This window comes from Dipodomys spectabilis, unplaced genomic scaffold (genome assembly GCF_019054845.1).
Source record: "Dipodomys spectabilis isolate Male_0828 unplaced genomic scaffold, ASM1905484v1 ptg000006l, whole genome shotgun sequence".
NCBI classification, from domain to species: domain Eukaryota; kingdom Metazoa; phylum Chordata; class Mammalia; order Rodentia; family Heteromyidae; genus Dipodomys; species Dipodomys spectabilis.
Window position 1 is genome coordinate 14,759,689 of NW_024870683.1, and position 72,089 is coordinate 14,831,777.

Sequence of the window (72,089 nt, forward strand, 5' to 3'; positions counted from 1 at the left end):
CCCTTATGGCATATCCCCTGTTGTCAGTGTACTTGATTTTGGTACCCTGCATCTTGTATGTACATTTGTCTAATCTGAGGAGGGCAAGGAGAATAACAAAATCCTGAAACAAGGACACAGGATGACCCACTGCAACAATGATACCCACAGGACTGTATATTGGAAACGAACTTTACAACTTGGCGGGGAGGGGGTTGTGAGGAGTGTGGGAGGTGGAGGAGTGAAAGGATAGCGGGACAAGAGAAGGGGTAACAATGATCTACAAGTAATGTACTCTATCTTACTCATGTAACTAACCCCTTCATACAGCATCTTTACAATAAAATAAAATAAGACACATTTTAAAGGAGATACTTGATCATACTCAATATATTTGTGTGTTCTTTCCAGCAATAGATTTTTCTTTCATGAAAGCAAAAGAGAGTTTATAAATTCTGCACTGCCTGTTGGGTGAAAATCAGTATGGCTACACAATTCTCATGCTTCAAGGATTTTTACTATAATAGAAATCTATAGAAACAAAACCCCTCCAACTTCACTACCTCAATGTATCATACAAAAATACATTTATTCTCATGAGAATAAATTCCTATAAGTTTTATTTGCTGAAATAAAGCATAGTACCCAAATAAATATGTTCATTTTGAAATTTTAGAAACCACTTTTTCTCAGCAGAGTTTTGAAATAATAACCTGCATAACTAACATTTCCATTATAGAGATGAGTAAATAACAATAAACATTTATGTCTCTGTATATAATAAAGCTCAGAGATGGAAACTGGCTGTGGTGGTTTATTCCTCTAACACCAGCATCTGGAGGCTGAAGAAAGAGGGTCATGAGTTGTAGATCAGTGTGGACTACAAAAACAGAAACTATCTAAGCCAGGCACTGGTGGCTCATGTCTGTAATCCTAGCTACTCAGGAGGCTGAGATCTGAGGATCGTGGTTCAAAGCCAGCCAGGATAGGAACATCCCCATGAGACTCTTATCTCCAATTACTACCGCCAGAAGTGGCACTGTGGCTCAAGTGGTAGAATGTTTGCCTTGAGTTGATGAGCTCAGGGATAGCGCCCAGGCCCGGAGTTCAAGCCCCATGACCAATCAAAACAACAATAACAACAACAAAGCAAGAACAAAAACAAAAAGCAGAAAGTACATAATTTAAAACTATTTTTAAAAACTCAGGGCTGGGATTTGCGCTACATCTGTGTATAATTTCTCCAATTCAATGAGAAAATAAATAACATTTTATAACAAAACATACTAATTAATCTATATCAGGTTACATAGAACCATGAAGTGGTACTTGAGTGTTTTTAACATTTAACTGGTAAAAAACTTGTCTATCAAAAGCAATTTTGTGAACATGAAAAACTATGCCATGCTTTAATATGGTATATGCTATACAACATTTAAGCTTTTTAAATAGTGCTTCAAATTTATAAAGTAGTTCAAGAAACTGAATAATATAGAATAATGTAAAAAAACATGTGTTTAGTCCCTGTGGTATCATACTTTCATATTATTCAATACATGCTTTAATTACCGTCACTGTGCTTTCTAAAATCCTTTACATTTTCATTGTATTTGTTCACTGTCAAATGTAATCTGTCTCATTAACTCAGTGTTTATCATTCACAGTTCTTTTCTAATACTTTATATTTATCTGTAAATAACATATATGTAATTGGCTCATTTTTAATATATAAATATTGTCATCCCACATGTGGACATATCACAATTTACATTTCAAATAGTTTCAATTCTTTCACAAACAGTGTGGTCATAATCAGTGTTCGAAATACCTCCTTTTGTATGTGTGGAAGTTTCTTTGCGAGAAAAGTTGTATGAAATAAACATCTTTACCACATATTACCAAATTACAATTCATTCACTATATATGAAAGTTTCTATTCTCCATATTTTCTAAAATAAATTTTGTAGTTTCTTGTTATCTTATATTGATACTTACAACTTACTGTTATTCTTTTTCTCTTTGACTTAGTACAGTATTCACTGTTACCTATCAGACTCCCCTTCTTCAAACTTACTATGATTATACATACAACAGGAAGCAATCTTATCAATTCCTCCTATCCTGCTTTGCAGCAAGAAAGGGGGTATCTTTTTTTAATCGGGGGGAAATATATTATTGAGAATGAATACAACTGTACTCTCACAAGAAAAAGATGTCTGATGAAATATTTATTATGTCCAACTAAGTTCTTTTGAGCTAGATGTACAGAGACTACAGGACAAAGCTCTTGGTGTTTTAGAACCTAGGAATCAGCAGTTAATCATCTTCACTCTTTTACTTCAAAATCTCCTGAAAAGCCCATTTATTGAAAAACTCATCTTGTCTTTGAAATGAGACACCTTTAATCTCTGGTGTCTTATAGCACAGGATGCAGCAATTTTTGCCCCGGCTCTCTCATTTTCCCTGAAAAGTGATAAGCCTATTTGTGTCTACTGCTCTGAAGATGATCTTCCATGTAGTATCATATTTGCCTGATAGGTGGCAAGTTGATAACCTCTCCAGTTCCTGAATGCTTCACTTATTACAGGAGAGGTCACTGAGAATCTGAGAAGAAAAGTACTTTTTCAGCACAACTAGCAAGTAGTAAAGGTTAGAAGGCAAAATACCCCTCCTTCTTGACAAAATAAACTTTCTAGTGCACAATTTATCAAAAATTATCCCTTTTAGCTCTTTTAGTTTTTTTCTCTGTGACTGCTAGACAAAATTGGATTTTAAAATGTATTCCTAGCAGTAATGTTGTATGAACATGAACTTTAGCCTCGACATTATATAACTCTTCTGAATACAACATCCTTTTTCAAGCAAACAGTGGTTGAGTTCTAAAAGCATAGAATTTCAGAGCAGAAAGAGTATTAGAAAGTTGACTCATTGTAACAAAATTCAGATGAAATAATGTAGAAAAACAAAACCCAAAGAGATTATGCTACATTCCCAGGGTTGTATGGCTCAATTACTATCAATTTTGCCCGATTATAACTATGAAGAACAGAATATAAACCACTCCAAAAATCTACCACACAGAGATAGTTACTATTCAAATATCTGTTATTATAATGACATTTAGCAAAACTATAATTACCCAAGTCCCTTGGGGTTTAATTGGGCCATTTATTAGATGATTTGTAACAGGGGAAAATTAATCTCTCTGGGTATCAATGTTCCCATCTGTGAATATGGGTAAACAGTTACAGCTATATTCATGAGTGAAATATGAGATGTTGAAATTCATAAGCACATTATCTGTTGGTAATGTTTAAGCAGAGCTATTATTTTTCCTAAATACATGAAAATAGTTTGTGGCTCATTTTAAAGGAAGTTATCTTATATTTTCCACATAATCTATCTTGTTCTGCTAAATATATAAAGTATATCCAACATCTACTTAGGTATAAGGTATACAGAAATAATTTTGTTTCCTTTTTAAAATGACCAACATAATTAGCCAGAAACTAGAGCTATATTGAGCAAATATTCATCTTAGAAACCATCATTATGCCAGCAACAAGTATGCAATGAAATATTCCAGAATTTTGTATATGAATATGAAAACAGATATATCATCATTTTTAAATTGTGAAAAACAGACTAGCATGCTATGATGACTTCTCCTTATATTTTGTTCATATACTTTTAAATTTCTACAATAACTTCATAATCAGAAAATTCAGAAAAGAGAACAAGACATTTTCTCTCCTATTTATATTGACTATATCTGAAACTAAGTATTTTGTAACTGAAAACAAAGACCAGTTGTGGTGTCCTACTTAGACTGACTCAGTATATTACAGTGTTAATTAGGCCAAATCTCTTGTGTCTTTAATCTATGTTGCTCCAACTGCCTGATGTCCACTGATTTCTCTCTCATCTCCATTACTCCATTACTGCCTTTAAAAAACCTTTAACTATCACTCTATATATAACTTCTTCCTCCTTATGAATTAAAATATTAATTACCCATTAAGAATTCATCACTCCTGCTTAGTGTTCCATGGTAGCATTACATGCATTTATTATCCTGAAACTATATTTGTACTTTTCCATGCTCATATTTTAATCTTGAGATTAGTATCTCTATCTAAAAATGTTCCCTAAGTAATGAGTAGAATAGGTGCTTGGTGAATATTTATTGAAGATAGAAAGGGAGGGAAAAAGAGAAAGAAAGAAGACAAGAAAGGAATGAGAGACAGGTAAGAAGGAGAGAGGGAAGGAAGAAGGCAAGAGAAGAAAACCAAATACATGTTGGGTGCTGAATATATAATATTTCAAATAGTGGTTTTGACTTATTCCTTGGAATTTATTTGAAACAACTGTATTATTTATATTTTTCCATTCATACCCAAATTTGTAAGAAGATCCAAGAAATGTCATAATTAAGGTCATAAGAAAACAGGACAGATATGAGACATTCAAATATGAAAATATAAAATTGCAAATATGCAAATAAAACTATCACCCTCACATAAATTACAAAATTTTATAAATATATATAGTAAGAGCATAGAATTTGAAACTTTCACATCAATTTTCAGGTTTTTTTAAATCCTACAGAAACATAATGGCCTAATATTATTATTCAAATATAAGGATAAAGAAACTAAAGTTCAAAAAGGTGAAGTGACTTGTTTAAGCTCACACATCTAAAAGAACTTTGGAAAATCATCCTTCAGTAATTTTTATCCTACATTATGGTGGCTTAATTCAAATCAAGATTATCTTTGTGTTTTACCATTACATTTCAGGATGTAGGACACACTAGACTCAGTAATCTAGTCACTGATGAGAAAAGCACAAGTTAAGCCCTATTGTGATAGATAGGGGACATGACTCTGAAGTTTTCACCAGCAGTGGAATATTCTACTTCAAAGTGATACCTGCCACTTAGATTAGTAAATGTATGTGTTAGAATTATTCACATAGCCTCACCCAAGATTTTTACAAGATTTTCAAGAAATACAGTTATGATGTGACTGAAAGTGGAAGGACTAGCAATTTTTAATGCTGTTTCTGTCTAGTATCTATGATCCTAAACCCACTTTGGTTCTAAATTAAGATTAATATATGCTCTTAGAATTTTTGAGATATGAAAGTCCTTAAGACATACACGACAAGATAAACTTATTTCCATGACTAGATCTGATTTCTTACTCAGAGATAGTAGTTAACTCTTGAAACAGAAGTTATATGCAGTCTAGTCCTGACTCTATATGGTTAATTCAAGTCTATATTTCTAATTAAGACATTTACGTATATTCTGTTGAGCTTCTGTTAGCTTCTGTTGGTCTCACTCAATGTAGTGTTTTTAGGCATGATTGTAGCTAAAAAACGTATCCAAGCTACTTGTGTACCGGTCCAGGGAAATAAGGGCTGTCAATTCAAAGTCTCTTTCACTAAAATCAGTCATGATTTGGAATCTAAACAGCACTGCTGAGAAACACTTCTGTTTTACTTTGCTTGTTTTATTTTTAACAATTGAATAACATTTTGCAGGTGAAAAGGCATTTTTCCAGCTCTAGAAATGGTGTTTTATAAGATCAAAACCTCTACTAAACTTCACAGGCTAGCAAAACTGAAAAATCCCCAGTAGGCCAGAAACAATGAGTATGATATAAACAAATTTCAGTGACTTCTATAAACTAATAAGGATGTCAGAAACAGCCATATTCTAAGACCCACAATGGCTATTTCTGCTTACATCAGAATGGACCTCCTTGAAGCAGCATTTCTGAAGAAAAACTAAGGCTAATTCTAAATCCTTAAGTAAAAATATTTAATTTCCTCAAAAATCTATTCACTATATATATATACTGAGTACTATTCTACACAAATTGTGGACTTCAATTTTTCTTTTTGGATGATATTACTTAATATGTAATTTTCTGATAAAGCTAAAATTTATGAAGATGAAATAGAAAATAATTAAAAGTAAATCATGTAATTTCACAATCATATGTTGTGAAAGAAAGCAATCAAACATGATTTTTAAGTTTTGATGAATGATTGTGCAAATTCATGTAGAAGAATAAGAGTTTCATAAGAACTTCAAATAAAGTATTTGGTTTTAAATAGGCAAAATTTGAGATTGCTGGCAAAATACACAACGTTGATAGGGCAGTTGAACATGGTACTCTGGAGCATAAGGGTGCTTTATACCAGTATGTTGAGTCTTCACTGCAATAAGAATTGCATTAGGGGTAGGAACATTGATAATGAAGCTTGGAATAAAAATAAAAGTCAGTCACCAATGACTGCTCAGGCAGATTTAGATTCTATATATCCAATGTTTTGGGCATTACTATAGATGCCCAAAGGACAGGCTATTCTGAAAGGAACTAGAATTGTTGGAAATGCACATGAAAATTGAAACTGCCAAGAATTGAGTAGTAATGCTGCTGTGATCTCATTGATATCTATGAATTGGTAATATTACATAGGATACTAGGAAATATGTATGCATGGAAAATGCTATGTAATTGTTTAATGGTGTCCCAACACAATATATTTTCATTTTATAATTGCATATTTGTAATTTTATCAAATATGTGCAAATTAGTAATGTATTTTTCAAGACAGTATAATAGGATGGTGCTGGATTTAGACTGTGATGGTTAATCTTTGTGGCCAGCTTGATTGGATTAAGAAGCTGCTGGGAGATTATTAGTAAAGCATACTCCTGGATGTATCTGTTAAAATACTTCCAGAGACTATTAGATCTAGAGGCCCTCAACCTAAAGAAAAGTTTAATAGATTTATAGACTCAAAATTTGAATAGACTATGAGAAAATAATGGAACTGTGGGAAGTGAGTGGAGGAAGCATCTAGGGCAGGTCCTTGGGCAATATACAGTGACTCCAGCCCTACCAGTTATGTCTCTCCTCTGCTTCTTGGCTGCCACAAGGTGAAGAATCCCCTCTACCACATGTTTTATCCACTATGATCCTGCATTGGCCCAGGAGCAACACAGCTAAGGAGAATAGGCTCAAAGTTTTGAAACTATGAGTCAAAATAAATAATTCCTGCCCTTACCTCATTTCTATCAAGTATCTGGTCACAGCATTAATAAAACTTATGGCATAAGAACTATGATGCAATGACTCCCTTTCAATGGTGTGCTTATTGATTCAATTATTGAAGATAACCTTCATCTGTCAATAGCCTTGGGGTCTCAGATGTAGAAACCACTTTTCCAATACCATACCATATCTATCCACATCCAATGACTATGTGGGAATATAAGTACTAGGGCATTTAGGCTTAACGTGGGATCATTCTGTATGGAACTTTACAGAACTAGGACATTAGTCACAGCTCAACAACTTCTGCCCAATTTGCTGTGTCTTCCTCTTTACATATGGTGATGCCTAGGTCAATCCTTAATGAACATCTTGCACCCTAACCTCTAATGGGGTATCTGTTACTCTGAGACTCCCCAATTCAAATCACAAAGACCAGTGTTACTTATCAGATCCATTTATTTACCATATAAATGTATTTGTGAAAATATATCAGCGAAGTTTTTGACACCTCCTCCAAAAGATAAGAGTCTCTACCCTAATCCCTGAGAAACTAGGAGGCCTTTCATCATTGCTTCAATGAAGAAAATGAAGTATCGTAGGAAAGGCTTCTATATGACTTATGACTAATGAGGATAGACGTAAAGGACATATGGCTTCTGCTGGCTACTTCTGGGAAACTCACTCTGGGAGCCATTGGCTGTCGTAAAGAAAATCAGCTTCCACAAAGCCGAAGCTGCCATGTAGGAAAAGCAAGTGTAACAATCATAAAGAGAGCTGTGTCTGAGGAGCTCCAACTTTTCTGGCTCCCAAATGTTTGAATTATTCCAGACCAGGTACCAAATACATAAATAAAACCTTTGAGGTAACCTCAGTCTCTGCTATCCCGAACCATGACAGACCTAAAGCAAGGATTACCTGAGCCTAGTCAATCCTCAGGTGAGCAAAACAAATAAATTATTGTTTAAAGCCATTGTTTTAAGATGATTTGTTCACAATCATAAGTAATTGTAACATTAATTAATTTTACTTTTCTCAGTCTCCATTTTTGTCTACTACATGGGAATAGTTTACTTAAAATCTAAACCCACCTTATTAGCATATTGTGAAAACAGGAAGAGCATATAAAAACTAGCTTTATAAGCTATAAGAGGCATTAGAGGTGCAATTTATTATAACTCTCATCATAAATCCTCATTACTTTGGAACAGATTGCACAGAATGCTAAAAAAGCATAGTTGCTAATCTCAGAGAGTAATGATATTAGTTCTCAGTTTACAATAAAACTGTCCTAGACACAAAAATATAAATAGAAGGATCTGGAATGGAAAAGGTGGGATGGAAAACAAAGGGATTAAAAAGTAATAATGTACTATTTGTCTTTCTTGATCTTGTCCCTTATGTGTAGCTCAGAACAAAAGCTATTTTTCAATATTTGTACAAAGCACTTTGTCCTTTCCAATTTTAAACAGACTCGCTACTTAATTCCCCTTTTACACTCATTGCCCCAATACCTTGTTTTTGTTCTGACATATACACTTCGAATATCTATGCCTCCAACTAGATATATCTACATCTCCACTAGATATAAACACCTTTTAAATGAATAAAATCAGATTTTTTCATAGTTGTGTCCTGAACATGTTTTTTTCTTCCATTATTATTCCTAAAGCTTTAGTAAAGGAGTGCTTACAAGTTCCATTCTTGACTTGTCTTCAGAGATTTAACTAGATTAGACCATTTCAATTTCTTCCCAGTTCTTTTGTCTCATATACTTTAACTCCAAACCTACAGATGGTTGAAGTATGCATGGTAGCTTTGGTTCTAATTGTTGAGGAACTTCACCCAGGGCAAAGGCAATGCAAGAGTCCAGGATGTCATGTCTAACTGTTCTTTTCCTAGTAGAAATCTTCCTCTCAGAGACAGCCTCCAATTCTGTCTTCAGTTTTTTCAGGGAAGCAATTTCTTAGCAATTAAAATTATTTGTACATAAATTTTATTTTTTCATTTGATCTTAAATTACTCGAGATAAAAAGTAAATTTGGGAAAATCACTAGAAGTCTTAATTTCTCCATTTGCAAAAGGAGTGGCTATAGTTCTTGAAGGGCCCTTTCATCAATAGATCTTGGTAATTTTATGTGAGTTAGCTCAAAGTGATAGAATGTCATGATTTCAGAAAGGCTTAGAATACCTTATATGTGGTTTCCATATTAGTTCGCTGGCAGATATCTTTTTGGCTACTGTCAAGTAAAATAATTGCTCTGGAAGACAGGGCAAGAATATCACAGAGTAAACAAGGAAATTTCACAAAAGCCATCATCAGGAACTCGGGGCAATTTGACTTAAAGTAGCTTGTATTTTAAAAGAAAAACGGAATATGCAATATGTTTTCTCATTTGCTTCCTGCATCTTCTTTAAACATGCACACTATATCTCTTCAAAGATTTTTACCCTAAATAGGAAACATATTGCACAGCTTGACCTGTAATTTAAATCACAATTAAGCTTCCAGGTAAAATGTATCTTCATCATAAATCTGCTGGAATCCCCCAGTGTTCTGTTAAATTCCCTTACCCTCTTAAACAGCATGACCTAAGTTTTATTTTCCCTAAACACAAAATGCTGAATTATAGCTTATTTATGAGTTTCATGAATAAAACTAATTTGATTGCCATTTACGGAGAAATTCTCACTAGGTTATTATACTCTTTGATCCTATTAACTAATAAAAAATATACAAACTAAAAATAACTCCAAATTAGTCGTCCAAGCATAATTGCTGGCAGCATTTTTTAAATATAAGAAGCCATTATCTAGAACTAATAAAAGCATTCTCTCCTGTCTCCCTGCTAAGCAGTACTACCTATGCTAAATCCAGTCTATCTTTTGTAAGCATTTCCACATCCACCTTTTAGCCTGTTATGATTTCATTCCTAATATACGTGGTCCTTCCACTAAAAATTCATTCCTCTTAAGCAGGGCTTATAGTAGATGTTTATGTTCTTTACCTATACCTGGCTACTCACTATATCCAACCTTGAATGAGTGTCCAAGCACGTGGTGAAATCAGTCAACTGGGATTTCAATGACTTAAAGAGTTCAGGAATCACATGGGAAAAACAATTACTTCATTTATTAAGACTGGTGGCTACTCCAAGAGTTGTGTATAATTAGTTATGGTTCAAATCAATAACACAAAAACTGATATCAAGTATAAGATTCATAAAGCAATAAAATGTAAAGCTATTATCCACTGACATTGTAAACACTCAGCCACTTGTTCAATGAGTAGATGATGGACTTTAGTCAGTCACAGCTCTGCTCTATACAGGGCAGATAAGGTGATTCTTTTGAACTACCATTCAACCAACAGGATGGTAGAAATACAATATTCAAATTGTAGTGCTACTCAATTCCACTTAAACATAAACATTTTCTATCATTAGTAATTCATCTCTTTGTATACAAAAATTCTCCCTCAATGAAATGCATCGCCCTTTCGTTCTTTCTGTGAGCCTTTTATTTCTTCTTCTGTCCTAAGTTCCAGAGAGAGAGAATTCACTCAGGACTCTATAAGATCTACTTTAGCATCCTAAAATTACCAGAGTACATTCAGGAAAAGATCCCTCCTAATGCCCTAAAGAACAGAAAACCAAATATTTTTCCTAGGTTCTACTTTATATTTTTACCTGTGTCTCTGCTGGTGCTGTTGCTTCCCATTAGTAACTAAGATTCCACTAGCTCAGTATATTTCTGCATGGCTTTGCAACTGCTGAACTTTTCCAAATCTTTTGACTCATAGTAATGAAACAAAAATAGTGTTCTATTTATATACTATCTACTCTACATCTTTGTTTTTAATTCACTCCAAATTCGGGAGCTATTGTTAACTTTATGCCTTCATGTTTTTTACTTTCCCGTTGTGATCGCAGAAGACAGAATCATCAGCTTTCTCTGAACAGTATTTTAGCAGAAATTCCAGTGTTTCTGGCATGCATCAAGACTAAAACTGACAAGGATCTTTACCTTTATGAACAATATTAATAAATAGTCTTAATAGGAATAGTTAGAAACTTAAAAGTCCTAATCTATTAGAGGTATATTGAAACATAAATTTTCATTCATTTGTCCTAAGGATATCACCTAGTAATTGGTCTATAAAAGTAGCTGCAAAGGCTAATGATGTCTGCCTGAATGCTTACATTTTTTTCTTAACAAAGTATGTAATACCCACATTTGGATTTGTTGACAAATTAAATAGTTTTTTAATTTAGAAGGTAAACCCATATCTGGGGGTGTGTCTTCTTAGAATACATAAAGCCCTGAGTTCAATCTCCAGTAACACACACACACACACACACACACACACACACACACACACACACACAAGTGATCAAAAGAAGACAAAGAGGGAACACAGGAATCAAGGCAGATAAAATATTTGCTTAATCACATGTTAACCCCTGGCTGTTATCATGGGAAGAGTGGATGGCATATCAGAGTACATAACTTAAATCCTTATATTGAGAAATATTTTCAAAACATAGACCCATTCTTGATTATTGTAAACTGGTTCACATTGCTACAGCAATCCTAGAGTTAACAAGCCACTTTTAAGATACATGTTCAACTCTATGAACTAAGAATGTCTTCTCAAACTTCAGTTTGAAATTCTATCCCCCGGAATACTTGTATTAGTAGGTAGGATCTTTGGATAGATGATGGGAATTAGTCAGCCTTTACAACATAAGCCTAGTTGTGTCTCAGCCCTCTCACCTACAAGGACTAGCCAAGTGCTAGCTACTAATTAGAAAGCAGTCCTCATCAGTTATTGCCTCTACTTGGACTTCTCAGACAGTGGATCTGTGAAGAATAGATTTCTATTTTTTTTTAATACTGTAGTCTGTAGGATTGGTGTCACTTTTTTAAATTATATTTTTATTATTTTAAGTATTTGTACAGAGTGTTCTGCATCTTGACCACTATCACCCGTTTCATCGTTCTCCCTTATCCCTTCCCACCAAACCCTTGGCTTCACGTTTGGATAGCTCATCAATGGTAGCATGACATCCATGTTAAACTTCAAGCTATTCCTAAGTCCTTAACGTCAATGTCCTCAAAGGCCAGTAAATCTAACATTTCTCTTCGTCTAAGGAAACGATAGCAGATACCAGGGTCACTTTGGACTAGTACTGGGTTCTCAACAAGACCCCGGCAGGATTTTGTTGAAAGACAAAACCCGGTGGTTTAGAGAGAGGCAGGGATCAGACCTCGCCCTTCGGCCGCTACCACAAGTTGCTTCACCTTGGCCACTCGGCTTTCCCATCTAGGCAATGAGCACAACAGCCAGGGTTTCCTAGAGTCCAATGAAGCTGGGGTTCGTTTCGGTTTTTTTAGGCCCAAGGAACACAGCCGGACCCAGTCAAGAAATGGAAAATGCAACGGTGGGCTGCGGCCGCTGCCATCAGGGAGGGGGCCCGACGCTGCGTGTCCAGCTCCCAGTTACCTGCCCCGCAGAGCTTTTCCTCCAGGCCGAGACCCGCGGCTAGCGGCGGCTGCCGAGGTCTCCACCGGGGAAAGGCGTCCTAGCCAGGCCGCCCGGGGCCGCAGCCCCTGGAAGCCAACGCCTGCTTAGCTCAAAAGTACAGTTTCTCGGTAGCTCGAGAAGACAGTGACGCTTTTAACACAGAGAACAGTAAAAGTAGCCTTGGTCGGCCCGCCACCTCGGCTGCCCTGAGGAGACACAGGCAGGTCCCGCAGGCCTCGCTCCGCCCTCCCGAAGGCCCGGTCTGTGGAGCCCAGCCCGCGGCCGGAAGGGGCCTGAGGCGTGGAGGGGCGGCAGCCGCGCAAGGGGACGTGGTGCTGTCCAAAGCGTGCCTGACGCCAATGTCAATATGTACCACCTTTTCCTTCACTTCCCATGCCGGAAGTTGTATTCTAGGAGCGTCCAGGATTGAAACTCTTTTGCCCATCACACACCCGCCTCCTTGATGCTCCTCTCGGTAGGTTAAAAATGAAACTCAACAATCAGGCATCGGATAGGCACCAGCGGCGGAAATTAGCCGCTGAGGCGGGGTCCTTCGCTCGCGCCTAAATTCAAAGGAATAAATAGTTCCGGCGCGGCTGCTGCGAGTGGCGCTAGTCCGTAGCCGGTATGGTGGGAAGTGCTTCCTAGTTCCCCTAGCAAGGTACAGTTGGTCCTTTCTTGGCCTTTATGACTGGGAGGAACTCTGGGGACTCCTCAGGCACAGGCAGCCCGAAGCAGCACCATGGCGGCTACACAAGTAGCCAGTTGGGCCTGTCCGGGTATCCTCGCGGGAGATGGGTGACAGGTGGACGGGAGGCTCAGAGGGACCTGGAGGGAAATCTGTAGGAATGTAATAGTCGAAGAAGTGCGGAAAGGAAGGCATCGGGAAACAAGGGAAGAGTTCGGGTAAAGCCAAGAGGCAGGAGCATATGTGATGCATTCTGTGTGGTTAATAAGTATTTGATCATTCTTCCAGCCCTCAGTCAGGCACTGTTCGAAGGGGATCCCAGCCATGGAAGCGAGTAAAGATCTTTCAGGAACTTAACCTTGTGATGAGTTGGACAAATAAGTGTTGTTCAGTGGCAACTTAAGGTTCCTTGAAGAAAGCCGAGATAGAAGATGGGTAGAATTGCTCTTTTACATAAGGAAGTCAGGCAGTACCTTACTAAGGTGACATTTGTGTATAGACAGGAATAAAAGATGCAGTGAATGAACCATGTCAGTATATGATGGCACATTGTGGGCAAAGGGAACGGGATGTAAAGTCAGGAATAGTCTTTGTTAGCTATAGGATGAATGTAGAAAGCAAGCTTGGGAAAGGAGGTATACATAGTGATAGAGTTAAGATTTCCAGATTAGCTTCCAAGTAGTGTCGAAGTTTTGGGTATTTTAAAATAGGTGGAAGATAACTTTAAGGTAATTTAACAATTGGCTGCTTAATTTCTATTGTTGAAGTTCCTGTTACAGTGCCTCATGATTACTCTGATTTCAGACTGACATTTCACCCACAGATCTGGCTTGTGATTTTCTCCATACCTAGCAGAGGTCTACTGATCCAAGACAGTATCCAAAATGCATATTAAGTCAATAGTTCTTGAGGGTTTCAAGTCTTATGCTCAGAGAACTGAAGTCAATGGTTTTGACCCTCTCTTCAATGCTATTACTGGTTTGAATGGTAGTGGGAAATCCAACATTTTGGACTCCATCTGTTTTTTGCTAGGCATCTCCAACCTGACTCAGGTAAGGTATAAACATTCTGATTTCTGTGACTTGAAGCTTAGTGAAGAATTCCTCACTAAGCTATTGCCAATATTTTCTTCATTTTATTTTTCAACTTTGTATCATTTATGGCATACCTCTGTATGATCATTTCAGGAAGTTATTTTTTCTGTTAAATAAGAAAATAGAAACTTAGAAGTGTTGCCTAAGGTTCACCCTGAAAAGTGTTTGGGAATAACACCCACCCTCAAGTATTGTGAGTTTAAGGCAGTTTCCCAGTTTGTACCCTCTCCCTTTTCCATTATATTGTTTAAGACATATTAATGTATTGGATAATAGTGGAACTCATAGGCACTACGATTTCCCTTAAATCTTGCAAATTAGCATTCAATAATTAGGAAACAATCCAGTTGAAGACAAAAGCACTCACTAGAGGTTGATATTATCTGGACAGCACATTCAACCTACATGCCCTTACTGACTTAACAATTGCTATTTGAGTGGGATTTCTAATGGCAAAAAGCCCATTTTAGTGCTACACTGGGCAATATGGGGTTTGTAATTGGTTAATGTTTATTTACTTATTTTTAGGTTCGGGCTTCTAATTTACAAGATTTAGTTTATAAAAATGGGCAGGCTGGAATTACCAAAGCGTCAGTGTCAATCACTTTTGATAATTCAGACAAAAAGCAAAGCCCCTTAGGATTTGAAGCTCATGATGAGATCACAGTAACAAGACAGGTGAGTGTCTATAAGTATTTGGTTGCCCTAAGAATTTTCGTATCTGATTTGTTGTTTGGCAGTATGGCTTTGCAAAAAGTAGGAGGGTCCTTAATGTATCTTTCTTCTACACTCATGCACTGCATAATCATGTTTCAGTCAATACCAAACTGCATGTATTATAGGGCTCACATAAATACTCTGAGGTTGGAATTTTGAGTGATTGATTTTTCAGAACATATACCTTATTGTTAAGTAATGGATGACTATTAAAAATTTTGACCATACAGTTGATATTTTAAACTAAGAGGATTGGAATAGATATGGAAAGTCACCTATCTAGTATAAGCACTTGACTCTTAAACCATACTTGAGAATGTTCCTTGACTGTGTTAAATGCTTCCAGTAATGTTGTCCTTGCTGTCTTCTGAGATAGCCTATTCTCCTTGGGGGCAGATCTTATTAAAAAGGTTCTCTTAAGAGATTCATCCTAAATCTACTGTCTTAAAGTTTTGTACATTAATTCTGATTCTTTTGAAAATACCAGGACCAAATCTCACCGTATTTGTTTCTAATTCCTTCACTTGCCTGACACACCAAGTATCTGTTAGTCTCCCCTCCTCCCTTCTGTTTGTGCATGGCACCTCAAATTAAGCATTCTAGAATTGGTCTAAAAATAAAACTAAGCAATTTTAATACCTCTTTCATTTTGGATACTAACATTTTTCCCAGTTCAGCATTCATAATATATGGTAGATTTATCAACAGATTTACTTGAAACCATTTTAAATTTTATGTATATTAGCCATATTACTGACATTTCTGTATCTATGCAGTTTTTTTTAAACCAATAAGGCCTTTGGTTGTCTTTAAACTTTTTCTAATATTTAGATTACATTTTTCAGCTTGTAAACGTTCTATTTAATCCCATTCTCTATCTTAGTATTATGTCACTTACACATAATTGTCTCATAAAAGTTTCTGATAAAAATAATGTTGCGTAGAACAGGACAGAGGCCTATTCTCTTATTGGCACCCATCAAATACTCACCCTTTAAAATGGTTCATGAGTCTCTTTCTGATCTACCAATTTAGTTCAAGACTACTTTTACTAATATATTTTTCAATCTTTCTGAAATTACTTATGCTCATATTAGAGTTGTTGTTGAAGTATGGATAAGAGTCCTAACCATTCAATAATTTATATGCTGCAATAAAACCTGAACAAGTCAGAATATGGCATGTCTTGTTCTTAATAAACCCGTGCTGAAGTTCCTTTGCTCTTTTAAGTGGTCAGAAGTCATATCCATTCCTTTTTTACCTTTGAGTGGAAAAATTGCAGATGAGGAAAGGCAAAGGCATGTTATCCATACTTGGAAACATAGAGCTAGAATCAATCTGAGACCTAATCCAATGCAGGGAAGATTAGGAGGCTTATATGTGATTGTATAACACATTAGCAAAATTACTTGAGTTGTCTCAAATGGAATTAGTATTCTCTTTGACCGTTCTACCATGGTTGACTCAGAATTGGTTTTGTTTACTGTTAATTGGAAAGAACAAATAAATACAGATAATAGACTTTTATTTATAATTTTAACATCAGATGTGCATGCAAATTTATATTTTTTTAATACTTCCTTTTTAGGTGGTTATTGGTGGGAGAAATAAATATTTAATCAATGGAGTAAATGCAAACAACACTAGAGTACAGGATCTGTTCTGTTCTGTTGGCCTGAATGTTAACAATCCTCACTTTCTCATCATGCAGGTATTTTGTTTAGGTCTTTCTATGTCTTCATAATAGTACTGGGGCTTTATCCTTACGCTCTTGCATGGCTTTTTTATTGAGGCTGATATTCCTTCAGTGGAGCTATGCTTCCAGTTCTTGCCTTTTTCTGATTAATTGAAGGTAAGCTTCTCAACCTTTTCTACTGAGGCTGGCTTTGAACGGAGATCCTCAGATGTCAGCCTCCTGAGTAGATAGAGCTATAGTTGTGAATCCAGTACTCCACAAATTTTTAACGTCATTTTTCAAGTTATTACAATAGAAATACCTTCTTTTTTGAATTTTTTTAAAATTTATGTTTCCATTTTCTGAATTTATTTTCTGTTATGCTTAGTTCATGTACCTTTTAAGAAATATGATTAAGTTGTATTAATGTCTGTATCATATGCATTTACATTTTTTAAATAAGTAATTTTCTTTGATTTATTCTATTACTATAAGCATAATGCATACCAAATTTGCAAATATTCTATATATATTAGTCACTTTTTTTGTCACTGTAACAAAATACTTGAAAATAGCAACTTGAAGGAGGAAAGATTTATTTTGACTCTTTCAAAAGTTTCAGTCTGTGATTGTCTGGCTCTGTTGCTATGTGCTGGAAGCCAGGCTAAAACATGGTACAACAGTGGAAAGCTGGTCATTTTCATTGAATCTAGGAGGTTGGAAAAGGAAGAGGCAGAGGAGTAGGGGACAAAATAAACCTTTCAAGGATGTATTCTCAGCTATCCACTGCCTCTAGTCAGGCCCTGCCTTTCATAGTAACCACCCTTTCCCCATAGTCATCCTGTTAGGAATCTATCAGTGATTTAATCAGCTGACAGACTAGGTCAGTACTTTCCTTTTCTAGTCACTTCCTAAGACCTTAACCTCTGAATAGTGCTTTAAGAACTAGGCCTTTAAATAAGTAGATTTCATATCCAAGCCATAATATCATTATCTTTTAAATTACTGGACTCTAAAACATTTTAATGTTTCAAGGATAAAAGTATGAATAATTTCCTTTAAAGACATGAAAAAGAAAGGTAAAGGCTGATGTCTTGAATTATTTTATTTGATACCTCCTTCTGTTGGAGAGAGTCGCTGCAAGGTCAAAGGCAGGGTCTGCAAAGGACTCTAGGGAATACCAAATTTATAAGACAAATTTTTTGGTTCTTGAAACTGGTGGTTGGAAAGGCTAAACCAAGACAGAAGAAGCATGCCACAGGCATATAGTGAGAATTATATCATGCTATGACAAAAATGCAAGAGAGCAAGGGGGGCCTGAACTTGCTTTTATAGTAGACCCACTAACGTATAACTGATATAATCCCATTATCATGGATTTCTTCATGAGTAGAGGCATCATGACTTACTCACCTCTTACTAAGGACTACTTTCTGACACTACCTCCTGGCCTTGTGATTAAGTTTCCAACATAAACTTTGAAGAATATATTCAAATTATACTGTGCCAGAATAAATACCTACTTATTATATCCTGTACATATATATGTAAGCATGTATAAAATATATATGAATATTATATGTTAGATATTAAATTTTATTGCTCTCATTAATGTTAAATATGATACATAATATAAAATATATAAATATATATTTCCCTGCTTTAGCTTTACTAGTACATGTTAACGTTGTTTTAGAAAAATAGTCTGATTGTTTCACTTTCTAAATTATCTTGTATTGTTTAATAAATGGCAATATTTGCTATTATTTTATTTTTAGGGTCGAATTACAAAAGTCTTAAATATGAAACCTCCTGAGGTAAGTATATTATTTATGTACAGTAAAAATACTAACATAGATACTGTTTTAAATCTATCATTTTTAAAAAATTGTTTCTTACATTAAAATCCTTAGAAACATTGTTTGACAATAATTAGTAAGAAATTAAAAAAGAAAATAGTTCAATATTTAATATTATGTCCAATACTAAATGAAATTTTTACTGTTTAATTCATCCTTACTCAACAGATGGATCTTGTCAGGAATAATCTGTATAGAAAATCTTTTCCTGGGGCTGGGAAGGTGGCTCAGTGGTAGAGCGCTTGCCTTGCATGCCTGAGGCCCTGGGTTCGATTCCCCAGCACCACATAAGCAAAAAGAAAAAAAGCCAGAAGTGGCGCTGTGGCTCAAGTAGTAGAGTGCTAGCCTTGAGCTGAAGAGCTGAGGGACAGCGCTCAGGCCCAGAGTTCAGGCACCAAGACTGGACCCAAAAAAAAAAAAAAAAGAAAAAGAAAATCTTTTCCTGACAAAAGATTTGTGTTAAAATAGTTCATTTCATAGAATAGGTTACTGGAAGCATTGGGGCTTCATTTTCTTTTGGAACCACATTGATAGTAGTTGGTATGAAGGAATGAATATTTCTTTACATGAATAAAGCCTCTTTAAATGTATCTATGGCAAACTGCTAGTTAGATTGATATTGATACAACTACTCTTTGAATAAGGTCATTTAAACATGCCCATGTTATAAAATTATCATTGATTAATACTTCTTTCTTTTACATCCATTATTTTGCTTATTCTTTAGCAGTGCTATAAGGCATTATCCATACTAAAAACTGAGATACAGAGAAAAGGAAACCTACCTGCCTGCAGTTTTACTGCATGAGCCACAGTTTCTAATGTTATGCCACAGAAAGAATTTTTAAAATTCCAAAAAAAAAGAGCAGAATAGGGCAGCATTTTCTTTGCCATTTTTATACTTGTATTTGAATGGAAATAGGAATCCTTTGCTTCAATTATAGAAGAAAAAAACTTAAGGAACTTACTATTGCAGAAGATCAAGGATGCCAGATACGTGTCTTGAATATAAGGATTGTAGCTAATGTGTGTACATATATCTATTTAACTTTTATGTTCTTTGGGATTATTAGGAAGAAGATCTAAGCAAGGTCAATCTGTCAACTATATCATGTAAATTACTATGAGAAATATTAACTTACATTCTTAATACAATTGTCATTCTAGATTTTATCCATGATAGAAGAAGCTGCTGGAACTAGAATGTACGAATACAAAAAAATAGCAGCCCAGAAAACAATAGAAAAAAAGGAAGCTAAGCTGAAAGAAATAAAATCGGTAATGTAACTTACCTAAAACATAGTTGGTGGGGCTGGGAAGGTGGCTCAGTGGTAGAGCGCTTGCCTTGCATGCCTGAGGCCCTGGGTTCGATTCCTCAGCACCACATAAGCAAAAAGAAAAAAGCCAGAAGTGGCGCTGTGGCTCAAGTGGTAGAGTGCTAGCCTTGAGCTGAAGAGCTGAGGGACAGTGCCCAGGCCCAGAGTTCAGGACTCACGACCGGACCAAAAAAAAATAAAATAAAATAAAAAAATAAATAAATAAAACATAGTTGGTAAAGAAAGTAATTTTTCATTTAGATTAGAGTTTCTATAAACAAGGAAAAATTTCCCTTAGTGCATTTTTCCATAGTTACCCATGTAACTTTTTTTTTTTTTTTAATTGTATTTGATAGACTGCAAATAATAGTTTTCCTTTATTTTTTAGATACTTGAAGAAGAGATTACTCCTACCATTCAGAAATTGAAAGAGGTAGGCATTTGTGACAACAATCAGGATGGCCTTCAAAATTGGTGATACCTCCCAGATCATGCAAATAGAAATAAAGTGTCTACCATTTTCTGGGAATTATACTCTATTATGAACTGAGTTCATTGTGGTACTCCATAATTTGACCTTCTGCTTGTAAAGGATATGTGCTTACTCCTAGTAATTTTGAAGAATAAATTTAGCTGAAGATATTCTACAAAAAAGAAGCAAGTCGAATTTTCCTGGATAGTTAAAAGTGAAACTGATTGGAACAACATATCTTAAAGATTAGAGTGGGTTACTTCTAAGATAATGGAGTTATTTGTCTGACTATCTCTGTTAAGACATTTTATACATGAAAAGTATTGAAATAGGATTGTTTTCTCTATAACATTTACTGTTCCAACAGTAACGAGACTTTGGTAATGTCTCATTGAAAGAATGCATTTGTAAAATATGTTGCCTTAAAAGGAACTCATAAAGGAATTTATTGAATGGCCATTAAATTTAGAATTAAGTGTAAATTTAGAATTAAGTATAAATGATACTGGAGATGCTGAAATATTGATCTTGAAGATACTCCTTTTAAGTGCACGATTACATAGAAAACACTAGATCAGTTCAAATTTAGCTTTCAAACCTGATTTTACTACATTTTTTTCTAAATCTGGAAATGGACTGGTTATCGAAATTTGTTGTTTTATCTGCAAATTAAGGAATTTAGTTGTTACTTTGTCTGCTTTATGTTGGCCTTTATGGATATCAACTTTGATGATATATGAAAAAATATTAGTAGGCATACCTGAAAAAATGTTAAGTAGACATCATGGTAATATTGCTACAGAATGCATTCAGTAGGATATCCCTGACAGTCTAAATTGTCTTCATAGACTCCTTTATTGCCACTTTATAACCAAGATTCCTTATTTAATTCCAACTGCCTGACTTGCCTAAGTCCTCATATTAAAGTTTCCAAAAATTTTAAATTACATAATTATTTAAGATAAAATCTATTATATAAAAAAATTGATACATATTGGAAGTCTGTTTAAAAGTATATATTTTGTGTTATTTATTGTTGTCTTCTATTTCAGGAAAGATCTTCCTATTTGGAGTACCAAAAAGTAATGAGAGAAATAGAACATTTGAGTCGTTTATATATTGCTTATCAGTTTTTACTGGCTGAAGATACCAAAGATCGCTCAGCTGGGGAATTAAAAGAAATGCAGGATAAAGTTATACAGCTTCAAGAAAAATTATCTGAAAATGATAAAAAAATAAAGGCACTTAATCATGAAATAGAAGAGTTGGAGAAAAGTAAAGATAAGGTTAGAATAACTTAGAACTAATAATGTAATTTGAGAAAAATACACAACTTCTTTTAATTCACAGGATATTGCTTCCCATTTGGCTTGTTAATCTAAGGGTGACACAATTAAGCAGATTGTAAAAATAAAATGTATAGAAATAGAAGAAAATTACAACCTGAACATATTTTAATTTATGCGCATTTGGTTATAGGAAATTGGAGGCATACTCCAATCTTTAGAAGATGCTCTTACAGAGGCTCAGCGAGTTAATACTAAATCTCAAAGTGCTTTTGACCTCAAGAAGAAAAATCTAGCAAGTGAAGAAAATAAACGCAAAGAGCTAGAAAAAAATATGATTGAGGTAAGCACATAAGAACCTTAATTTCTGCTCATACATTTATCTATTCTATTGTTACCTAGTAAGTGTGTACTATGGACTAGATACCATTTTGTGGGTGAATAAAATGGTCAAGAGTATGCTTTGAGGGCCCTGTCAAGGAAGTGGGTAGGGGAGTGAAATATGTAACATACAGTAATACCTAATGGAGAAAAAAAATAAAGGAGATTTAGAGGAAGAATAATACTTTTAAGATTTAAAATTGGGTAGCTTTTGATGTATAGAGTTGTATCGGCTAAAGTGGCAAATATGAAGAACCAGTTTGAGTGATGAAAATAAATACAGTATGAATGTAATAGGTTTATGGTGCCTGTTAAACCTCTTGAGTGGTGATCTTGATTACACAGGTACCTAAATGGATATTAAATACAGATTTAAGGTCATGAGTAAGTTCATGAGATATATAAAATTATCAAGGATAGAGTATATAACAGAGGTCTGAAGTTTGAGTCATACCATAATTCATCATCTATTAGGAAGGGGAAATGAGAATGAGCAAGGATACTGAGGATATGAAGAAAATCATACCAGTAATTATAGAGGCTAAGGGAACATATTTTAAGGAGAAGTAGCATTAAAAAAGAGTGTTTTATACTCATGATATTAAAAATATGATTGAATATAATTTCTCAAGTTTTCTGAAAGGGATAAAGAAAAACAATATTGAAAAGTATTTTCATTTGCCTTTACTTGGAATAAATAACATAAAAACACAATAGAAATAATATTTGTGATTCAAATGACACATGGGAGAATTGCTATAACAGAGGCCCTCAGAAGATATGCAGGATAGGAACAAAGGTACAGTTAGAGGAGGTAGCCTTTGCAAGGGGTGGTAGCAACAGGTAATTGATAGTAACAGGAGTCCAGTATATAATCCAATGTCCAATGCAAGTAGATGAATGGGTTGGTATGTGATAGAGCCTTCAAGGATTTTTTTTTTTTGAGGAAGAATCTTCTGTGTAAATGAAATAAGTATTTGCCTTAAAAAAAATTACTAACTTCATAAAACTAAAGTATCTCTCCATACTATCCTATGAGACATTTTTTCAAGAAATAAAATTGACTTAAACATTGTAGTGAACATTTAAACAAAACATTAAAGCATGAATATGACATGCATGACAGTTTCTGCTATGGCACACAGCAGATGAAATCAGTTTGTCATTTTTTTTATAGTCTGGTTAATAAAATTATGTGTTGCTTCTTTGGTTTTTGGCTTACTTTATCCCTCCTTTTTCTTGGCAAGCCCTCAGAGTTACTGATTGTCTTTTTTTGTTTCCTTTCCTGCATCCTTTAACATTTGATGTTTTAGTGTTATCATATCCAAGCTAGCACACAGACATATTGTATTTATATTACTTTTTAGATTCTCACATAAACCTAATACTTTCTGAATTTTCACACTTTCAAAATCAATGAGGCTTAACTCTTTCTTTGAAATATATGAATCAGTTTCACTGTGTGCTGGTTATTTGACTGAGTCCAGTAAAAAAAGACATACTCTTGAACAAAGTATTACGTAACATAGATTTACATAGTTAGTTAACAAAATGTAGACTGTTGTGAGCTAGTAGTTACCAGTGTCTCAGGAAAGCTTCCCAAAACAGATGGAAGTTCATAGTTAAGGGACCTCAGAAAGCAAACAGCCCTGAATTTTATACACTAGGATGATATGAGATATTGGCCTAAATAATTGTCAGGGTAGAGGAAGACTAGAACAAAGCCCTGACTGTTCCAGGGAGTTCTAACTCATTGGCAGTTTTTTGCAGGGAGGAGGGTGTATACTAGGGCTTGAACTCAGTGCCTGGGCACTAACACTGAGATATTTTTGCTCAACACTAGCCCGCACCTCCTTTTCTAGTTTTCTGGGTTAATTGGAGATAAGAGTCTCACGGGCTTTTCTGCCTGGGCTGGCTTTGGATTGATTCTCATATCTCAGCCTTCTGAGTAGCTGGGATTACAGGTGTGAGTCACCAGTGCCCAGCTCCCTTATTCTTTTTGTTTTGTTTTGTCTTTTATTGTAAAAATAATATACAGAGGGGTTACAGTTACATGAGTAAGGTAATGAGTACATTTCCTATTGAGTATGGTTACCTCCTCCTTTGTTTTTCCCCCACTACCCCTTCCTTCCCTACCTCCTCACCTCCCCACCCAAGTTGTAAAGCTCATTTTCATCATAGTGTCTTGTACATCTCATTGTTACAATGGGTCAACGTGTATCCTTGTTTCAGCATTTTGTTATTTCCCTTCCCCTCCTCAAATTAGAAAAATGTATGTTTTGTTTTTTTGGTTGATAATGGGGTTCAAACTCTGGGCCTGGATGCTGTCCCTTAGCTCTTCAGCTCAAGGCTAGCGCTCTACCTCCTTAGCTCTACAGCTCCACTTCCGGTTTTCAGGTGGTTAATTGGAGATAAGAATCTGATTGACTTTCCTGCCAAGGCTGACTTTGAACCGTGATCCTCAGACCTCAGCCTCCTGAGTAGCTAGGATTACAGGCATGAGCCATCAATGCCTGGCCCTTATTCTTAACAATAGTAATTCCCAGCACTTTTCCTTTACTTCACTGTATTTATTTATTTTCCATGTCTTCCACCTTAGAATATAAGCCCCTTGAGATCTCTGTCTTTTGTCTGTGTCTTCAGTGTCTTGGAAACATCACCCAGTATAGAACAAGCATCTAATACCCAATGTTTGATGAATCACAAGTTAAGTAAGTGATTCAGAATTTCTGGTCACTTTGATACAAGTGACATAGTTGAATTTTTATTTAGTGCTAATGTCATATACTAGTATGTCAGATATATTACTACTGCTTTTTCTTTTTTTGTCTATTATGGGGCTTGAACTCAGGTGGCCCTGAGCTTTTTGCTCATAGCTAGCACACTACCTCCTTGAACCACAACTCCACTTATGGTTTTTAGTTGGTTAATTGGAGATAAGACTCTCATGGCCTTTCCAACCTGGGTTAGCTTTGAACCATGATCCTCAGATCTCAGCCTCCTGAGCAGCAAGGACTACAGATGTGAGCGGCTAGCATCTGACTGGTTAACACTACCTTAAAAATGTAAAGTATTAGTAACACATTTTCCAAAGTTACCTGTTGCTTACATACTATGCCCCAATTCTTTATTTTATCTTTTTGTCCATTGTGAGGCTTGAACTCAGGTCGTACATGCTGTTCCTGAGCTTCTTTGTGCTCTACCATTTGAGCCACAGCACCACTTCTAGCTTTTTCTGTTTATGTGATTCTGAGGAATCGAACCTAGGGCTTCATGCATGCTGGACAAGCACTCTACCACTGAGCCACATTCCCAGCCCCTAATTCTTTTAAAATAGTTTAATATGTATACTCCTAATTTTAAACCATTTGCTTTTAATCATAGTGTATGATGTCTTATTTCAGGTTTGTAGATTTAGGGACTTTTTCAAGTGATTTATTTACATATACCATGATTTATTTGACTAGACTTTGCTCTGATATATGGGATGAAAATATTTGAGGCATAGTATTTGAGTCATATTCCCCAAATGGTGAATTTCAGAATGAGGTGGTTATTTTATTTTCCTTATTATGCCTGCTTCAAATTGCTTTGAAATTTAATGCCATAAGGGTATGTGTATGCAAGAAAATACAGTAGATGGTTTTCCTTAAATATAACATTTTTCAACTTGGTATTTCTTTCTCCAGGACTCTAAAACTTTAGCAACAAAGGAGAAGGAAATGAAAAAGATAACAGATGGACTGCATAGCCTTCAAGAAGCAAGTAATAAAGATGCTGAAGCTTTGGCTGCTGCTCAACAGCATTTCAATGCTGTTTCTGCAGGCTTGTCCAGTAATGAAGATGGAGCAGAAGCAACTCTTGCTGGTCAAATGATAGCCTGTAAAAATGATATGAGTAAAGCTCAGACAGAGGCCAAACAGGTAAAGACAGACATTAAACATTCTGTGATTATCTTGTTTTTGGTTTTTTTAAGCTGTCTTTCACCTACTTTGGAATTGTTATAAAGTTTAGAATATTGTCAACAAAGTAGCTTATTCTATTCTGTAGTACCTAATACAGAAAAATTCAAAAACGTTGATTCTTAAACTTTGATGATAGATTGTTGAAGAATGCTGTAAAATTGAAATCTTTCAGATTGCTGCTTTGTCTTGACATAAATAGCAGAAAAACAAAACTCATTCCAACTGTTTAGCCTGCCATTTCTAGTTCTTAAACCTTTATTTCTGTACTTTATAATATCTTCATCAGCATCTCTACCACATGTTCATGCATATTCCAATATTTGGTCATATTACTTTGATTTTGTCATCTGAAATGACTGTCACTTTGTTAATAGTTCTCAAATTTGCTAGGTACTAGTGTAGGTTAAATTTAACTTTCTTTTTCTATATTCTTCCTCATCACTTAATGGAGCTTCTTTACTGTTACTACCCAGTTCTGACAAACATACACAAATACATATATGAGCACGTAAATGGAAAAGAACTAGAGTTGTGATTTGTAGCATTTTGTTGTATTTTAAATTAAACCAGCTACTAATCATTGGACAGAAATTTTCAACTTTGTTATATTTCTTACATGTTTATGTTATATTTTATGAATAGTTAAAAACACATATTTTAGCTTTTTAATAATTTATATTAGTTGTATGTTCATGTATAATATGAGTAGTTTTTTTGAGGAAAAAATGAGTAATCTTTGGTAAATGAGTCATCTTTGGAATATTAATCTAAAGAGACCAGTTACATTTTCAAGGCTAAAATATCCTAAGCCAATCTGAATCTGTGGCCATTTAATTACTAGCACACTGCTTCATGTAGTCAGTTACATTTTTCTATCACAGGCTCAAATGAAGTTGAAACATGCCCAGCAGGAATTGAAGAGTAAACAAGCAGAAGTGAAGAAGATGGATAGCGGCTACAGGAAGGACCAAGAAGCTTTAGAAGTTGTAAAAAAACTCAAAGAAAAACTTGAAACTGAAATGAAGAAATTAAATTATGAAGGTTTGACTTTAAAGACATGATAATTTAATCATTAGGACATAGTTAATAGAAACTAAAAGGCAATAAATAAGTAGGAAATACTTGTTTCTAAATGCCATAAAAGTATAAGTACATAACATCCCTTTGATGTTTGAGAACACATTATTGAGAATTTCAGTTACTTGGAACTCAGGAAATGTTTTTTGTACATTTCGTACATTAGAAGACATTCAATTCATGTGTGGTTTCTTGGAATAAATATTGTACTATTTGATGTTGTATGTCTGCTTGACAATTGAGTAGATGCTTGAATGGTAAGCATACCTCTTTTTATTTAATACTTACCAGAAATTTATATTTGTTTCTAGGAATTCTTCTGAAGAAGGTTTTCCTTATATTTTTATTAACATGGTAGAATTTTTAAACTCAGTTTCAATTTACTTAACACTTTCATCCTCAGAAAATAAGGAGGAAAACCTTTTGGAAAAGCGTAGGCAGCTGTCTCGTGATATCAACAGATTGAAAGAAAAATATGAAGCTCTTTTGGCCAGATTTCCTAATCTTGGATTTGCATACAAGTAAGAGACTTAAACTTAAACATTGTATTTTACTGTAGTAATAACTAAAATATATTTTTGGTTATGCTGGGAGGCAATCTGACAATTCTGTTGACATCAAGATTTTTGTATGAAAAAATTTTAAATTCCTTTCCTTTAATTGCTATTTTTCCCCCCTTAAACATTTATTGGAACATTTCAAAAGTCAGTAGGGAGAATTCTTGTCAAATAACTTAATTTTCTTCTACTTTGCTATTTTAGGGATCCAGAGAAGAACTGGAATAGAAACTGTGTAAAAGGACTTGTAGCTTCTCTTATTAATGTGAAAGACACTTCTGCTACCACAGCTTTAGAATTAGTGGCTGGGGAACGACTGTACAATGTTGTAGTAGACACAGAGGTAAGCTGATTCTATTTAAAGTTAAAATTAGTGTTCCACTTGGAAACAGGATGCTGCTAGAAGAATTGGGTACTTTATGTTTTAGGGCCTCCTAGGTCAATTATTTTTACAATATCCAACTATTCAGTTACTGATTTTTTTTTAAAATAACTTTATTCTAGAGATTTACTTTCATGCTATGTAAGTTAATATTTACTTAAATGGTAAATGATCTGGAAGTAAATAACCTGTTTTGGTGTCTTAATCTTTTTAATGCATTGAAAGGATACACTACTATATAGTAAAATGGCTATTATAGCTGAATTTAGTAACATATCCTCATATTGTATATGATGATTTTATACCCTCTTTGGTCAGAATAGCACCCAAAATCTATACCTCTCATGGCAAATTTTCAGAATACAATACAGTATTAACTATAGTTCTCATGCTATGACTTGTATTTCTAGACTTATTTTTCCTGCCTAACTAAAAATGAAGCTAAATACCATTGTGTCTTCTTTTATTTTTTTTCTTCTCTTTGTCCCAAGTAACCCTTTCTTCTGTGTGTGTGTCTGTGTGTGTGTTGTTTATGCCAGCCCTAGCAGTCCTAGTGCTAGTGGTTGAGGTTTTTTTTTCTTTTTGCTCAAGTAGTACTCTACCACTTGAGCTTCACAGACTTTCCTGTACAAGTTGGCTTCATAGCATTATCTTCAGATCTTAGCTTCCTGAGAAGCTAGGATTACAGATTAAGCCACCATAACCAGATTATTTTGTTTAACTTTGTTGTTCTTTCTTCCTTTCTTTTTTTTTTTGGTTAAGAGTCTTCATATACCTGAGATCATGTAGTATTTTTCTTTCTGAGTCTGTCTTATGTGACCACATAAATATTTTTCAGATTCATTCATGTTAGTGTAATTGTCAGCAGCTTTTTTAAGGCTGACTAATAATCCATTGTGTGTTTTCATAAACTTGAGTTGTTGGGACTAAGATACAATAAACATTTGTTTGATGATGGATTCCTAAACTTTCACACTTGTCTTGTTTAATATTTTCTATCATCATTAATAATTTTTTCAATTTCAAATGAATGTTTTAGGTTACTGGTAAAAAGTTGCTAGAGAAAGGGGAATTGAAGCGTCGTTACACTATAATTCCTCTCAATAAAATTTCAGCCAGATGTATTGCTCCAGAAACTCTGAAGATTGCTCAAAACCTTGTAAGTTTTCTTATCTTAATTGTACTTTAAACTGTACCATTATTTTTAATGTTAGAAAACACTAACTTTAGGGGACAAAAAAGGAGGACCACAAAAGTTCTAATTTGGTTAAAAAAAAATTAGAGGGGCTGCAGGTTTAGCCCAGCGGAAGGGCACCCGCCCGGCGTGCACAAGGTCCTGGGTTCGGTCCTCAGCCCTGGAAAAAAAAAATAGATGGAAAAATACTAGGGTTGCCTCTTTTCTGCAATTAGATGGCAAGAGAATAAAAGTATTAGATTAGAACTCCCTTTAATAATTCAAAAATTAATGCTAGAATGACTTTAGTCTTAGAATGACATTAACTTTAGATATTCACATGACTCTTGAGTAGTAGTGAAAATTAAACTTCAGATTTCTGAAGTTCGAATGGAAATTTACAGATTAATATTTGAAATACTGCACTCTTTTACCTTTAATGTCAGGCATGCTTAAATTGCTTACAATGACAACTATAGAAAACTATCCATAATTATTGCAGAGATACTTATTAAAGTTCAGGTTTTGCTATCTAGCCCATAAACAGTCAACTATTTTTGCAGTGGACAAATGGTGATATGACCACTAGTAAGAAAATTGATGTGTACAAGGAAATATATTTTAAAAGTTGTCATGGATCTGTAATACGTGGTAAAATAAAAAAAAAAACTGACGCTAGCTGATAAATATATAACTTAGTAACAAAACTAGTTTGTTATTGAATAGGCATTCTAAATATGTGAGTTGAAAAGACAATTCTATGAATCCTAGAAATAGCATTTGTATTTGGGACATTGAATAGACACCCATTTTCCTTGCTGAAATTGAGATGCTTTCAATGAAAATCATTTTGAAGTACTGTTGTATTGGCATGTGTGGATAAGTGCCTAATAACTGAATGGTAGTGTTTTTTGGTTGGTATTTCTTTCACTTAGAAAATCATCTTTTTAGGTCAGAAAGGCTCTTGAAGTTAATTTAGCTGTAAGGGTCAAGTCCCAGTAGATGTTAATTTGATTTCCAGTGACAGCAAAAATACTTGCTCTCAGATCTGTTGCCTAGACCAGTTTTAACAGTAGCTACTATCTCAAAGAACAAAACAACATAGTGTTACATCAAACTTGGTTGTTTTTTTCTTTGACCTATGCTAAGTTCTATAGATATACTTCATTTTTCTAAAAAGATAATCTGTAAATGTTATAAACAGAAGTTGTAAAGAGGCAGTTGGTTCAAAATAAAAGACTTAGTGCTTTTTCACTTATTCTAATTCCATTATTGTATTTTCATTGGTGTAATTGTCAGGCGGCTGCTATAGTTTATAGTTTTTTAATTTGACTAAAAAACCTTCACTTTGGAACAACCAAATTATTAGTAGTTTAAACAAGTGGTATAATTACGTTGATCTGAGAGTTATTGTACTTGTAAGAAAGTTCTGCTTGTATAGTGCATTTTAGATTGACCGATTTGGCATTGGCTACTTCTTGACAAATTCTCATGCTGCCTGGTAATTTAGCTAAATATTTTACTTAGTAATAGATTTTTCAGTGTTTAAATCTATATTTTTTTACTTTAAATTTTACATAGCTTTTAGTAAATTATTCATAAGAATTTGAGTACAAAGTAAATATTGCCTAAATAGCTTTTCTCATTGGTTTATAAGTAATATATCAAAAGAAAGGAAATAATATGCACTGTGGCTCATTTGTTTCCATACAGGTTGGTCCTAACAATGTTCACGTAGCCCTTTCCCTGGTTGAATACAAACCAGAACTTGAGAAAGCTATGCAGTTTGTCTTTGGAACAACATTTGTTTGTGACAATATGGATAATGCCAAGAAAGTGGCCTTTGATAAAAGAATAATGACTAGAACTGTAACTCTGGGAGGAGATGTGTTTGATCCTCATGGGACATTGAGTGGAGGTCAGTTTCTTTTCTTGTCCTTATAATCCTGTGTTGCAAATAAAACAAGTCTCTATTTCTTGGTTGGGATGACTTATCTTAGAGCTTTATTCTTAGTCTTTAATTAGAACCAAGATTAGAATCCAGGTCTTACACTTAAGCTTAAATATGCAGCAAGTTGAAATTTAGAGAACTATGGTTCAAAGCATCATGGGTAGATAAGTAGAAAGCATATGAAAAATAACTACCTAAAACTAGAGATGGTGTGGCCTAGCATAGGCTCTGAGTTCAAACCCCAAGACCACCCAAAAACAAAATAATATCTTCATAGCCTTATAAACATAAAGACTGTGTCTAATATTTAGGTTGTAAGTAAAATGAGCTACCAGTATGTTAGTCAATCCTATGGCTTCTTTTAATCATCACAAATCCATTCCTATTTATTTTTCCTGTCCTGTCCGGAAATGCCAGTCAGTGGGATATTCATAGTTGAAGTTGCATATAAATTCTAATCTTGTTTAGTTACAGTCACAGGAAATAAAGTCTTTATAATAATTACACTTTTAGCCTAACTACCCGCTAACTACCTATCATATCAGTGCTGCCACTGCACCTGTCTAAAGTGAAAACTCTTTATGAGGTGCCTTATAAGTGCCTTAGAAAATCTGTAGGCAAGGGCTAAAAAGGTGGCTCAGTGGTAGAGTGCTTGCCTTGCATACATGAGGCCCTGGGTTCGATTCCTCAGCACCACATAAGCAGGGAAAAAAAAGCCGGAAGTGGCGCTGTGGCTCAAGTGGTAGAGTGCTAGCCTTGAGCTGAAGAACTGAGGGACAGCGCCCAGGCCCAGAGTTCAGGCCCCACGACCGGAACTGAAAAAACGAAAATCTGTAGGCAGTGATCATGTTCTCACCCCTTCCCCACCCCCCCATGATACTGGACATTCAAGTCCTTGTTCCCAACACAGGCCATGTACCTAGTCCTTTCACTTTTAGTTTGTCTTTCAAATAGGGTTTCTTACCTGGCCTCAAACTACAGTCCTCCTAACTCCCTCTCCCAAATAGTTGAATTACATGTATCACTGTTTTGAATCATATTCTTCATGTTTTAATATTTGTCACATTGACATTCCAGATCTCTGTTCATTACATTGGCCACTACCACATGTGGCTCCTTACATTTGATAATTAAAATTATTTTCTCAGTTGCACTTGTGTTTTCAATGTTTATTGATCACAAAAGGTTAATTAATAATTGGACAATGCAGATATATAGTATATTTTTTTATCATTTTATAATGTCTTACACCACAAACAGTTGCCCAAATTAAAAACAGGATGCTTAAGTAACTTGGAATCCAGTTTGCTTTTAACCTAGAAAGCTGACTGTATATTGGGGACCAGAGTGACTTAATGTTTCATTAGCCAATTAATGAATTCTGTGTTCAAGTATCAGATTCCCCAATAAACTTGACTAGTATCTGCAAGTGGAAGATAAATAATATTATATAATCTAAATCAGAAGAAACTTTTTAGACTTTTATTGATGCAAGTGCTCTTAAATTTCACTTAAGAAATTTCTAAATCTATCCTATTAATAAAGAACTTTTAATAGCATTGCTAATTGACTTTGGCCTCCTTCCATCAAACCTACAGTTTTCTATCAGTGTAATACTTGAAGCTGTCATTGACAGATGATATGGTTCCTGGTTCAATAATGGGAAGTCAGCTTATTCTGCTTGCTCTGCTGTATCAAAAATTAAGCCAGGTTATGATTTGGCAACTTTAAATCCTCATAACTTACAAATTTATTCCATAATTATACTACATTTATTGCAAGTTAGTTTCCTCTGTTGTTATGTTTTTCTTTCTGTAACTCAGTCTGAAAGATTAATTCCTGTCTTCCACATGATTTTCTCATGGCAAAGGGAAAGTAAATGGTGACTTGCATGCTGCTTCCCAAAGCTTGCTTTGAGAAAAAGAATACTTATTTCCCATTTAAATGACAAGACCAAATTACATAATGAAGCATCAGTTGAAATGGACTATTGAAGGATGCTTCCAATAGATAGGATAGTGGTTATTCTGAATAAACAAAACTACATCTACTTATGACTGGTTCTCATCAGGTATTATTTTAAGATTCAAGTGATGAGTGATTTCTTTAGCATCATGAGTTCTAAAGGATTTGCCATTGAAATATTTCTTATATAGTTCTCTTAGAAAAAATTGTTTACTTATTAATATTCTTTATTAAGCATGTAGTAATATAACGTGCAAGGACTGTTTCAATTTGCCCTATTAGGTGCTCGATCCCAGGCAGCTTCTATTTTAACTAAGTTTCAAGAACTCAAAGTTGTTCAAGATGAAATGAGAATCAAGGAGAGTGAGCTGCGTGCTTTAGAGGAAGAACTAGCTGGTCTTAAAAACACTGCTGAAAAGTAAGATTTTTGTTTAATTAAGATTTCCCAAATCTTTTGCTTTTATTTAAAGAAATAGAATTTTTTTGTATTTAAATACTAAGTTTTTCATAGTACCCTTTTGGTTTTATTTGAAAAGGTAAAATTGTAAAAAGTCTTAAATGTTGCCAGGAAGGGGAATTAAGTTTTAGAGATTTCCATGTAGTCAAGGTATTAATCATATCAAAATGCCTACTTTTAAACATCACATATATGTAAATTCATTTTTACTTTCATTAACATAAATTAACCAGAATAAATGAACTTTTTCTGTGAGGAAGTTGGAACAAGTTTATCCTTGCTACATGGAAGCTCTAGCTTGCTTCCTTACAAATTATATAGATATATACTTATGTATTCCTTAGAACTATTAATATGTTCAGTGCTATTGGGTCATTCATTCTCCTTGTGACACTGAGGCAAAAGAAAGGCATTGATTTTGAAAAAGTTACTTTCACTATATTTGATGTCAGTATAACTTGTAGAGGAGATGGGGAAAAACAAGTCGTTTAAGGATACAGGTGGACCTGTTGCAACAATGAGAAGTACAAGTTGTCATGTCAAAAACGAGCTTTACAACTTTGGTGGGAGGGGGGGGTGGGAGGTGAGGAGGATGGGGGGGAGAGGCTGGGAAGGGATGTGAAGGGTAAACAAAGGAGGAGGTTGCAATGCTTGATAAGAAATGTACGCATTATCCTGCCCATGTAATTGTAACCCCTCTGTACAGTGTGTTCACAAAAAAAAAAATGTAAAGATCAGCAATAACCAGTTTTCTCCATCATATGGGAAGTAGTATATTTTTCTCAAACATCTCTACAATCTACATTTTAAAAAATGTCTTGAAGTTTGTATTACAGTATTATTTGTTGTCAAGCACAGTTTGAGGCAATGATACTTGAGTGCTTATATTTTATGAATTACATCCTTTTGCTTCGAAGCCATCTGAATTTCTAGTGAGGAAGGTATTTTGTCAGTTCACATTAACTTGAAATTCTACTGTGACTGAATTAGCTAAAAACTTTCCAAAGAAACACTAAGAAAGAATAAGATGGATTTATGGTAAAATTACAAGGGTTGTAAGACAGTATATTACAAATGATTAAGGTCAAAACTGTATCCTCTTGAATGGACTTTCACTATCAAAAGTAGAGGACATTAGTACTAACATTTACAAAAGAAGATTAATAATTTGATAATATGGTTTTGGTATTTAATGCAATTGGAATAATGGGTTTTTATGATGAGTAATATTGAATTTTAGATACAAACCAACAGGAAGCATTTAGAAAACTTGTTTACTCAAAGGTAGTTTTTAATGTTTCATACTATTTTGTAAATAGTTACTATGGATCTTGGTTACTTAAGAGTTTACTTTTCAGCCAGGTGCCAGTGGCTCACACCTGTAATCCAGCTACTCAGGAGGCTGAGATTCAAACCCAACCCTGGCAGGAAAGTCCATGAGACTCTTGCCTCCAATTGACCACCAGAAAACAGGAAGTGGCACTGTGACTCAAGTGGTAGAGCATTCCATTGAGCTGCAGAGCTCAGGGATAGACCTTAGACCCAGAGTTCAAGCCCCACAATAACCAAAAAATAATAATAATAACAATACAAGTTTACTTTTCATCATCAAATCAGATTTCAACGTGGTTGTGGCTTTCAAAACATCAGATATAATATTTTTTCTTTTGATTTTTTTCATGTTTTTTATAAGTGATTTTTAAAAGTGGCTACAAAGCTTATAGACTTTGCTTTTTTAAATTATATTTTTATTATCTAAGTATTTGTGCAAAGGAATTTTCAACAAATCAGTTTATAAGTACAATCCCAACAAATCAGTTTATAAGTACAATCCATCTTGATGTCTTCATTCTCTTCCATCCTTTACCACACTGCCATCAGTTTTCTTAATATAATAGGATATGCATTGAATATTATGACTACATTCTTTTCCCTTTGTCTCTTCATTCACTTGCCTCCATCCCCCACACACCTTTCAAGTGCTAGTTTCCTGGTATTATTGTGTGGCCTGTGAGTTTTTCTAAGGAATTAGAACATTTCAATTCTCTCCTGTAAGTACCATACAAGTTAATACATGTGTGTACACTTACCTGTAACGCTGTATATGTGTTTCATTGTATATTTATAAATTCTAACTTCCACGTGTGAGAGAAAACATGACATCCTTTATCTCTGAGCCTCAGTTACTTCACTTAACAGGATTTTCCTAGGTCCTTCCATTTTTTTGCAAATGATGCAGTATTGCTCTTTTTAAGATTAAAATCTTAATTCCACATTTTCCTGATCCATTCATACATTGAGGGACATCCAGGCTGTTTATATACCTTAGCTATGATGAATAGTGCAGTAGTGAATATGGTTGTACAACTGGCTTTACTGTTTCCTGATTTGTATTCTTTTGGATAAATGCCCAAGAGTTGTATTGCTGAATCACAAGATAGTTTCCATGTTTAGTTTTTTTGAGGAATCTCCAGACTGCTTTTCAGAGTAGTTGAACAAGCGTACATTCCCACCATTGGTGTATTGGTGTTGAACAAATTTACATTCCTGCCAGCATCTGTTGTTCATATTCTTCATGATGGCCATTCTATCTGGGGGTGAATGAAATTTCAGTGTTCGAATCATTTCACTTATGACCAGAGATGTTGAGCATTTCTTCATGTGTCTATTGACCATTGTTACTTCTCTGAGAAGTCTTTATGTAGCTTGTTTACCCATTTATTAATTGGGCTGTTGATTCTCTGAAGGTTTAGTTTCTTGAATATTATGCCATTGTCTGACACATAGCTAGCAAAGATCTATTCTATATACTATCTTTCACCATGTTAACTATATCCTTTTCTATGCAGAAACTTCTTACAGAAAGACTATTTTAAGTACAGTGTGGTACTGACAACCAGTTTTCAAAGTCATACTTACCAGGCTAAAGAGCTACACTTTTATATCTTGCTTTACACTTTAACCTAGTCCATTTTATTTTATTTCATTTCATTTTATTGTTGGTCACAGGCCTTGAACTTGGTCTGGGTGCTGTCCCCAAGGTCTTAGCTCAAAGCAAGTACGCTACCACTTGAGCCACAGCATTACTTCCAACCTAGACAAGCATAAGATAATGCAATCCTTTTTCTTGATGACATTGGCATATCAGCATATATATATATATATATATATATATATATATATATATATGTATATGTATATATATGAATACGATCCTCAAGTTTAAATATATGTCTCAAACACATTTATTACAGAGTTTATTATAAATCTATTTATCTTTTTCTAAGATACCACAAACTGAAACAGCAATGGGAGATGAAAGCAGAAGAGGCAGATTTGTTACAAACCAAGCTCCAACAAAGCTCCTATCACAAGCAACAAGAAGAATTAGATGCTCTTAAGAAAACTATTGGTAAGATTGAAGCATTCTGTGCTTATATATTTCTGCTGAACTCCTTTAGCTTACATTTAGAAGACTGTAATAAGACACATTCATTTCTGTAGAGTAATTGCCAGTGTAGTATTTCTGGGTCTTAGGATATGATCGTTTTCATCTTTAATACAGTACCACAATTTTGTCAATTTTTTTACTTATATTCATTTCCACCAGTGAAAGTTCTCATTTCTAGACTAAAAATTTTGCAATCTGATGGTTTTAAAGGTAATACTTTAATTTTAGTTAACTTAATTTGTGTGTCCTTACTACTTGTAATACTGGGATTTTTCTTGTGTGTTTATGGGACTTTTACATATGTGAATTTTTACATATGTGAATTTCATATTTCTTTTGTGTGTATTTTCTTAGTGAGTTTTTCCCCTACTGTTTTTATACTTATTAGTTATAATTTCTTGCAGATTCTATGCACTACAGCTTTTTTTTTGGCTACTTTTCTTCTAACTTCATATTTACCATTTTTTTGTTAAGTAAAGTTTTAATAGTCAATACAATTCAATATATAGCTACCTCCTTAACTTTTGTTAACCTTAAAAAAAAATAGGATTGCCTTGTATACAGTGGCTTTTATTTTGATATTTGCTCTATTTCTCCATCAAAAGGTTTCATGAATGTGCATATATGAACAAAGAACCACTGTGAGCTTTCTGGCACCTAAAATTATGGATAAATACCATGGCCATACTATTGGTTCTCGTTCTAGAAAGCAGTATTGTTAATGCTATAAACTGTGGGACTGAGGGTGCAGATCAATATTAAAGCAGAGCATGTGCTTCCCATACTTGAGGTTCTAGATTCAATCCTAACACTGAAAAAAAAAATTATTCTTATGTTAAACCTTTCTAAAGTATGTAAGTTATAAGTAAAGTTTATCTAATTCATAAGTAAAGTTTATCTAACTCAATTTTATATCATTAGAAATAATTTCACAAATCTTTAGATAATGCGAATATGTTCCTAAGTGTGATTTATGTTTAAAATACACCATTTCTGCCAGGCACCTGTGGCTCACACCTGTACAGGAAGCTGAGATCTGAGGATCATGATTCAAAGCCAGCCCAGGCAGGAAAGTCAATGAGGCTCTCCAATTAACCAGCAAAGAGCCGGAAGTGGTGGTGTGGCTCAAATGGTAGAGCAACAGCCTTGAGCAAAAAGCTAAGGGACAGCGCCCAGGCCCTCAGTTCAAGCCCCAGTACCCGCCCAAAAACAAAACAAAACAAAATACATATATATATGTGTAGAATATTGTTATAAGAATTAAAGTTTTTTTTAAACTCTAGCTTCAAATTTTCTGATCCATTTCTTATGATGAAGTCAGAGACCAGGAGAAACTCCTTAACTTTTTTGCTTAGACTGAGGGACTCTCCCATCTTAACAAACTGACTATATTCCCAGCTAGTGTGTAGGAGGAACATGGACTGGTCCCCAGCAAAACCTGAGACACTTCCTGAAAGTAACTAAAATTTAAATGAACTGGAGTCTTAGCTCAAGTTCAAATCCCCTTACCATCATTCAAAGAGAGATTGAATTTAGCAGCCTTATCTCTAATAGTTAATTTTGTTTCATTCAACTACTTAATAATTTAGAGGAAAGTGAAGAGACCTTAAGAAACACAGAAGAAGTCCAAAAAAAAGCAGAAGAAAAATATGAGATATTGGAGAATAAAATGAAAAATGCAGAAGCTGAAAGAGAAAGAGAATTAAAGGATGCTCAGAAAAATCTGGATTGTGCCAAAACCAAAGCAGATGCATCTAGCAAGAAAATGAAGGAAAAACAACAGGTAATAAATAACTTCTTGAGTTTTAACTGATCCTTTAAAATCAAGAGTAGAAGGTAGACAATCATAAGATAGCCTTGTTTATCAGTACTGCTTAGGAAATCTAAAAGTGAGTTTTGTCTAGGAAATAGGCAACTAATTAAATTCTCATAAAACCCTTTATTGAGCGTCACATGTTGTGAGTACAGGTTGTATTGGCTTGCAGATTTTAGGTCATTAGCTGATGCATGCTGATGAGAGCTTCTAGAATGGGTTATATGGATTGGGAGCTATGACATGTCAGAGATTCACTCAGTTGACATTTTTGTTTCCTAAGAAGTCCTTTTATTGAATTGTGCAAAAACTGAAATGTGAACTTTGTGACTCCAAGAACTAAACCCAGTTTCTAACACTGTTCTTCAGTTTTTTCTGGTTCTACCTTTCTTTACAATTTTTTCCCACTTTAAAATTCCATTATTATAGGTGCACATAATATTTTCAAATGAGTGAAATGTGAAAAAAGAAAAGAAAGAAAACTTTAAATTTGACTTTTTTGCGCATTAAATTTATGCAATAAAACGAATTCATCTGTTACAGAATTTTACATTTTTTCTATATTAACAAAAGCATGAAGTAATTTATGCAGTTAGTTAAATGCATAAAAATTACATATACTGTCTTTTTTAACTTAGGAAAATAAATTTCCATTTCTGGAAATAAAAATAGCTTAAACACATGTAATTTTGGTAACTGAGTGATAACTAAGCTGTGGGATGTACTTGCATAAGAATGTTCATTTTTAGTTCTTGTATATATGTGTTTGCCAGTAGTTAAAAACCTGTGTGAGTACCTTTGTTTCTCTAGGAAGTTGAAGCTATCACTCTAGAGTTAGAAGAGCTAAAGAGAGAACATGCATCTTATAATCAGCACCTTGAAGCTGTAAATGAAGCTATCAAATCCTATGAAGCTCAGATTGAAGTAATGGCAGCAGAGGTAGCTAAAAATAAGGTAAGATTTATCAAATTGGAAAAATTAAAAATGGTCATCTATGGGCTGGGAAGGTGGCTCAGTGGTAGAGCTCTTGCCTTGCATGCCTGAGGCCCTGGGTTCGATTCCTCAGCACCACATAAGCAAAAAGAAAAAAGCCGGAAGTGGCGCTGTGGCTCAAGTGGTAGAGTGCTAGCCTTGAGCTGAAGAGCTGAGGGACAGTGCCCAGGCCCAGAGTTCAGGCCCCACGACCGGACCCAAAAAAAAAAAAAAGGTCATCTATGGGATGGGAAGATGGCTCAGTGGTAGAGCACTTGCCTTGCATGCCTGAGGCCCTGGGTTCGATTCCTCAGCACCACATAAACAAAAAGAAAAAAGCCGGAAGTGGCGCTGTGGCTCAAGTGGTAGAGTGCTATCCTTGAGCTGAAGAGCTGAGGGACAGCGCCCAGGCCCAGAGTTCAGGCCCCACAACTGGACCCCTTCTCCCCCCCCCTTCCCCCCCCCCCCCCCCCCGAAAAAAAAAGGTCATCTATGAGCTCTTCTTCCTCCTCTTCTCTATTTTTCTTCTTTCCTTGGAACCGAACTTGGCACTGGCTAGGCAGGTTCTCTACCAATTAGCCCTGGCTCTTCTGCTTTTGTTTTTAGCTTATTTCTCAAATAGCCTAATAAACTTTTTGCTGGGGCTGGCTTAGAAAGAAAGAAAAAAGGTCATCTGTGAAATGATACATCAAGATAACTGACTTTAGTGCTCTGCCTCTTTTTACTTGTTATGAAAGCAGGGGCCAAAGTTGTAATTACTGATCCAGAAAGAGTTCTAAAATATCATCAAAATAACTATTGTAATCTAAATGTAATTAAAAAACAAAAGCCAGTGTATTTAAACAGGCAGTTTTAAATACATTTATAATATATTTCTAAACCACAATGGAATTTCAGATGTTATGGAGTGATTACTAATGAATAATGAAAATTCTAAATAATACAGGATGACTAGAAAGAATAATAGCTAGCTATCACCCCTAGCTGTCCATGGTACATACATAGACAGAAAAAAATCTGGCAGAGAGCCCTAATCTGCACACAGGGCTGAAAAACAGATACGACTGTAGAAGTCAGAGCCATGGCCATAGGTGGTGAAGTTGATAGGGTGCGAGGAGAGGCTGACCATAATAAAATGCTGAGTAAAAATAAATAAATAAATAAAATAAAATGCTGAGTATGTGTGTAACCTGCTGGGAAATAGATTCCTAAGAATGCTGGCCACTGGATGGTACCCAGACTAGAAACATGTGAAGCTGCTTGCTTCACATATCAGCTGCTAGCCTCTGCACATAAATCTGCCTTTGAGAAAAGCATATCTAGAGGCTGCAAGTAAAACTTTCTCTTAAGAGTATCCCTACAGTAACATGCATTGATGAGGCTTAGTATTGTTGGAGCTGACAGGAAAATGTTCCATTTTCAGAAACAGGGCAGTTAATGGTAGAATTAGCCCTGAAAGGATTTTGTGATAGAATACATTTTGTTTTTTTCTTTATTAGAGGCTGTCCCTCATGAACAGTGATATATATTTTTTTCATCTTAAATTCTGTTTGGCTTCATATTATTGCTTCTCCTATTTTCCTTTTGAAATATTACATTTGTTTCCTGTCATATGATTTTAGAAACCAGTTTTGCAAGTAGTATCTGTCCCCTAAGTTTCATGATAGCTAAATGCATGTGACTTTTAACAAGGGAATTTCGTCCAGTCACATACTTGTAATGAGGAGCATTTTGCCTTTGATCATCTGCATCTGTGCTTTTCTGTTTTCCCCTGTGATGACTAAATTATTTGTAGTACCTTGTTTTTAGAAAGTATGTGTATGACTTATTTTTGGTTATATCTAGGTTTTGCTGTTATTTTAACACATCATTTATTGAACCATTAATGAAATAATTTTAACCACCCCTTTCTAACATTAAGAAATCACAATTTGTCCCAGCTTTGTTTTATTTTGCTGCCTAGATATTCAGCAGCTTTTGTTCACTTTCCTTTCTGCTTTATATAAATCATTTTTTAAAAAATGTTTTATTTCTGACTTACTTGCTCTTAATCTCACTTGTTTTTCATCTCATATGCTCCTCTATCATCAGGCTAGTTCTTCATCAACATTGTGTTATAGAATTTTTAAAAATTAGATAACGTGTTTCCAAATGGAAATGTGAAAATAAAGAGAAATTCAATAACAAACTTTTTCTTTCATCTAAGTACACATAAAATCAAAACATGTAGGTATTTTTATGACGAGAGAATCTTTCTATTAACAGAAAATTATAAAATGAACTTCTTTGTCTTTGAAGGTTCTTCCTTCAGGCTCTACAGTATAAATTATTTTCTTTTGCTGAGTAGATAAGCATAAGTCCTGGGAGAAGAAATTAACTGCTTACTAATTGTGTTGAGATAAACAAGATGGAAATTCCATTCGTAATCAATCTTAGGTGATAAGTTGTTTAAAAGAAAATAGATAAGCAGTCACATGTACACTATAACATCTAATCCTTAGATATGAGAGACTATAAATATTCTTTTGTCAAGAACACTTTTTTTTTTAATAAAACGCATTTGGTGTTAGTAGCATTTTATTCACTTACTGTTTTTCAAGATTTTTGCTGTTAGTGGGAGGATTTTTTTTTTTTTTTTGAGAGAAGGAAACTAGATGAAACAAGTCTTACTATGTAGCTAGACTATATGTAGTTACATATTTCTCACTGTGTATTGAGATTGGAACACTATGTATCACAAGCTGGTTGAAATTGTCCTGCCTCAGCCTCCAGAGAGCTGAGATTACAAACATCAGTCAGCATGCCCTAACATTTCATCAAGGGTTTTATGATACTAAAGTATCTTTGAAATCTAAAATGAACAGTGAGATTTTTATCTTGCTCCTGCAGAGTAATGACACAGTTTAGTTTATAGGAAATTAAATCACTCTAGGAATATTTAAGAACCTAACATGGAATATTGTTGCTCGATATGATCGTTTCCTGTTGAGTCTGTCTAAATTAATACCTAAACTTTTACTGATGCTTTATAATTTCTCAAGGAGATCTGTTCTTCCTTAGAGTCTTTTTGGCAAGTTGACCTACTTAACTCGTTTTTGCCCTTTTTTGTTTTCCCATAACTGAAATATAACTTGAGCTAGTTTTTTTTTCTCGATGCTTTATTTTTTAAAAATTTTTTTGAGTATTTGTTATATCTTTACCAAAAGGATATTTAAGATCTAGGATATTTAATATCTAAACAAGAGTGTTTGGAGGATGCTGATAGCTGACTTAATTCAAACTGTAATTAGCACTAAGGAGCTTAAGTAGCTCAGCCCTGGGAATTAGAACATAGTGAAAAGTCAGGGCAAGAACATTTTTCTCTGTACTAGAGAACATTTTCTTGCAAAAAAAAAAAAAAGATTCATTTTCTTTTCCTCTTCCATTTGTTTGATTCTGTATTATAACCAAATGCTGTGACCCGTTGCCACTGGCAAAATCCAAAGCCTTACATCTATGGAGAGAAAAGGAGCAAAGCCCATTCTCCCATGTCTCTATGCTCTATCCCTGAACTTTGCACTTCCCCAATATGTCCTTTTGAGGTCTATCAGCTTTTCCTTTTATCTATAGGGAATTGTGATTTCTGAAAGGTCTCATGGGTCAGCTTTCTACCACCTCCTTCCACCTAGTTAATTCCTTGTATACTGCATGCAACAAAAAAAACTATTAATTCTAATGTGAACCTCAATCAGATTTTTAAGTAATAATCCAAGTTTGTTCCTACGTAATTCATTAGTTATCTTAATGGATATTTGAAGTATAGAGAGGTCCATGACCATCTGCCTGTAATCTCATTGACATTTTGTTCAGAGGTCTATCTGGTAAACTTGTAGTACAAGGCTTAAGAAAAATACATATCTACTCTTAATTCTATTATGTATTCTCTATTTTTGTTTTAATTTTTTTTGTTTTTTAATTTTGTTTTGTTTTAGGACTTAGTAAATAAAGCTCAAGAAGAGGTGACCAAGCAAAAGGAAGTAATAACTGCACAAGACAATATAATTAAAGCTAAATATGCAGAAGTGGCAAAATATAAGGAGCAAAACAATGATTCTCAGCTTAAAATTAAGGAATTAGACCACAACATCAGCAAACATAAGCGAGAAGCTGAAGATGCTGCTGCAAAGGCATGTTTGTGTTCATTTTTGTCCTTAGTAATCAAATTTCTATTTCTAGGCTGTTGAAAATTTCTAGTAAACCATTCAATGAAAAATGAGGTGTAAGTGGCAAAACAATAGCCCAATGTCATTTTCAGCTAATAGCTTTGTTGACTGCTCACTTTTACCAAACAGCATAAATTTAATTTCAGATGCTTGTTTCTATCAACAAGCTGTATTTAATGTTTAATGGCATTTTATAGAACACAGTTTCTTATTCTGAAATATTAAGAGAACTACCTTATTTCAGATTGTATTTAATGAATTCCAAAAATAATGTACCAGCATAATTTACAAAAGAAAGGAGGAGGCTTGATTGGATTTTAAGTGTCCATGTAAATGTCAGTACTACCAATTTTTGTTACTTTATTGAAAACAGTGTTTAGTGAAACAACTATTTTGAGGTTATCTTGTTTGCATGTGAACATATAACATTTTTAAACATTCTAAAAATATAAAAATTTTAACTTCAAAAAAATCAATAAGAAGATGCAAAAGTTTTCTTGCCCTGTGAATGGACTATACATGTCCATTCAGATTTGCTTGATTAAAATAAATTTTTATGGGTTTATTATAATCTACTTTCTTGTATTAGTATTGAGTTCCTATTAGCCTAGTAGGTGGTAGTGGCAGTCACTGAGTTATTAGCAATACCATTGAATACTTTGGTAATTGAAAATGATATTGGTGTCTCTTTAGGCTTTTTTTGATATTAAGGGAATAGACATCGGTGAGTGTAGCTGTTAAAAACTCAAGGATTCTTTGACAGATACTTCTGAAGACCTAATGTATAAATGTGACTAGACATAAAGGTTATTAGACCAGATACTGAAAACATAAGAATATGTAACATGAATAACTAGTATATGTCTGAGACAAGCAGAAATGGTCAGATAAGTTGATGTTAAGTGAAATGAACCCCAAGATAAGGACTCAAATCTTTTTTCTTTCTTGCTATTGTTTCTAACATATTTATAAGATATTTCTTTGTTGCTTTGTATATCCCTCCCCCATGGTATAACTCCTGTTTTCACTGTATTTGCTTTTGGTATAATTTGTGGAGGAGAAGGAAAAAAACAAATTGGTTTAAATAGGGATACAGTTGGACCCATTGCAACAATGAGATGTACAAGAAAATGAACTTTACAACTTTGGCGTGCGGGGTGTAGGGTTAGAAGGGGGATGCCAGGGCGGGGAGGAGGGGAATATGGGAAGGGGAAACAAAGAGGAGGCAACAATGCTTGATAAGAAATGCACTGATTACCTTGCCTTCTAATTGTAACCCCTCTGTATGGTATTTTCACAATCAAAAAAAAAAAAAAATAGGTAACATGTATACACAGTTCCTTAATAGAATTTACAAGTCAGCAAGGAAGATTAGATTACAAATTACAAAAGATTATTGTACTTTGGGTAAATATAAAATAAGACCATAACCATTGAATGAGTAGTTATAGACAGATTAGTAAGGACTGAATATTTGTAGTCAGATTAACTCTTTAACAGTTTCTGTAGAAGCAAGGTTTCAGCACTATAAATCTAAATATTTTCAATTGTATTATAGGAAAACATAATACCTTGCCTTGACACATGGATATAGGAATGGGAAAGAGCCAACATCCAGGCAGGTTTTTCTCTTAAATTATAATTCTGAGAAACTTATTAGTGTTAGGCTTCTAATATTTTAATAAATTGGCGGCTAAATTTTCCTAAGCAACTTTAGCTTTTCACAAGTTGCTTTTTAAAGCATTAAATCTAGTAAAATTAGAAGGAACTTTATCTTTTTCTCCTGTCTTAATGGGCATGTTTTATACAGGTCAAGCAACACTAATCTGGAAATGTTCCAAAGTCCAAAACTTTTTGAGTTGTTAACATGATGCCATAATGGAAAATTTCTGACATTACATAACAGTTCATAGTCAAAATGAGGTTGCAAAAAACATGGCATTACTGTCAGGTTATGTGTATAATAAAGTACATATGTGACATAAGTGAACTTTGTATTTAGACTTGGCTCTCTTCCCCAAATACCTTATGTGTCTGTCAGCATTCTAAAGGTCAATGGGCATATCTGACCCCGAGCATTTTAGAATAAGGGACACTCAACCTGTACTACATACAATGTTTCTGTGAGTTCGCTCCTTTTCTGCTAAATAGTGGGAAAATCTTTTTCTCTACAGTGTTTTCTCTTGAGCCAGGTAAAAATGTCCATCCTAGGACTAGAGATGAGGCTTAAACTGTAGAGTATACTATACTGAAATCAGGATCTCAAGCTTAGTAGGCAAGGGCTGTACAACTTGAGCCATACCTCCATCCCCTGTTTGCATTGATTTTTTTTTTGGTCAGTTTGGGGCTTGAACTCGGCCTGGGGCACTGTCCCTCAGCTCTTCAGCTCAATGCAAGTGTTCTACCACTTGAGCCACAGTACCACTTCCAGTTTTCTAGTGGTTTATTGGAGATCAGAGTCTCATGGACTTTCCTGCCCGGTTTGGCTTTGAACTGCTATCCTCAGATCTCAGCATCCTGAGTAGTTAGGATTAAAGGTGTGAGCCACTGGCGCCCGGTATGCATTGATTATTTTTCCAGGCCAGTTTATATTGCAGTCTTGGTACTTGTGCTTCCCCGTGTTAGTGGTATGAGTGGCACATGCCACTCTTCTGAACTTCTGTGGCTGGGCTGGCTTCTTAACTATGATCCTCCAATCTCTGCCTCCCAAAAAGCTATAATTACAGACTTGAATCACCATCCTTAATTCATTGTAGTATTTTTTTTACCCCAAATATTTTATTTAAAGTAACTAAATATTGAAGAATGCATTTGTAAATAATTATTTATAAACACTCTTATTTTCATATGTGGCTAGGTATCCAAAATGTTGAAAGATTATGACTGGATTAATTCAGAGAAACACCTGTTTGGCCAATCCAATAGTGCCTATGATTTCAAAACTAACAACCCCAAAGAAGCTGGTCAGCGACTTCAGAAGTTACAAGACATGAAAGAGAAACTAGGAAGAAATGTCAACATGAGAGCTATGAATGTACTAACAGAAGCTGAAGAACGGGTAAGTCTGTTCTAAGATCACTTAGCCATATGGCTATATGTGATACCTATATTACATACAACCTGTTTGCTAATTTCCTAGGTTCTTGGTTTCTAGTTCCCTTTTCTATTTCTTCTTTGTTTTTTTTTTTTCGTATTCTTTTATTTTTTTATTCTATTGCACCTTCATTGATGGTTCCATAATTTTTTTTTTTAATTTAATTTTATTTGTGAACATACTGTACAGAGGAGTTACAGTTACATGGGCAGGATAATGTGTACATTTCTTACCAAGCATTGCAGCCTCCTCCTGGTTCCATAAATTTTGATTTTTGCCATAAACATGTTCTGTTTTCTGATTCTTGATATAAATAAAAACCACTTTACAGATCCTATTAATTTCTCAGTCTGTCATTTCTTTTAGTTTTCTTAAAAAGCCTTGAAAAATAGGTGTTTTGCTGTCTCCCTCTTTACAAATCACTCTGTTAACTATTGTCTTTGACAAAGGATAAAGATCTCTTAGTATTGTCTGATTATTTCAAGGGATTTTCCTCTAAAATTCTGTTCCAAGCAATTAAATTTTCCCAATACACATAGATGATATGCTTCTATCATAATTTGGTTTACAGAAGTATTAATTACTTTTGTTTCACTGTTACGAAAATGCCTGACAATAAACTAAAAGAGGAAAGACTTATTTTGGTTCATGATTTCAGAGCCCATGATGAGAAGGAAGAAATTCTAGATGGCAAGAACATGTGCAGAGAGCAACAGATTGAGGGCCAGGACAAGATACAGCCTCTAGGGACATACCCTCTAACCTACTACCTCCAGCTTAGGGCCCTCCTAAAGGTTCCAAAACAACCCAAGTTAGTACCACCAATTGAAAACCAAGTATACAGCACTTGTGCCTCTCAGACACACTTGTTTCAAAGCATAACATTATATTTCTTGACACATTGTATTTTAGTAATAGAATTAATTGTATGTATCAAGTTAAGAATAATGAGCCAGGCACAGTGGCTCAAGTCCTGGCCACTTGTGAGGCAAAGATTGGAAGATCATGGGTCAAGGCCAACCCTAGCACAAAAATTAATAAAACTCCTCAACCATTGTCTTGGCAGAGTAGTATGTGCTCATTATCCAGGGAAGCATAAGATAATCTCAGCCTAGGCCAGCCCAAGCATGAAGTGAGACCCTGCTTTGAAAATAACCATGCAAAGGGAGATTGATGCTCAAGAGGTAGAGCATCTGCCTCACAATACTTTGCCCTCAGTACAATCCCCAATACTGCCTAAAAAAAAACAATAAGGAAACCTGGCTAAATTATAAAGTGTAGAGGAAATTTTATATTTTTCTTATAAAAGATAACTTTTTATTTCACAGTATAATGACTTAATGAAAAAGAAGAGAATTGTAGAAAATGACAAATCCAAAATCCTTGCCACTATAGAAGACCTTGACCAGAAGAAAAACCAAGCTCTAAATATTGCTTGGCAAAAGGTATTTGAAGTCCTAAATATTTTCCTTTATTTTGACAAAAACAATGATGAAGAATATCAACATTGGGTTTTGCTATGATGGCTGATTTGTGTTTCAGTAATCTATGTTCGCACCTAATGCAAATCACAAAAACTTTATTTGCCTTTTTTTTTGGAAATTTACAACTGGTTTTGCAAAGGTAAGTTTATGTCCGTTGTTTATCAGGACTGTTACTCACATTCCTTTTCATAAGACTAGGCTTTTACATTTGGGAGAAAGCAATATCTACTATACTTAGTCTTTGCCTGAAACCAGAAGGTAAGTTTTATATGCTGGTATTAGCTATTTATTGGAAACCCAAAATCCTTTTGAAGAATTCTGTTTCACCAAATATATATTTGGAGCCTAGGTCAAGAATCAATTGACTTGTAGATGTGTGGATTTATTTTTGGGTTCTCTCTTCCTTTGGTCTGTTTATTTTTTTTTTTCTTCTAATGCTAACAGGATTTGAACTCAGGGTTTTGCACCTACTACGCAGGTGCTCTACCATTTGAGCCGCCATGCACTCCTAGCCTTTTATGCTCTGGTTATTTTTGAGGTAGGCTCTTGCTTTTTGCCTACGTCCAGCTAGGATTATAATCTTCCTTTTATCGTGGTGCACACCAGCACAGCCAGTTTTTTGGGGTTTTTTTTGGCGGGGGGGGTCTAGTCGTGGGGCCTGAACTCTCGGCCTGGACGCTGTCCCTCAGCTCTTCAGCTCAGAGCTAGCGCTCTACCACTTGAGCCACAATACCACTTCCGGTTTTTTTTCTTTTTGCTTATGTGGTGCTGAGGAATAGAACCCAGGGCCTCAGGCATGCAAGGCAAGCGCCCTACCACTGAGCCACCTTCCCAGCCCCAACACAGCCAGTTTTTTGACATTCAAAGCATCTTGCCTTCATTAGGATTACAGCTATGAGCCACCAGTGGCCAGCTTGTGTATCTCTTTTTTAAGCCATAGCACCATACTGATTGAATTGTAACTGTATATTTGAAGGCAGGTAATGTGCCTTGAGTTTTGTTCTTTTTGCTTAGTATTGCTTTTGATATTTGGGGTCTATATAGTTTCAGAACTTTTTTTCTATTTTTGTGAGGAATGGCATTGGTAATTTTGATAAGAATTATGCTGTATATGTTATATGCCCTTTTTTGTCTTTCTTCTGCCTTCCTGACTCACTCAGACTTTTAATACTGTACTAATTGAGGCATCTTTCTCCTGTTCCTGAGGTTAGAGAGAACAGTTTCAGTTTTTCTACATGTTAGCTGTAATTTGTCCTACCTAAACTTTATTGTTTTAAAGTATTCTCCTTTTTGTACCTAGTTTTTGAAGTTTCTACTTTTAATGGAGTGTTGAAATCCACCAAATACTTTTCTTCATTGGTTGAGACCTCAAATTTACTGCCAGATTCCCTGATTATTAGTCACATCTTTGAAAACAAGTGCTAAATTCTAAAAACATTGATCAACTGTATACCTACAAAAATTATCTCATAACAAGCTAGGATTTTTGGCCCAAATTCTCTGTTTTCTTCCATGACAAGAAAGGAACATGAAACACACACAAAGCCTTTTTTGATATCCAAAATGCCTTCCTGGCCCTCAGCCCCTTATCATTTTTGGCTAAGACATAAGGAAATAGCTCTTTAATGTCTTGAACAAGTCTTGCCTTTGACTTTGTGCCTCCTTTTCTCCTGGAACTACTTAGCATTCACCTGGTAACTATCAGGACATCTCGCGTTATTTATTAATCAACAGAAAAAGTGTTTTCTAGGGAACTTTTATATCATAAAAAATTCTCCATTTATTTGCATCTCTCTTTGTATTCTGCTATGTGATATTCTGCTGTATATTTTATAACAGCATGAAAATTTGGAGATACAAGTAGAAAGGCAGCCTTTAGTCCCGCATGGAAGTTAGACGTGCCTCAGTAAATAATTTCTTCATAGACCCAACTGGTAAATACTTGTGGCTTTACAAATTTCCAAGTCACAGTTGTAGTTTCACTAGCATCAGCAACAAACAAAAAAATGGCCTAGCCATATTTGTTACATAAATCATTGCAGTATACCTTTTGAACTATGTGTATATATACCAACATTTGCTTGTTCTTGGAAAGTATTCTAGTGTTCTCATGTGACTTTCTCCAGGTTAACAAGGACTTTGGATCTATTTTTTCTACTCTTTTGCCTGGTGCCAATGCTATGCTTGCACCACCAGAAGGGCTTACTGTTTTAGATGGTCTGGAGTTCAAAGTTGCCTTAGGAAATACTTGGAAAGAAAACCTAACTGAGCTTAGTGGTGGTCAGAGGTGAGTAATCTCTTCACAATATTACAATTGCTCCTTTTATTATTGTCTATCATTGTATTACTTCATAATTCTTCTGTTTTGCATAGCCTCATTACCTTGATGTGTAGAAGTTAAGTAGCCTAATATGTAAGCCTAAATTTTGATTGGCACATTTGATTAAATTCACTTCCAACAAAGGAAAAATAAGTATAAGTAGCTAGAAAATTAGACTAAATATGTGTAAAACAATTTTTCAGATATTGGGAAATGAGTAAGTAGTTCAGGACTACAATAACCTGAAAGAGGTACAGAAGTAGTGAACCCTGTGTTTACCCAGGCTTTCTTTCTTCCTAGTGGCAATCTCTGGATACCAGAAACAGGGAGAGACACCCAGATAGAATCAGTAGTCTCATGAAGGTAGAGATGTAAGTTATTACAAGATGTAAGATGCAGCTTTCAGATCTGCATTGTCCCTTAGAAGAATAGAGTCTGTTTCAGGTAGACCACAAGAAACTTAACAATAGGCCTTGAGTTCAGGCTGACGGGGCTGATCTGTACATTATTTGATAATCTACCAGAAACTGGTCAAGTTTACAAGATTTTTCTGAAGAGCAAGTACCAAGCATATGATAATGTTAAAATACTATATGAAAATAGTCTGTATGTGAAGAGTGATCTAAAATGTAAGAGTTTTTTAATATGACTATCTTTTACATAAATATGCAACATTTATCATAATGGCATTGTACCTCTGATTCAACATATTTGTTTTTTTAAAAAAATGGCAAAATTTTCTTCCACCAATTTTTTCTTAGGTCATTAGTGGCTTTGTCATTAATATTGTCCATGCTGCTCTTCAAACCTGCTCCAATTTATATCTTGGATGAAGTAGATGCAGCCTTGGATCTTTCTCATACCCAAAATATTGGGCAGATGCTGCGTACTCACTTCACACATTCTCAGGTAAGCCCCAGAAAAAGATGTCTCACTATAGGTTTAAGTAAGGTACTTACTCTTCTAAATTCTTTAGTAATAATTAATGTTAGTAAGCTATCTAAAATTGAGCTGGGGATGTAGTTCAGTGGTAGAGTGCTTCACAAATACATAGAAGGCCCTGATTTCGATATCCAGCACAAATTAGGTAGATAGGGAGGTAGGCAGGCAGACAGGCAGATACATAGGCAAGCAGATAGGTAGGTAAGAGAAGATGATGATAAAATTATCATTAAAAGATTATAATAGAATTGATTGAAGAGGACTTATTTTCAATGAGAAAAAAAGATTCAATCTCCCTTCAAAGAAAGAGCTAAATATTAAAACTGTTGGTTGTAGCATGAAGGAGAATCCAATTTAGAAGTGATAAGTGTTAATGTGATTGCTTTCTCTAACTAGCTGCCATAAGGATACACAATCAAAACAAAACTGTTCTACGAATATACTTATGTATTAGAAAATCATGTAGTACCCAGTGGAGAAACTTGCATTTCTTTGGACTACAGGTAGATAAAAGCCTCTTGAAGCCATTGTCAGATTCGTTTTTATTGTGCTGTTGCTGTAGGCCTTGTACTGTCAAATATGGTTGCATAAATTATGTATTATATAATGCTGAGGACTCCACAGGTAATAGTTCTTATAAATTATGCATTCATTCAGGCTTGGGTGGGTACAAAAAACTGAAGTGTTGCCTTAGTTTTATAAAGGTTCTGTTAGGGTAGGGGGTAGTGCTATAAGAACTTGTAGTCTTTGATTTTATGAAAATATCTCAAAGAAAAATATTTCACTAAGGCAGTTAGAGCTAGCAATAAAACAGTATATTTGCTACATAAGACAGAGTAAGCACTCAGACACCAGAAAATAGTATACCTGAGTAATGAAACGCTTGGGTCAAATGAAAATTTTCTGAAAAGAAAGAAAGCTATCATTCTTTTTGATGCCTAATGTCAAAACCGTTACTTGGCATTTGAGTATGTGTGTATCCTTGCTGCCAGATATTTAAAAAAATAAAGTCAGTTTCTTGAGTGAACTTCCTCAAGAACATGATTTTCATACTGTTTTTTTAATTTTTCCTTAAGTTCATTGTGGTGTCCTTAAAGGAAGGCATGTTCAACAATGCAAATGTTCTCTTCAAAACCAAGTTTGTGGATGGTGTTTCTACAGTAGCCAGATTTACTCAAAGTCAAAATGGAAAGATTCCAAAGGAAGCAAAATCCAAGACAAAGGAACCCAAGTGAGCACATGGTGGAAGTAGAAACTTACCCTTCACCTCAGCCTGTGTTTATACATAGTCTGTCAAAACCTTGGGGTCTGATTTGTTTGTATGGTATCTATGTTATTTTGTTACTTAACTCATGTTTTGTCTTCCTTTGTTATCACTTGTAAATGAGTATGGGTTTTTCTGTCTTAATTAGTGTGTAACTATGGTCTAATTATTGTGGTTGTGATTTTATCTGTATCATTAATTTTTTATGCAAATCTTTTTACATATTAGGGAGCTTGAGATTATCTAAGGTTAGTAGCAAATTCTGCATGTAAAAACAAAATATAGAGAGAAGAAATTAAACTATAGTATAAATACAGCTGATAGCTTTTAATTTGTTCATTTGTAAGATAACATTAAGGTGTTTTCTGTTGCTAATAAAATTACTTAGGTAAAGAAATATAAAGCAAATAGTAGCAGGACCAACAAAGGGAACACAAAAGAAGGCTATTAGGCATGTACGGAGTGATTTGAAGCTAGTGCTTTGAGGACACAAAATCTGATCCAAAGATAGGAAATAAACCTTGAAAAGACTTCTCATTTTAATAGTGGAATATCATGTTTCTATATGCATAAGAATTGATGTCTGAAACCTTGACTGTTTGGGTTTTTTGTAAACTTTGAGAGTTTTAATAGAAGATTGAGAGGAAGTGTATTGCCTGGTGCTTTCTTTGTTTTATCTGAAGTCCCTAATATTTTAAAGATTTTTGCCAGCTTTTTTATAATCTAATCAATAACCTACTGATATGGATGTTTGAAAATGTCAGACCCAAAAAACTAAATCAAATTGAGCCTGATAAATATGTAAATAAATAGATCCTTCTGCTCTATCCAAATAACTCAGAAGCCTGATTTTCATAATTCCTAGTGCCTTCTGTTTTCCAGTTCCAAGAGAAGAAATTCCTTTTGAATTTGAAAGATAGAGAGACCAAACACCCTATGAATACTATTTACCTTTCTTGTCTCTGTATCCATTGCTTCAGCAGTGCCTCTGATGTGATCTGATCTAATGTTGCTATTTGTGTTCCATATCCTTTCCTTTGAACTTTAGTCTTAGTCCTTGGTGTTATTACTGTTTTCCCCCTGGTCCTTGCTCATATTTCCTGCCACTGAGCTTAACATTTCTCATTCTTCATTTTCTTTACATATCTAAGATGTTATATAGAGCACCCAAGCCATTGATATTACAAGAAAAATTAGGAAGGACTTGATCTGGAACTCATCTTTCAGTTGTGGTAGGGGACGTAGACAAAGCTGTAAATGCTGAGTTACAGAAGTTTAATACTACAGATAACTGACTTGCAGAGTTTTTTTTTTTTCCAAAAGTATTGAAATTATTTACCAAAACACTTGTATGTGATCTGTTCACAATATCACTGATACAGTATTCCAGTTTGATCACAAACTCATTGGAACTACCTGTTGATTTTAGTATTTTCAATTAAACAATTATAAAATATGGTACTTAGTGTTTCAGCCTGCATTTTTTTTAAGTTACAAGATTAAATGTTTTCCCATATATACTATTTCCTTTCTTTCCTAGTTTTCTGCTTGTATATTTGCCTAATCTTTGTCTTATGTATAATTTTGCTCTTCAGGAAAAATTTTCACGCATATAATAAATTTTTATTTTATTTTATTTTATTTTATTTGAAAACATACTGTACAGAGGGGTTACAATTACATGGGCAGGATAATGCATACATTTCTTACCAAGCATTGCAGCCTCCTCCTTTGTTTACCCTTCACCTCCCTTCTCAGCCTCCCCCCTCCCCTCCCCCAATCATACTCCCCCTCCCTCCCCCCCACCGACATTGTAAAGCTGGTTTTGACATGACATTTTGTACTTCTCATTGTTGCAACAGGTCCACCTGAATCCTTAAACGACTTGTTTGTCCCCGTCTCCTCCACATGTTATACTGACATCAAATATAGTGAAAGAGGGGGTTACACTGTGGGGGAGGGATAAATTTTTGTTAATTATGTTGTTCTGTGATTAGAAGGAAGATTTTAAGGGAAATGGAGACATTTATTTCACACATCTGTAAAACTATGGGTTAACTAACATCAAATACTACATATTATCCTGTTATCATTCAAAGGTGACTGTTTTGTTTGCTGTGGTTTCACCTCTGCTTCTTATTGTTAGACAAGAAGCTCACTTTTTTTTTATTGTAAAGATGATATACAGAAGGGCTACAGCCACATAATAAGGAAATGAGTACAGTTCTTGTTGAACACTGTTACCCAGTCCCTTGTTTTCTCCCGCTTTCCCTCCCTCACCCCAACTTAGTGTCTTATGAGTATCATTGTTGCATTGGTTCACCCTTTGTCCTTTGTAGTATATGTCCAGGATAGTCCTAGCGGAGGATCACAATAGCTCAATAGCTATGTACATATGACCTTATAAATTGATGCTAATTGAAATGAACTACAAGATATGGAAACAAGGTATTTTTTTTTTAAGTGTACTGTACACAGTTATTTCTTTTTGCTTTTTCCCCTCTTTGGTTTACTCCCTGTTGTCACAGAAATCATGAGTCAAAGAAACTGTAACTCATAAGTCAAACCCAGCTCTTTTTTGCTTTAATTTTTTTTCCCAAATATGATCTCAGTTTTGCCTCAGACCATAGTCCTATCTACTTCCTTTGCTATAGCTAGAATTACAGTCTCGTACTACCTTACCTAGAATATTTACTATGGTGGGTTTTGCTAACTTTTTGCCCAGATTAGCCTCAAGTTGTATTCTCCCAACCTCCACCTTCCAAGTAGGTGGGAATACAGGCATGAGCCACCACACCTGGCCCACTGTACATATTTTAATACATAATCTTCATAATAACCCAGTATTACAAATACTATTGTCACCAGCATTATATGATTGAGGAAACTGAATTAAGCAGAGAAGTTAAAAAACTTGTGCACAGTGGTAATACTTAGTGACTGGTAGAGCCGATTTCAGGTTCTCTAGGCTCACCAAATCAGATGTGCCTAACAACAATCTGTTTTAAGATAAAATTGGTACATCAAGAATTAAGCCCATGTTCCCTCTTAGTGAGCCCAAGGCTCCCATGTGATCTACCACTGACTCATGCCTCCTTAAAATCCCACCAATGACTACAAGAGAGGGGGGATCTTTAAATCTCATGAAAACAGCAGGAAGAGGAACCAAGTTACCAGAAATAATTATCAAGTCACCTGAACACCTGGTGTCAGAAAGATTCCATCACTCATATCCCTATTACTAGCACAATAGACATTTAAAGGCATCTCTTGCCCAATGGTGTTTTATTTATCATCAGTGAGCAAATGGTGCTACCTGCTGAGGAGTGTCTAGAATGGAAATGGTGTTCACAGCTGGTAGGGGAAGATAAAGAGATTGAGCTCAGGCTGATATTAGTAGTGGCTGTAATTTGTCTCTGGGTAGCCTTACAAGAATCCTGTAAGAGTTCCCAAATTGTATGTAGATTTGGTTGTTACAAGGTGTGGATTTAATCAAAGGACTTTTGGCTCCAATTGTTGGCCTTCAACAGTCGACTATTCAAGAGTCTGGTGTAGCTGCCAAAAGCCACTTCTCTCAAGATTGCATTCCATCTAATTTGCCCAAGAATGCACACATCCATTGAGTGATCAATAAAAGTTCATAAAGGCCAGGCCATCTTAACCCAGAACAACTTCACAGAAGTATTTTAGTTCCAGAGCAAACTTTGTAATAGGCTGAGACTACCTTTGGTCCTTCATCATAGCTTGCCTTTTTGCCTCTACTCAATCTTGTTTTGTTGTCCTCTCTTTACGGAGATGTTCCCTAAGGCAATTCTAATAATCATTTAACAAACTCAGTACTAAGAGTCAGCTTCTGGAGGAATCCAACTTATGAAATATGGCAAAGTTAACATTTTTTACCTCTTTCCTATTTTAGTGTCTTCATTTGAAATTGTTCTTTGCATAATTCCTCTTGTCATTGTATTCTCTAGAACAGAGAAACATTGAGAACAGAAAGGTATCAGTGGCCATGATCAGTGTCACACTACTGAGCTGCTTGAATGTTTTCAGTAGTATCCAATAAAGCATAGTCTTTATGTTTACTTACAATGTCTTCTCAGACATCTGAAATCTGCCTCCCATATCTTCAACATCTTTATCTTTGTCTTATTCTACTTTTGTAGGACAGTTTCAAATAAATGAAGACATCTACTATGTCCTCGGCTGATTTTCTGAGGATAAATAAATCCAGTTTTGCCTCAACCATTCTTCATATTTTAGGATCCCATATAATCAGTTATACCTCCCCTGTAAACTTTCTAAATCACTCATTCTGCATACATAAAGGCAACTCTTAAGTTAACTGTTTGAAATGCCTTTTCCAACGCATCTTGTTCCAGAGTGAATAGTAAAATACAAACAAAATGGTATAGATAGATGGAAAACAAAACACTTGGTTATTTCACCCCTTTCAAGTACCAGCTTAATATATCCAAACCTTTTCATCTTTCTCAAATATAAAGATTTCTGTTGGTCTTTTATAGGACTAATATGATTTATTAATGGTGGTATTGTTTCTTTGTGAAATGATTGGACAAATCTAGGCAGATTCAGTTTTTTATTCTTGTAGTAGAAAGTGGATGACTGATTCTTATTCTGATTGGCATTGCTAATGACAATGATAAGTTCTTCATTCCACTCAGCTTCAAGGAGAGAAAAAGGGTGAAGGTGTCACCAATTTGAATGACATTTCATGCAAATGATATGAATCAATGTATCTTGTGCATGGCTCATTGAAATGTATAATTGAATATTTAAAGATGTATATGGGCCATATTTTCTATTTCACAGCATGTGTTTTGCAGATCAAGTAACATGACAAGGAGCAAACATTTTACAATGCTAAGAAAATGAGCCTTTTCATAAAACATTTTTTGTGAGACTTTTAAGTGTCCACTTTCATGAGAACTTTTAATTATTAAATTCTGTATTTAACACAGAGGCCCATAGAGGGCTGCAAACCACATCCTTTGATAATGTAAACGGTAATTTGGTTTGGAAACTAGAATGATCTGAAGCTTATGTCATTAAGAAGAAAAACTCATTAAATTAATTCCCAGTTTCTAATTTATTTTAGGAAATTATTAATGTTGAAAAGATTAGTTGGGAAGAAGATTGATGAGTTTAGTTTTCTCTTGGATCACTGAGGTTGTAAAAAGTCAGCTGTGATTTGTCATTTTTATATTGTTTGTATTTCCTATCTTAATGAACAAGTTGACATTTAGTTCACTTAATATTTTACACTTTACTAAGAGAATCAACTTTCTCAGGGTTCCATCTTTGCTGAGTATGTATGCCATAATGTAATCAAAGGCAAAACTCAATCCCAAATCTGTGAGTGTGACCTTAGGCTAGTATTTTTTTGCTGATCACATTTTTCTCATCTGAAAAAATGAGAACAGTAATAGCCCCTTCATAAAATTGTAAGTATTGAGTAACATAGTATACAATGTAAATGTTCACAAGTGGTAGTCACTCCTATTTTTAATGGAGTTGAGATTCAGAAACTTTGGTTCAATTAATATTCTTTGACTATCAGTAAAGTATGATTCTAACAGAAGCTTATTAATTCTTGGAGAAAGGAAACATTCAGCCATTTAGAATTCAAAAGCCTCCCATCCCCACACAATTCTTATCATGAACCCTATATCTGTGCCCAAAATATTTTTGATAGTTCTAGAAGAAAAATGATATATCTTCCTACAAGGAAACTGACTGTAAAATATTTGACACAAAGGAATATCAAAATGAAAGAATGAATGTTGGATTGTTACTTTATACCAAACTTGTATTTGTTGGAAATATTGTGACCCTCTTTAAGATCCCTATCAGAGTAATAGTGGCTGCCATTTATTAAGCGTTTATTTTATTTTATTGTGAAAATACCGTACAGAGTGGTTACAATTACATGGGCAAGGTAATGAGTGCATTTCCTTTCAAGCATTGTTGCCTCCTTTGTTTCCCCTTAGCAACCCTTCCCATCTCACCCCCCATCTCAACCTTCGCCAAAGTTGTAAAGTTCATTTTCGACATAACATCTTGAACATCTCATTGGTGCAATGGGGCATCTATTTTATGTAATATACTTTACTTGATGATCTCTAATGACCTTATAATCTATTCATGAGGAAATCAAGGCCTAAAGGGTTGAAGGAATTGTATTGTTGATAAATGTTGGCACAAAAATTAGAACGTATTTATTTACAGCAAGAATCCATACAAAGAAGATTATTGTTTCAAGTTGTTTTCCTTCAGTTTATATCAGCACAAAGATTTTGGATAGCATTGCTTGGGCCACTGTGAAGAATTAATTGGGTGGGTCTCTATGCCCAACAGATGTTAGGACCACCTCCATGATTTCCCAGATTCCTTGTACTTTGTGTCTAGAAAGCATAACTTACCAACTTAGGGAAATATTCTGCCATGAAAGCTTGATTTAATTCCCCTGTTGATAGATCTGTGATACCACCAAGTTTGACCTAAGTCAGTCTTACAACCTCTGTTTCTTCTAGAGAGAGCAGCCTTGATTTGTACCCTATATTTCATAAGAAGTGAAGGGCTTTGCCTCCATATAGTGGTGGGGGTCGTTGTATATGTAGCATAAGCTAAGCCTTATGCTACATTTATGTTCTCAGGGGCCTATTCCTATATTAAAACTTCTCTCCAGGGTGCAAAGTTTACTAGCATTAGAATTTCAGGCTGTTACATGCTCACCTGAGCTTTCTCTGATGAGACTAAAATGCCCAATCCCAAGATCAATGCATAACTCAAAATAAGTGTGTTTCCTCCTTACCATGTTGTTTCTGAAACATGTAAAGTAAAATGTTGGCCTCATAGCCAAAGAGAAACTTAGCCAAATTTAGAGTTGACAGCTAAATTTACAAATCTATAGTCTCCAGTGCAACTTGGACTTTTTTCATGGGCTATCACTTCAGTAAATGTCTATTGTACTACATTTCCAGTGGTTCCACTAAAGAACAGAATCAAAGGCACCAAGAGATACACAATGATCTCACAGGGAAATTTTTGTTGAGAGAAAATAATGTTATGTAGGAAGAATATCATTTTGAAATATGGGAAAAATGAACTCAAACACTTTAATTTCTTAATTGAAGCTCTGAGATCTCAATTGTGAAATACATTTCATTTTGGAACATAGGATAAGACATCCAAGAAGCTCTTATGAGTTCAGAGGAAAAGTCACTGAAACAATCAAGGTGAATGATGCTTATATGATGCCCAAAGCCCAGATGGTGAGCCAGAGGGACCCAAAGTTTACTGATTTTAAGGCAAACCTGATAGCCAGTCATCTAAAAGGTCATTTGAGATATGTAGCAAATCAGATGCAATTAGTTCCCAATGCATGATTGTGAAATTGAATGGGGAAGGGGAGGGAGGGGGAATCTGTTTGCCAGTGGCTTCTGGGAAAGCAATTTAAGGTGAAATTTGCATCACAGAATTCTCAGAGGAGTCTCTCTCTCTCTCTCTCTCACACACACACACACACACACACACACACTAGGTGTACTGTATGATTTGATATAAATATACATTAACTACTAAGTAACACAGTGAACTTAAGACACCCATCAATATCCATAGTTACTGTGTGTGTGTTGTGAAAGTACTAAAAATCTGTCCTCTCAGTAAATTTCAAGTAAACAATGCAATGTCACTATGTTTACTCACTATGCTCTACATTGAATTTCTAGAGCTTATTCATCATAATACTAAAAATGTTGTGCCTTTGACCAACATATCCTCATTTATCCTTAACAACAACCATTCTATTCTTTACTTCCCATTAGTTTAACTTTTTTAGACTCCATACAACTTAAAACACAAAATTCTGCTATATCTAGCTTACTTCATTTAGTACACTTTGTAGTTTTATCCATATACTCACAAATTACAAGATTGCCTTATTTATGGCCAAGTATTATTTGTTTTTCCTCTCTCCCTCTCTACCTCCTTCTCTCTCTCTGCTCTCTGTGTATAATATATATATATACATATATATATATATATACATATATATACATATCTCATGAGTCCTTTGTCCATTCTTATACCTGTGTCCATTCATATATATAGATATGTATATGTATGGATATAGATACACACACACTACTGACTTTGTCCATTCATCTGTCATTGGATTTATAGATGTTAGGTTGTTTCTATATTTCACCTATTGTGGATAATGCTGTAATGAACATGTGCAGTTATTTCTTCAAACGAATTTGCTGGATTGTATGTCATTACATTTTATAACTTCTTGAGAAGCCTGTACTGTTTCCATTATGTCTATATCAGTTTAGATACTACTTTTGAACTTCTCCCTTTTCTCCACATCCTCATCAATACTTGTTATTCTTTTGTTTCTTTCTCTTGGGTGGTTTGAACTCATGGCCTCATGCTTCCTAGACAGGCATGTTACTGCCAAATCATGCCTCCTGCCCTTTTTTTTGAGCTGATTAAATTGAGATAAGACATTGTATTTTTCCCAGGCTATGTTTGTGCTGTGATCCTCTTATTTTATGCTTACCACCATAGCCAGGGTGACAAGCACACCCCACCGCTCCCATCCTATTTCCTTTGAGATACAATCTTATTTAGGCTGTCCTAGGAACCATTATCCTCCCAATTTCAGTATTCTATGTAGCTGCAATAACAGAAATATTCTATCACACCCAGCTATTGGTTGAGAAGGGGTTGGAAGGGGTCTTACTTTTTTTTTTGTTCTGTATGGCCTTGAACTATAATCCCAAACAGCTAGTATTATAGGTGTGAGACACTGTACCAGTTGTGAAACAAACCTATTGTGGGGGAAAAACTAATCTTCTCTAACATTGAGAAAACTGAACATGTACTAGCAATGGCATGTAATGCAATCAGGTTTCATTCCATATATAAATATTTGAAATGGATTAGCATTTTAAATGTAAGATTCAAGATTGTAAATCTTGAAGAAAACATACAGAAAAAGGTCCTTGTATTAACTTTGGAAATGATTTTTTAGGTACCAATCAAAAACACAAGCAACAAAAGACTACTAAGAAAGCAATGAGATAAAAATAGGAGAAAATATGGCAAGTCATGTGTTTAAATATGGAGTTAGTCTCCAAAAATTTAAGGACTCCCACTCTCAATAGTAAAGCAACCAAAGAATAAAAGCAACAGCAAAAAAAAAAAAAAAGTGTGCTTTTAAAAAGAGCCTACCAGCCAAGTATTCATGATACATTTCTATGATACCTGCTACATAAAAGCCTGAAGTAGGAGGGTCATAGTCTATACCTAGCCCCACCCCAAAGCTCATGAGTCTACCTACAAGACAAATTAAGGCAAAGGGGGCTCAGGGACATGACTCAAATGATAAAGTGATTGCCTAACAATCACAAAGCCAAGAGTTCAATCATTAATTCCACTAGTTAAAATGAAATATACTTGAATTGATATATATTTAAAACCCACTTCTCTGTTTATATGTTTTGTTTATAAAAAATAATGTACGGTTGAGTATTTTGAACAAAGCAAATATAAAGATGTTAAAATGACCTGCAATCCCTTTAGCCTTTCTATGTACATGCCTATTGCTCATGTATTATAGATGCTTAAAACTTTTACCATTATATCTTACTACTGAAATATGTAAATAAAGTGATAAAAGTTCCAATAGCTACTATCTCACCAAAAGTTTGATGAATAAAGTTGCTATTATCTTGTCAGTCTTAATGCCCTATTATTCTCACAAAATTATTGGAAGTGTTATTCTCACCTTTCAGTGAAGAATTTAGTACTATAAAATCATTGTCATGGATTTATTCATATTAAGTTGAGCATTATCTACAATAATACTTTTAAAAGAACTTATTGGAGATGCATATATACAGTGAGTAGTTTATCTCATCTCGTTTATAATTACCTGCTAATTGAAAATTCAGAGCTATAACCCCTCCAGATAGAAAAGTAATTGATCTAAACTTAGGTTAAAACATTTGAGAGATTTCTTTAATCTAGGCTCTTAAAGACTCTTCAATCTTCCCCTATTCCTTTCAATATTCCCCACTTTACTAAAGCATAATGGCACATAAGCTATGATGAATAATAAGTCATTTAAGGTGTATTACACATTTGAAACATTTTTATGAATTCATTTGGATTTTAGAGAATCTTAGAACTTTGCAAGAGGTGATGGTTGCTTTTTGACTGCATGAAAGCTCAAGACACAATGGAGCATCCTACTTTCAGTACATCAAAGATGCGTGGCTTGCATTTTGGGTTTAATCATATCTTGTCTTTATTTCCCTATCCTTATTTCCTTTTACCTCATTTCTTTGTCTGTTTTATTTTATCTGATTATATGTAATAATAGGAAGTAAAGCTGATACTCTACTAACTTACCAGAACAATAGCATGCTCTTTGTGTACATTATGCATTGTTATAGGGCTCTGTTCCACATGCCACTCCATAGCATAGCTCAAGCTAAATACCACTGTGTTCTGTGACTTCATGTTCACTTTGGCTACAGTAATAAGAGGGATGCTTGGAAACATCATACTAGTTTTACTGGTTTAACCAGGAAATGACATGTATCTATTTACTTTCTTGTCTCATTGGCCAGATGAGCACAATGCCCCACCTAAGGGAGTCAGGAAAAGTAAGATTTCAAATCAATCAATGTGCATACTCTGTCTCCATGTGTTTTATTTTTAAAGTTTTAGCAAAGATTTGTTTTAGTACAATAGATTTAGAGAGAAACTCCTCAGTGCATTTTTGACATGACACAGGAAAATACTTTCAGAATGAGATAAAAAATAATCAAGCATACACATATTTGTAAGTTGAAAGAGGTAAAATCTTAGCAATTTCATATAGTTCTGCTTAGTAAACAAATGCATAGGGAAATAAGCACTTTCCTGATTTCACACTGTCCATGCCCGTGAGAAAGAGACATTGTGAACAGAAGCAATTCAATAGCAAAAATACCAACAGGAATATGTGCAGTGTGGTTGCCTATTAGTTTTTTCCATTCTTGTGACAAATACCTAAGAGAAGAGAGATTTATTTTGCCGCATAGTTTCAGTTCATGGTTGCTATTCAGGTCATGGAAGCCAGGAAACATAAATAGATAACAGTCCTCTCCTCCAACCTACTTTTTCCAAGAAGGCCTCACCTTCAAAGGATTCAGCCACCTCTCAATATAATATGCACATTATGAGTCTATCAGTGAACAGATACATTCAAGAAAGAATTGTTCCATTGTTTAAGCTAAAACCTCATGATCCAACCTAGTCTCAATGATTGGGTTCCCCATCTTTGTACAAAGCCCTCAATAGATGAAGTTTGAGGTTATTAGAGGAAAATGTATGACTCGTTATCAAAGAACTTATTAAGAGAAAATATTGATTTTTGACTCTTGTTGATCATCAAATAAGGAAAATAAATAACTTCAGAAGGAATAACATGCAAATGGTAGATTTTTAAAATTAATATTATGTTTAGAAAAGCCTAGGAACATGGGAGAACTCAAACACTAGTTTGATATGGTTTCATAAATTACATTACATGGGACTACGTATAACTTTGTTACTGAAGAACTGAGGTGATAAATAAAAAAATCACCATTGTCTTGTGGAGAAGTAGGAAAGAATTATCCTGTAGGAAACATTTAATATTTTAAAGAAGAGAGTGTGTTATACTTTGTTGTGTTTTTTTATAGAGAGGTCCTTTAAGCATATACTGTACAATCTTCCAAATGTACAGTAATCAAATGACAATATAAAAAAATCAGGCAAGAAATAAAATGCATGGGCATGGTATATACTAGAACTCCCACTAATATTCATAGGAATAAGCCTTGGAGTAAAAGTATTTACCGAAGTTCTAGCTTGTCACTTGATCTGGACACACAGATGTACTTCAAAGTTCTTGCTATATTTAAAAAAGGAATACTGGTTTATTGGAGTGTTAATAGTAAGATAGGACCTTATAGGCTTCAGGATCTAGACTTGTTTTCTATGTATGAATTTTCTTAGTATTTAATAAACTTGAAAATTGCTATTGAGTCTTGTGGTTGAGTAGGCCCTTAAGCATCTAATTTGTTCTCAAGACATAATTGCCTTAAAACAATAAATATTATGTTGCAATTTGCCTGTTTGCCACTACAAAGACCCTAACTTGGGAAAAAGATAGAAGAAAAAATGTCTGATTAGCATCTTCAAATAAATCTTTTCAATTTTAACTATCTACAAAGATACATGACTCACCATCATGGGAAAAAAGTTGTGTAAAATTATGATAACTACTCCAACTTAATATTTTTGTGCATTCAGATGATTGTTCATATCAGCATGAAAACAAATCTCCATACTGGCCTCATTTATGGAGGGATTTAACAGGACATATGAAAATAAAAGAAAACTAGGGAGGATTGTAAGGAATAAATCAATAGGAGGATAAGCACCCTTTGTCCTTCATAGGAGTCTCAACACAGTCAAATACCTTGTGTGTAACGATTTGTAAAGCTTTTCAAACAACTTCCACAAGCCCCGTAAAAAAGTGAAAATCTTCATGGTATCCTGTGGCAGTGTATGTTATTCTTATGATGTAGCATGATGTTATTCATGATAACCATTATAGTAACAGGAAATTTCTCAAAAGTGAATTAATCTGTTATAGGAGACCTTAAATCCCATTTTCTGCATGCAGGAATTGTTTCTCTCTTTTTCTATCTTTCTCTACTCTATCCTGCTATGCAAAAATAAATGCTGTCTAAAACTTAAATATATGTATATCTGTATATATATATATATAATATCTGTATATATAATATATATATAAAATATATATATATATATTAGTCTGCTACAGGACCCTAATCCCAATCTGCCCTTTTGTTCATAAATACAAGGAATGTGATTGTGCATAAGTGTTAAAATGTATTATTTCCTTTATGAAGTCCTTCCTCTTACGTCTGATCAAAGGCGAGTTCCCCAATCTCTTTACTTGAAAGCAATTATTTTTGATCCTCAAAAATTCTGTCTGTTGAAAATACCGGGGGGAGGTTCCGGGAAGATGGCGGAGGAGAAGCTGGAATCTGAACTAGCTCTCGCATAGAAAGCAGTTTTAGAGTTCCAGTGAACAGTCCTAAGCCAGAGAATCACACCAAGTGTGCCATCACAGGACAGAGAGTTAGACAAGAGAGGGAAAGCCAAGGCAAGAAGACACATCTGAGCACTTGCCAGCAGCGGCGGCAGGGTCGCGGCAGAGACCACAGCCGGGGCCATACCTGAGCGCTCACACAGAGAGTCCGGGACAAAGGAGCCAGACGCAGCGGGCGAGCAGATTCTACTCAACACCAGCAAGAAACGACAAGGAGTGGACATCTTCATCCTGCAGTTTGCAGACCAGAGACGACCCAGGATCCAAGATTCGGCGTGAGTAGAAGCCCGACGTCCTCACTCCTTCTCAGGGAGCAGAGGAGGGAAGGCCACCCCTCCCCCCTCCCCAGCACCGGTGATCTCCATCTTGGATACCGACAAAGCTCGGAGGAGCTGCCAGCTCCAACTCAGGCCTTGGAATAAAACGAGTCATTTAGCAGGTCACAAGAACTTAAGGGCGAAGTGACCTGCCAGACTCAGCTCCATCCAGGGAAAAGTCACCCAGCTCAGGCGCCAGCCATTGGAGTGGCTTTCCTCACTGGGTAACCAGAGCCAGAGGCTGCCCCTCCCTCTAGCAGCCTCCACAATCAATTGAAAAACAGAAACCCTGAGAATGGCTCCAGGGTGGGCTCTGTGAATTTTTCACAAAATAGCCCCAGGGAAAAGCTACTGTTTGTTGAAAGGCCTCAACTCTACCAGAACCTAGCCTCACCACTGCATCCCCCTCTTTTGTGATTCTCAAAGCAGATCACCCTCCCATTAAACTAATCTGGGAGGGGGATCTCAAAATCTTGGGTAAAGCAGAGCATTTTTCTGCCTGTTCGAACAAACTGACTTAAGAAACCAATCAAGCCACAGGACCTCAAGCTGACCAGAGACTCCAACAAGAGGCTGGTTACAGACAAAAGGGAGATACAGGATTCTTCCCACCCCTCCCAAAAAAAAAAAAAAAAAAAAAAATCAAAGAACTTTTTTTTTTCTTCTTTTTTTTTTTGGTACCTTATATATATAAAAAAATTTTTTCCTTCTCTAAAAATTTTATTAATCTTTAATTTTTGCCTTTTTTGAAAAAATAATTGTTTTCCAGTAACTTTTTTTTTCCTCTTATAATTTTTATTTTAGGAATACGTGAATGTGCGTTTTCCTTTCTTTTCTTGTCTTCTTTCTCTTTTTCTTTCTTTCTTAACTATCTTTTTGTTTTTTGTCTAGCTCTACTGAACTTCTGATCTTTTTTCCTCCCTTTCTTATCCTTTCCACCTTTTCCTCTCTTTTGATCTTCTTTATGTGACTTAACTCTTGTCCTGCACATCCTCAGATAAACCCGTAGTTAACTAGTAGACCCTATCCCCCATTGTGTACACACTTAATCCACAAATTTATTACTCAATTCAAAACCTCTGAGACTTAAATTCATTAATAGCAGTACTACCTCTTTATACCTATATAATATTTTAAGCATTTTTTTTAAGTTTTTCACTTCTCCTCTATGTCCCTTCCCTTCTCTAAATATACTCACATTCCTCTCTAAATAGATGGTCTTTTAATCTCCATAATAATATTAATTTTTACGTTTCTATTTTTTTCTGGTCTCTTTTCATTTCCCTTTCCCTTTCTTCTTTTTCTCTCTCTCTCTCTACTTGCATCCTACCCAACCTATTTCCTGCATTGGGATTAGGATATAGTTAACTCTCCCTGTGCCTCCCCACACCAATCTATTCTTATTTTTTACCCACATCTCTCCCTAAGCCTAATAATTTCTGGTTTTCCAAATTCTTCTCTGCGGTTCCAAGCCCATTAACATATAGTTGTTTGATGTTGAATAGATAACTAGATTGTATCTGTAGACTATTGACTGTACAAATGCAAACTTTGATTGATGGTTGCCTTAAGATAGTGTTCTAGCACAAAACTGGTGCTATTTTCATCTCAAATGGGTAGAGTAAGCCGGAAAAACACAAGAAAAATGGCAAATCCGGATATCTCAATTCCCAATCTTGATAACCAGGGGTCAGAGCAGATAATGAATAATCCAGAGGAGAGTTCCCAAATAGCTCTACAAACACTGCTGGCAAACATGATAAATGAGAAGTTTGACAACTTACAAAGGACTCTGTATGAGCGTGAAAGGGAGAGAGAGGAGGCATCCCAAAAGCTTATACAGGAATATCATAAGCGTGAAGAAGCTACTCAAAAACTGATACAGGATTTGCGTGAACAACTTGAGAATACTCAAAGAAAAAGGGAGGAATGGCGTGAGCAGGCTGAGAACACTCAAAGAGAACTGCAGGAATCCCACAAACGGGAGGAAAGAGAACTACAGGAATCCCACGAACGGGAGGAAGCTAATCAAAGAGTAATACAGGAAGTGAGAGACCAGGTAGAGAATACACAAAGATCACTAAAGGCATTCATGGAATCTATTAACAAAGAGCTGAAGGAAGTCAGGGAGACCACAAAGGGAATGCTGAATGGAACCCAACAGAAGGAATGGGAGTCCAAAGAAACCATAACCAATCAACTAAGTGATTTGAGAACAAACACTGAACACCAAATTAAGGAAGTAAAGAAATTTATACAAGACCTAAAACAGAGCTTCAACAAAGAACTTAAAGCCATCAAAGCTGACCAATTAGAAGGAAAAGAGATAAAAAACAAAGTAGAGAGTCTTGACAGCAGATTAGACCATGCAAAAGATCGAATCTCAGGGATTGAAGACAGCCTAGATATTATAGAGAAAGAACATACAACCATCCAAGACAAGTCCAAGAAATATGATAGATCTATCCAACACCTGGAAGACACCATCAGAAGGCCTAATCTAAGGATAATGGGTGTAGAGGAACCCGTAGAAACAGAAGTTAATGGTCTAGGAAATTTGTTTAACAGGATCCTAGCAGAGAACTTCCCAAACATACAAAAAGATAGCCCTATTCAGATACAAGAAGCTTTTAGAACCCCAAATAGACCAGACCAGAATAGGACATCCCACCGTCACATTATAATCCACACAGGATCAATGCAGACCAAGGAAAAGATCCTTAAAGCTGTCAAGGAGAAAAGGGTAATCACCTATAAAGGGAAACCAATTAGAATCACCTCAGATTTCTCAGCAGAGACAATCAAAGCAAGAAGAGCCTGGAATGATGTATGCCATGCCCTAAAAACAAACAACTATCAACCAAGAATACGGTACCCAGCTAAACTCTCCTTCATAACTGAAGGCCAAATAAAAACCTTCCATAGCAAAGAAAAATTGAAACAATACATCTCCACTAAACCAGCCCTACCAAAGATTCTTAAAGATGTCCTACACATAGAAAACCAACAAGACCGCAATAAAGGCCAAGAAACTGCACCCAAACTGAGAATCCAAGAACCATAGGAAGAACCCAGTTTTCGCAGCCCCCAAGAAGGTAGATAACATGGCAGGAACTCCCAAATACCTCTCAGTCCTATCTCTTAATGTTAACGGACTGAACTCTCCAATTAAGCGACATAGACTGTCTAGTTGGATTAAAAAACAAGACCCTTCTATCTGCTGCCTTCAAGAGTCACATCTTGCCCGTAAAAACAAACACATTTTCAATGTTAAAGGCTGGAACAAAATCTACCAAGCAAACGGACCGCATAAACAGGCGGGAGTTGCAATCCTAATATCAGATAAAATAGACTTCAAATTAAAATTCGTGAAAAGAGATAAAGAAGGTGGCTACATACTAATTAAAGGATCTCTCCTTCAGGAGGATATTACAATTCTAAATATCTATTCGCCAAACAATGGAGCACCCAAATTTATCAAAGAAACACTACTTTCCCTCAAATCCCATATATATCCAAAGACATTAATTGTTGGGTATTTTAACACACCACTCTCCCCACTAGATAGATCAACTCGGCAAAAACTCAACAGAGAAACCGCAGATCTAAACAGCTGCATAGATCAACTAGATTTAACAGACATCTACCGAACATTTCACCCAGCAGCATCAGAATACACGTTTTTCTCAGCAGCACATGGAACGTTTTCTAAAATAGGCCACATTTTAGGCCACAAAGCAAACTTGTCTAAATTCAGAAACATTGAAGTTATACCTTGCATCCTCTCTGACCACAAGGGAATAAAATTAGAACTCAACACCAAAAGCCACCAAAGAAAGTCCGGCATCACATGGAGGCTGAACAACACACTGCTGAATCATGAGTGGGTCATGGAAGAGATTAGAAAGGAAATTCAAATGTTCGTGATATTCAACAAAAATGAACACACAAATTACCAGCTCCTCTGGGACACAGCAAAGGCAGTACTCAGAGGCAAGTTTATAGCTCTGAGCTCCTACATCAACAAATTGGAGAGATCTGAAACTAACAATTTAATGACACATCTAAACCTCCTTGAAAAAGAGCAGCAAGATAAACCCCAATCCAGTAGACGGAAAGAAATCATCAAAATTAAATCAGAATTAAATGAATTAGAATTCAAAAAAAACTATAGAAAGAATCAACAAAACAAAGAGTTGGTTCTTCGAAAAACTTAACAAAATTGACAGACCCTTAGCAAATCTTATTAGAAAAAGAAGAGAACATACCCAAATTAATAAACTCAGAGATGAGAATGGAAACATCACCACAGAAACAACCAAGATTGAGAACATTATAAGGGAATACTTCTCAAAACTCTATGCTAATACGTTTGAGAACTTGACAGAAATGGACCTTTTCCTAGCAAATATTGACATGCCAAAACTAAACCAAGATGAGTTAAACTATCTTAACAGGCCCATATCAAGCACTAAAGTAGAAACAGCAATAAGAGACCTCCCAGCTAAGAAAAGTCCAGGACCAGATGGTTTTACAGCGGAATTTTACAAGGCCTTCAAAGCAGAGCTCACACCAATACTCCTCCAACTCTTCAATGAAATTGAAAGAGAAAGCTCACTACTGAACACATTCTATGAAGCCATCATAACCCTCATCCCAAAACCAGGCAGGGACTCATCAAAGAAAGAGAACTATAGACCCATTTCTTTGATGAACATTGATGCAAAACTTCTCAACAAAATTTTGGCCCATCGACTTCAACAATTCATCCAAAAAATCATACACCACGATCAAACAGGATTCATTTCAGGGAAGCAAAGCTGGTTCAATATACGCAAATCAATTAATATTATTCATCACATCAACAGGAGCAAGAATAAGAAACACATGGTTATCTCAATAGACGCAGAAAAAGCATTCAACAAGATCCAACACCCCTTCATGATGAAGGTTTTGGAAAAATCAGGAATCCATGGAACATTCCTCAATACAATAAAGGCTGTATATGACCAACCTACAGCCAGCATTATACTCAATGGTGAAAAACTAAAGCATTTCCTCTTAACTCAGGAACAAGACAAGGATGCCCACTCTCTCCACTTCTCTTCAATCTAGTATTAGAATGCCTAGCTACAGCAATAAGACAAGATGCAGACATAAAGGGGATCCAAATAGGGAAAGAAGAAATAAAACTCTCCCTCTTTGCAGATGACACGATCTTGTATTTAAAGAATCCCATAGACTCCACTCCCAAATTACTCAAGCTGATTCAAACCTTTGGCAAAGTAGCAGGGTATAAAATTAACCCCCCAAAATCAATGGCTTTTCTGTATGCCAACAATGAGAAAAGTGAAATTAGGAAAGCAACTCCATTTGTAATAGCCCCACAAAAAATAAAATACCTCGGAATTAACTAAAGAAGTGAAGGACCTCT

At 35.1% G+C, this 72,089-nt stretch overlaps 1 protein-coding gene across 2 annotated transcripts; it reads left to right on the forward strand.

The window, feature by feature from the left end:
* Nucleotides 1–13,155: 13,155 nt before the first annotated feature.
* On the forward strand, nucleotides 13,156–54,770 carry Smc2 (structural maintenance of chromosomes 2). Of its 2 annotated transcripts, XM_042695548.1 has the most exons (25): nucleotides 13,156–13,237; nucleotides 14,088–14,316; nucleotides 14,887–15,036; nucleotides 16,664–16,786; nucleotides 18,529–18,567; nucleotides 19,777–19,887; nucleotides 20,314–20,358; nucleotides 21,450–21,683; nucleotides 21,877–22,026; nucleotides 25,754–25,987; nucleotides 26,911–27,070; nucleotides 27,510–27,627; nucleotides 27,868–28,006; nucleotides 29,085–29,204; nucleotides 30,933–31,137; nucleotides 33,418–33,553; nucleotides 36,880–37,004; nucleotides 38,633–38,826; nucleotides 39,667–39,810; nucleotides 43,800–43,994; nucleotides 46,888–47,088; nucleotides 48,453–48,569; nucleotides 50,735–50,895; nucleotides 51,690–51,837; nucleotides 52,947–54,770. In XM_042695548.1, exons 2-25 carry the CDS (start codon nucleotides 14,149–14,151, stop codon nucleotides 53,103–53,105), a joined length of 3,576 nt encoding a protein of 1,191 aa, XP_042551482.1. In that variant the 5' UTR covers nucleotides 13,156–13,237; nucleotides 14,088–14,148; the 3' UTR covers nucleotides 53,106–54,770. The 2 variants fall into 2 exon arrangements, with proteins under 2 accessions (XP_042551482.1, XP_042551490.1); XM_042695556.1 differs by lacking the exon at nucleotides 13,156–13,237 and having other exon boundaries at nucleotides 14,070–14,316.
* The last annotated feature ends 17,319 nt before the right edge of the window (nucleotides 54,771–72,089 follow it).

Bases quoted from the DNA above. Each gene is read 5' to 3' on its own strand.
- Smc2 (XM_042695548.1), top strand. From the start codon at position 14,149: ATGCATATTAAGTCAATAGTTCTTGAGGGTTTCAAGTCTTATGCTCAG. The intron at 29,205-30,932 runs GTAAGTTTTCTT...GTTTCCATACAG, and splicing joins TGAAGATTGCTCAAAACCTT to GTTGGTCCTAACAATGTTCA. The intron at 43,995-46,887 runs GCATGTTTGTGT...ATATGTGGCTAG, and splicing joins CTGAAGATGCTGCTGCAAAG to GTATCCAAAATGTTGAAAGA.